Source organism: Bos mutus, chromosome 22 (assembly GCF_027580195.1).
Source record: "Bos mutus isolate GX-2022 chromosome 22, NWIPB_WYAK_1.1, whole genome shotgun sequence".
Taxonomy (NCBI): Eukaryota; Metazoa; Chordata; class Mammalia; order Artiodactyla; family Bovidae; genus Bos; species Bos mutus.
Genome location: NC_091638.1, coordinates 68,304,991 through 68,374,391, shown reverse-complemented (window position 1 = coordinate 68,374,391; position 69,401 = coordinate 68,304,991). Strand labels below are relative to the sequence as shown.

The window sequence follows — 69,401 nt, the reverse complement described above, 5'->3', positions numbered from 1 at the left end:
TAGAGCCCACGGAACTGAATGAAATGAGCTATATGCAGTCCTTAGAAGAGGGCCTGGGACCTACTGGACCAAAAAGAACTCCAAAGGAAAATGGCTCTATGTCAGTCTAGAAATGCCTGCAGGGTGAGGTCTTTTTCACAATGAGCCTTAGTCCTTGCTCTGGGCTGCAGTTGCCTCTTGTGACCCCATGGACTGTGGCCCACCAGGCTCCTCTGTCCATGAGATTTCCCATGCAAGAATACTGGAGTGGGTGGCCATTTCCTTCTCCAGAGGATCTTCCCAACCCAGAGACTGAACTCAGGTCTCCTGCATTACAAGTGGATTGGTTACTGACTGAGCCACGGAGAAGCACATATAATGTGATGAACTATGTCAGGTTTGCCCACGCAAACCTGGTGGTGGTGGTGGTGAGGAACAGGATTTTTGGAAAGACCATCTAGAGTAGTGATTAAGACTTGGTCTTTGGTGCCAGACAGCTTAAGTTCAAAATCCAGGTTTCTGTATGACTTACAGATTTAATCTCCTCTACTGCCTCATCTGTAAAATGAGTATTACACTAGAAAGGATACTGTTTGAGATTTGGATGAGATAATACTCGAAGGGTTTAGAACTGATCTCAAGAAAGGAGCTCAGATGTGGGTGTTATCAGTAGAGGGAATTGCTGCCCAGAGAAAGGTTAAAGGGGAGTGTATCTGAAACAGAAGGCAGAGATGTCTAAGGGGTCAGGTGGCAGAGGAATCTAAATGTAATTCCTCTCCCTCCTCTCTGAGTGGTTCCCAAGAAGCATGGGGGTGAAGCCTGGAGGCTGCAGACATTAGAAGCCAAGACAAGGACTGTAAAGTATTTTTAAGAGTTTTTCGGATAGGTAATATAGTCACATGTATGTTTTGAATTTTGAACCAAGAGTCACCTCCTGCCCCTGACTACCAGCCGCCTGGTTCTCCTTCCTGAAAACAATGGAAGTGATCATTTATGTCCATCCAGAGAAAGAATCTAAATGTATGTAACCAAATGTGGTATAATAAAAATATACAAATTTGGTCTTTGTCCCTGGTTCCTGGCACAGAGTGCCTAACACCTTTGGAATTTCCAGAGTTATAGGAATGTCTTTTGTTATTCATAATGAGCTCCTATAGATCACACCAGAGTTAATGCTAATGAGGTTATTCAAGATGGTGGCTGTTGCCAAAAAAAGTGATCTAGAGGGTGGGAACTTTCAGCTTCCCCAGCTCTTCCAGGAAGGGTGAGGCACTAGAGATTTGGGATTCCCGGGGAGGGTGGCTCCCTCCCTCTGCATGTCTTTCCCTATGAATCTCTCCTATTTGGCTGTTCCTCAATTGTATCCTTTATAATAAACCAGTAACAGTGAATAAAGTATTTTCCTGAGTTCTGAGTCTTCTACTGAATTATCACTCCTGAGGAGAGGGGTTATGGTCATCCCCAAATTTGTAGTCATCCAGACAGGAGTATGGGTCACCTAGGGGTTCCGTTTGTGGCTGGCCTCTTGTGGAACTGAGATTCATGGGGCCTGTGCTAATTCTGGGAATTAGTATCAGAATTGAATTGTAGGGGCCTAGATGGGAGTTGGTGATGGACAGGGAGGCCTGGCGTGCTGCGATTCATGGGGTCGCATACTGAGATGGTGTTAGAGAGTTGGTGTAGACAAATCACATGGTTTCCTATCTGCACATTCCTTTTGACAGCTGTACAGCACTCCTCTGTATGGGTGTACCCTTTTTTTCTTATTGACTGGCACATGTTTCCACACTTCTGCTATTCTAAACAGTGCCATAGAGCAGTGGCACCCAACCTTTTTTGGCACCAGGGGTCAGTTTTGTGGAAGACAACCAGTCACCTTCTGCTGTATGGCCCAGCTCCATTAGACTGGTACTGTGCTGGGGATCCCTGCTATAGAGAGTCACTAAGACTCTGTAAAAGTGTGAAAGTTGTGTAAATCAGTTCTGAATATTCATTGGAAGGACTGATGCTGAAGTTGAAGCTCCAACACTTTGGCCAGCTGATGTGAAGAACTGACTCATTGGAAAAAGACCCTGATGCTGGGAAAGACTGAAGGCAGGAGAAGAGGATTACAGAGGATGAGATAATTGGATGGCATCACTGACTTGATGGATGTGAGTTTGAGCAAGCTTAGGGGTTGGTGATGGACAGGGAAGACTGGCATGCTGCAGTCCTCAGGGTAGCAAAGGAGTTGGACGTGGCTGAGTGACTGAACTGAACGGACTGAAGACTTTGTAAGAACAGCATTATTCAAATATGAAACAGTGAATTCCAAGAAGAATTGTTCAGCCAAAGGTCAAGTCAAAATTGTCGTCTTTTTTTAAAGGCCCATTTTATTTATTTTTTGGTGGCACTGGGCTTTCACTGTGGCATGCAGTCTTCTCTAATTGTGGCATGTGGGCTCTAGAGGGAGAGGCCTCAATAGTTTCAGTGTATCGCTTCAGGTACCCTTCTCCTCCTCCCTTCTCCTCCTCCATGCTTCAGCTTAGCTGCCCTGAAGCATGTGGGATCTTAGTTCCCTGATCAGGTATCAAACCCACATTCCCTGCATTGGCAGGCAGATTCTTAACCTCTGGACCACCAGGGAAAGCCTCCAAAATGGTCATCTTGAAGAACTTTGCCACTTGTTCATCTGTTGGGGCTGTGCCTGAAACACCTCCCCAGCCTCCAGCTGTGTGAAGGCTGTTTTCCACAACACTCACCAATCAATGAGAAACAAGGTTATTTTATGTTTGCCAAACTGCTAAGGAGAAAATCCTGTCTTGGTGAAGGTTTAGTTTGTATTTCTTTTTTCTTTCAAGTGAGCTCAAGCTCATACATGTAAGAGCTGTATGTCTTTTTTGTGAACAGCTCTTATCTTTGCCCATTTCTCCATTGTTTTTTGGTACTTGACTCATATGTAAGGAAAAATAGCCTTTCAGGATGTAAATTGTAAGTATTTTCTTCAGTTTATCCTTTTAATTTTGTGTGTGATAAAATAAATTTTTGTGGCTTCTGGGTTTTGTGTCACAGTTAAAAAGAATTTTTCCACACTGAGATGATTAAAAGAATGTCTCCCTTAGCTGCTGGCTGTATTTTTGTTTTCATTTTTTACATTTAAATCATGAGTTCATCTGGAATTGATCATATACAAAATTCCCTCCCATTTTCCTAATGCTTTTTAATGAAAAACTCATCTTTTCTCAACAAATTTGAGATGCTGCTCTTATATACTAAATTCCTATATGCATTTGGACCTGTATCTAGATGGCTATGGTTTTTCCTGTGGTCATGTATGGATGTGAGAGTTGGAGACTGTGAAGAAGGCTGAGCGCCGAAGAATTTATGCTTTTGAACTGTGGTGTTGGAGAAGACTCTTGAGAGTCCCTTGGACTGCAAGGAGATCCAACCAGTCCATTCTGAAGGAGATCAGCCCTGGGATTTCTTTGGAAGGAATGATGCTAAAGCTGAAACTCCAGTACTTTGGCCATCTCATGTGAAGAGTTGACTCATTGGAAAAGACTCTGATGCTGGGAGGGATTGGGAGCAGGAGGAGAAGGGGACGACAGAGGATGACATGGCTGGATGGCATCACTGACTCGGTGGATGTGAGTCTGAGTGAACCCTAGGAGTTGGTGATGGACAGGGAGGCCTGGCGTGCTGCGATTCATGGCGTCGCAAAGAGTCGGACACGACTGAGTGAGTGAACTGAACTGAACTGAACTGAACTAGATTCTTCTATCTTTCAGTGATTTATATGTATCAGTACCCCTCTTCATTAATTATTATATAAGAATTATTTAATCATTATGGATTGGATGTAATACTTGATAGGGTTAGGCTCCCTAATGGCTCAGATGGTAAAGAATCTGCCTGCAATGCAGGAGACCTGTGTTTGACCCCTGGGTGAGGAAGATCCCCTGGAGAAGGGAATGGCAATCCACTCCAGTATTCTTGCCTGGGGGAATTTCATGGACAGAGGAGCCTGGCAGCTACAGACCCTGGAGTCACAAAAAGTTGAACTTGGCTGAGTGACTAACACTTTCACAGGATTAGACTCCTAACTTGTTTTCAGAAGTCTCTTGGCTATTCTATCTAGGTTGGTCATAAGGAAAGTTATGACCAACCTAGATAGCATATTCAAAAGCAGAGACATTACTTTGCCAACAAAGGTCCGTCTAGTCAAGGCTATGGTTTTTCCTGTGGTCATGTATGGATGTGAGAGTTGGACTGTGAAGAAGGCTGAGTGCCGAAGAATTTATGCTTTTGAACTGTAGTGTTAGAGAAGACTCTTGAGAGTCCCTTGGACTGCAAGGAGATCCAACCAGTCCATTCTGAAGGAGATCAGCCCTGGGATTTCTTTGGAAGGAATGATGCTAAAGCTGAAACTCCAGTACTTTGGCCATCTCATGTGAAGAGTTGACTCATTGGAAAAGACTGATGCTGGGAGGGATTTGGGGCAGGAGGAGAAGGGGACGACAGAGGATGAGGTGGTTGGATGGCATCACTGACTCGATGGACGTGAGTCTCAGTGAACTCCGGGAGTTGGTGATGGACAGGGAGGCCTGGCGTGCTGCAATTCATGGGGTCGCAAAGAGTGGGACATGACTGAGCGACTGATTTGATCTGATCTGGCTATTCTTGCTTGTTCAGTTTCCCATAGGAACTTTAAATCAGTTTTTCTAGTTCTTTTCCCCAAATAATCTGTTAGAATTTTTTTTTTCACTTGTTAGAATTTAAAAATTTTTTGGCTGAGTCATGTGGCCTACAGGATCTTAGTTCCCCAATCAGGGATGGAACCCATGTCCTCTGTAGTGGGAGCTGGAGTCAAACACTGGACTACCAGGAGAGTCCCTAGAATTTTTAATTTTGATCACTCTATAGATTTCTTTAAGCACAGACATCTTTATGAAGCATCTTTGTATCCAGAATGACATGTCTGTCCCCTGCCTCTACTTCTTTCAGGTGGCACGATGGCCAATGACTCCCAAATTTGTTCCTCTATTCTGAGGTCTGTTCCCACCGCCAGGCACCTCCTCTTGGATGAGGGTGGGTCCCACAGCTTTCTCAGCTCAGTCACTCAGTTGTGTTAACTCTTTGCAACACCATGGACTGTAGCACGCCAGGCCTCCCTGTCCATCACCAACTCCCAGAGCTTGCTCAAACTCATGTCCATTGAGTCAGTGATGCCATCCAACCATCTCATCCTCTGTCATCCCCTTCTCTTCCTGCCTTCAATCTTTCCCAGCATCAGGAGCTTTTCCAGTGAGTCAGTTCTTCACATCAAGTGGCCAAAGTAGTGGAGTTTCAGCTTCAGCATCAGTCCTTCCAATGAATATTCAGGACTGATTTCCTTTAGGAGCCATTAAGTCCCACAGGTACCTCCCTAACCTGATCCTCCAGTATCCCCTCCAGATATGAGTCCCGTACACCATGAATCTACTCAGATGGTCTAGAGTTGTCTTTTCCCTCCCTGTCTCCCAGGAACCATATCCCATCAGTGGCTAAATTCTATAGGTCTTTTTAGCAGCTTTACTGAGGTATAGTTGACATAAAATAAACTATGTATACTTCAAGGTTCATTTTTGTTGACAATATATACCCCCACAAAACCAATACCACAGTCAAATAATGGACATATCCATTACCCCCAAAAGTTTCCTCAAGCCCCTTTGTAATCCTTTCCTGCCATCCATTCCCACCTGTCAGCCCCCCCATCCCCCCCAGCAATCATTGATATGCTTTCTATCACTAAATTGCTATCATTTTCCTAGAATTTTCATAGAAATGAAATTATATAGCAGGCCCTGATAGCTCAGTTGGTAAAGAATCCGCCTGCAATGTGGGAGACCTGGGTTTGATCCCTGGGTTGGGAAGATCCCCTGGAGAAGGGAAAGGCTACCCACTCCAGTATTCTGGCCTTGAGAATTCCACGGACTGTATAGTCCATGGGGTCACAGAGAGTCAGCACAACTGAGCAACTTTCACTTTCACTTCACTTTCTGTCTTGTTTCTTACACTCAGTATAATTATTCTGAGATTAAGCCATTGTTCCTTTTTATGACTGAGTAGTATTCTGTTTCTGTGGTATATATACAGCACCACAATTTGCTTATCCAGTCACAATTTGTTGAAGACCATTTGGTTATGTCTAGTTTGGGCTGTTACAATTAAAGTTGCTATGAATATTCATATACAAGTCTTTGCATGGACACATGCTTTTATTTCCCTTGGGTGAATGCCTAGAGGTGGAATGGCTGGGTCATATGATAGGTGTATATTTAACACACAAGCTCTAAGTTGATTCAGTTGTGTCCGACTCTGCAACCCTATGGACCGTAGCCTGGTAGGCTCCTCTTGTTCATGGGGTTTCTGCAGGCAAGAATACTGGGGTGGGTTGCCATGCCCTTCTCCAGGGGATCTTCCCAACTCAGGGACCAAACCCAGGTCTCTCATGTCTCCTGCACTGGCAGGTGGGCTCTCTGCCACTAGCACCACCTGGGAAGCCCATATTTAATTTACTCTTCTATTTTTTAAGATAGACTAATTTTTTTTAGAGTAGTTTTAAGTTTACACAAAATTTGCTCAGAAAGTATAGAGAATTCCAGTACCCCCCTTTCCCATCTGCAGTTTCTCTACTGACATTTTGTATTAGTGTGATCTATTTGTTACAATGGATGAAACAATATTGATACATTGTTATTAAAGTCTATAGTTTAACATTAGGGTTCAGGCTTGTTTAAAAAACTGTTTATTTTACTTGGCTGGGCCAGGTCTTAGTTGCATGCAAGATCTTCCCTCTTTGTTGCAGCCCGTGGAATCTTTAGTTACATTGGAACTCTTAGTTGCAGCACGTGGGATCTAGTTCCCTGGCCAGGGATCGAACATGGGGATCCTGCATTGGGATCTCGGAGTCTTAGCCACTGGACCACCAGGGAAGTCCCCAGGGACTCTTAGTGTTGTACATTATATGGGTTTAATGCAACGTCATGTATCTACCATTACAGTATCACACAGAATAGTTTAAGTGCCCTAAAAATGCCCTTCCCCCACCTTCCCTGAAAGCTTGGCTATCACTGATCTCTTTACCATCTCTAGTTATACCAGTTCCAGAATGTCATATAGTTGGAATCATACAGTATAAGTTTTCTCATGCTGCTGCTAAGTTGCTTCAGTCATGTCCGACTCTGTGCGACCCCAGAGATAGCAGCCCACCAGGCTCCCCCATCCCTGGGATTCTCCAGACAAGAACACTGGAGTGGGTTGCCATTTCCTTCTCCAATGCATGAAAGTGAAAAGTGAAAGTGAAGTTGCTCAGTCATGTCCAACTCCTAGCGACCCCATGGACTGCAGCCTCCCAGGCTCCTCTATCCATGGGATTTTTTCCAGGCAAGAGTGCTGGAGTGGGCTGCCATTGCCTTCTCCAGTTTTCTTATACTGGTTTCTTTTACTTAGCAACATGCATTTAAGGTTCTGGCATCTTTCTGTAGCTTGATAGTTTATTTCCATTTATTGCTGAATACATGTTTAACTTTTAAAGAAACTGCCAAACTGTTTAACAAAGTGGTGGTATCCCACCAGCATCGTATGAGAATTCCAACTCCTCCACATCCTTGCCAGCACTTGGCATGGTTAGTCTTTTTAATTTTAGCCATTCTAGGTTTGTAATGTTGGTCCTTCTAGTTGTTTTAATTTGCATTTCTCCAATGAATAAACATTTTTTCATATGCTTATTTGCCATCACATGTCTTCTTGGGAAATGTCTATTCAAATCTTTCACCCAATTTTACTGGATTATTTTTTTAAATTGTAAGAATTCTTTATATATTCTAAATACAAGTTCTTCATCAGATATATTTTTTGGCAATGATTTCCTCCTAGTCTGTGGTTTTTCTTCATTTTCATAATAGTGCCTTTTGAGGAGGAACAAAGTGTTTTATTTCAATAAATTTCAAATTTTTTTTCTTTTATTGTCTGGGTTTTTGTGTCATATTTAATAAATCTTTACCAAACCCAGTGAAAGTGAAAGTTGCTCAGTTGTGTCCAACTCTTTGTGACCCCATGGACTATACAGTTCATGGAATTCTCCAGGCCAAAATACTGGAGTGAGTAACCCTTCCCTTCTGATCTTTACCACCAGGGATCGAACCCAGGTCTCCTGCGTTGCAGGTGGTTTCCTTACCAGCTGAGCCACCAGGAAAGCAGATCATAACCTGCATATCCTTAATTCAATACACTAGCTCTGGCTTCTCAAAACGTGGGGATCAAGCTTCATTAAAATAAGGCTGGATCATTACTCACGTTCTCCACCAAAAAACAAACAAAAAAATGATAATGCTGGTACTCATTATAACAAAGTCCAGAAGAAATGTGCCCAGTACCCAGAGTACCTACATTATATTGCCTAAAATATCTAGTTTATAACAGAAATATGAGACATGCATAGAAATAGGAGTTGGAACCATATAGTAGGAATAAAGGGCATTTGAAACAACTGCAGACAATGACTGTAGCCACAAAATTAAAAGACACTTGCTCCTTGGAAGAAAAGTTATGACAAACCTAGACAGCGTATTGGAGAAGGCGATGGCGCCCCACTCCAGTACTCTTGCCTGGAAAATCCCATGGACGGAGGAGCCTGGGAGGCTGCAGTCCATGGGGTCGCGAAGAGTTGGACATGACTTAGTGACTCAACAACAACAATGCTTTCTTCTAGAGGTTGTTGTTCTTTAAAAAAAAAAAAAAATTATTTATTTGGCTGCACCGGGTCTTAGTTGTGACATACGGGATCTTTTAGCTGTGGCATGTTCCCTGACCAGGGATCGAACCCAGTCTCCCTGAATTGGGAGCAAGGAGTCTTAGCCACAGACCACCAGAGAAGTCCTTCTTCTAGAGGTTTTATAGCTCTAGGGTTTATATTTAGGTGTATAATCCAGTTTGAGTTAAATTTTGATATGGTGTATCCTATTAATAAATAAGTTTTCAAATCCATCTCTTTCTCTCTTATGTCTACCACCTCTGGAGTTTGAGCCAGAGGACACTGCCAGCTGTCCTCTTCCATCATCTGTACAAATCTGAGCAGGCTTCTACCTCAGAACAAAATCCATCTTCCACAGCCCACCCAGGCCTGCCACAACTCTGCTCTCCCTTTCTCTCTCAGCTCAAGCAACACTCAGAATATTTTAGTTCCTCCATATGCCAAGGCATCTAATTCCCCTACCTCTCCCATCCCTGACATAACTTTGTCTGATTTATCTTTACTCTAATACCCTGGATTAGTGAGGGCTTCAGCTATGGGCTTCCTTCACATCATTCTTCTTCCCAGTTAATCATGGGTGTAGGACTTCCCTGGTGGCTCAGACGGTAAAGTGTCTGCCTACAGTGTGGGAGTCCCGGGTTCAATCCCTGGATCAGGAAGATCTCCTGGAGAAGGAAATGGCAACCCACTCCAGTATTCTTGCCTGGAGAATCCCATGGACGGAGAAGCCTGGTAGGCTACAGTCCACGGGGTCGCAAAGAGTCGGACACGACTGAGTGACTTCACTTTCAATCATGGGTGCAAGAGCTGAGTCAATGTCTGCCTCCTTCAGAGGGAGCCAAGGCCTTGGGTCGTCAGCATCCGATGTCCAGGTGACCACAGCACCTTGCACATACAGGAGGTGGTCAGGGCCCATTTGGGGCACAGTCAAACACAGTCAGCTGGAGTGACAGTTTACTGAAAATAATCTGGGGACTGTGGGGCACATGGGTTGAGCCAGAGTGCTTTGAGGGGAAGGGGGGCCTTGGCTACCTCCCCGGAGCATCTCCCAGGCCCCTGCTCCCTGCGTTCCAGTCACAAGGAACAATTACAGTCTCCTGATTGACCTGTGTCCCCCCAGCCCCTGGACCTTTGGACATGCAGTTCTTTCAGTTTGGAACACCCTTTCCAGCACCTCACTGCCTAGTTAACCCTACTTTTCCAATAAGATTCACCTTTCTTAAACCCCAAAGCTGAACCAGAAGAGCAGCCTCCTTTAGCTGGGCCTGGTCTGCCTTAGTCACAGGTCTGCTATGCAAAGACCTGTCAGAAGGGTTTGGTCAAGATCAGACACATAAATGCCCAATGGTGATGAACAAAGAGCTCAGAAGCTGGTCCCAGGTCTGACTTGCCAGTTGAAGGAGCTCAGCAAGCTGCACTCTTAGGCCTCAGTTTTCCTCATCTGTGTACTAGGAGTGAGAACCGAGTCAGATTAGATCCGTGGCCCTTAATCTTCTTGGGATCAAGGGCCCTCAAATTCGAGGAAGGCTAAGCACTGTTTCCCCAACAAAAGGCTTGTGTGTATAAGGGGCTTCCCTGGTGGCTCAGTGGTAAAGAATCCACCTGCCAATGCCTGCCAATGCAGGAGACGCGGGGTTCAATTCCTGGATCAGTAAGATCCCCTGGAGAAGGAAATGGCAACCCACTCCAGTACTCTTGTCTGGGAAATCCCCAGAGGATCCCGGCGGGCTACAGTCCATGGGGTCACAAAGAGTCAGGCACTTAGGGACCGAACAACAAGAAAACATCATGTAAGGGCCGCGACCTTCCTGGCTGGGGCCCCCAAGGCCAATCAAAAGCCCTGAGCCGAGGGTCCGCTGCAGTCTCCGTCCCTCCAACTGCATCTCAGGTGGCTGGGTCTCTCCGTGTCCCGGGTGGGCCTGCTGTCTGCCTCGCAGCCTCTGCCGCCCCCTCCTGGGTAAAGCGGCACACGGGTGGGTGGGAGAGGGAGGGCAAGGAGGTGAGGGCAAGGATGCTGGCCTCTCGCAATTTCCGAGCACAAGAAACCTCAGAGCGCAAGATGGGATCCCGCAGTTCCTCATTTCATCCCGTTCGCGGCGCAAATGGGGAAACTAAGGCCGAGAGCCGCAGAGACTCAACCAAGGTCACGCAGCCAGCCCGCGTCCGGGGGACCGATTCCCCGAGCCCCGCCTGGATGCCGAGAGCCGCTAAGGCGGGGTGGCGACGCCGGGAGCCTGCGCTCCGGGGCACGGGGGCGGGGTGGGGGCGGGGAGCGGCCCTGGCCCAGGAGCCTGGCTGCGGCGGGGACCCGGCGGGGTGGGGCTGCCGTTTGCAGAGCGTCCGGCAGGGGTCTGCCCGCCGCCGGCCCGGCCCCTCCTCCGAGCAGCTGCCACAGCCCGAGGTAATCTCGGCCCCGCGCTAGGGGCGCGCGGGGCGGGGGCCATGTGGGGGGACAGCTGCGGCTCCGCGGAGGGGAGGGGGACGGACCCCGGGCTGCAGGAGGTGGCGCCGCGGGGCTGGACTCCCGAGAATGCCCTCCGGGGCCGCCGCGTGGGGTGGGGCCACCCGGCCCTGCAACTCGAGCTGCTGCCCCTGGTTAAAAATACCCCCTGTCCCGTCCTCCCCCTCCGCTCCCCCGCGCTGCCCTGGCGTCCGGGCCCCAGCCCTTCCCACCCAGATAGGCGCTGGCCCCTCCCCGGGGACTACTCTGCCTTTGACTAATTTGTCCTCTCGCGGAGTTGGCCCAGCGTCTGCGGAGGAGGGCCGAGGAGATACCGTGAATTAGAGAGATCGTCGGAGAAGGTGCCCGGAGAGGAGGGCGGAGAGGAAGCGGGGTGGAAGCCCGAGGAGAAGGAGGAGGAGAAGGGAGGGGCGGAGGGGGGCGGGGAGGAGCGCTCTTCCTGGTTGGGCCCTGTCCTCAGTTGCCACCCGGGAAGCCAGAGCAGGGACCGCAGCGACCCCCCAACACTCCTCCCCCAGGTAAGGAGGGTGAGGCCGGCCCGGCGTTCCCCCAGCTTGGCCTGGATCCCGGCTGCGGGGCTGCCTTCCCCCCGGGCTCTCAGAGTGCCTGCGACGGGGCGGGGGCTCGGGAACCGCAAGGCTCCGGAGCCCGCCCCAGGCTGCGTTCCTCACGGTCTCCAGGGGCTGGGCTGGGGGCTGGCGGGAGGGGAAAGGACTGAGGCCGAGCCTCCCTGATCCTTCAATCCGTCTCAGGAGCCTGGGGAGGGGAACCCCGGACTGCCTGGACTTATCAGCCCCCAAGCTGGCAAAGGGGCCAGTGCCTAGGAGCTTGGCTAGTCTGGGGAGAGAGGCATTCAAAGAGTACTTGCCTCGGGGTCTCCCACCTTCCTCGTTCCTTGTGCTATTATCTCGGACCCCGCCCTTCCCCACCTGACTGGCTGACCGCAGGCCTGCAGACCCAGGACAATGGGAGTCTGGGAACGGAGAGGTGGTAGCATTGGGTGAGGGTAGGGAAATGATGGCCAGCGCACCTAGGGGATGGGAAGCCCCCTCTGGTGGATTCTGGGAGCAGAGAGGTATGGCTGCCGGCCCTAATTTAGTGAGGAGGTGAGGAAACCACAGGCTTGGGGAGAAAGGAGGGCAGCGGGCCAGAGAGCAGTGTTAGCAGATAGGAGCCCCAGCTCTAGTCCTGGGAAGGCCAGGGTTCTGAGCAGGGCCCCTCTGTCCCACAGGATGGCCGAGGAGTTCATCACTCCGGTGTACTGCACCGGGGTGTCTGCACAAGTGCAGAAGCAGCGGGCCAAGGAGCTGGGCCTGGGCCGCCATGAAAATGCCATCAAGTACCTGGGCCAGGATTACGAGCAGCTGCGGGTTCACTGCCTGCAAAGAGGGGCCCTTTTCCGTGACGAGGCTTTCCCCCCAGTGCCCCAGAGCCTGGGCTTCAAGGAGCTGGGCCCCAACTCCTCCAAAACCTATGGCATCAAGTGGAAGCGTCCCACGGTGAGAGGGGCCACCCTGGATGGGACTCAGTTTACCTCCTTCCTGAGTGAGGAGTGGGAATAGGACGCCAGGTCCCTAGAGTGGGGTCTGGGATGGCTGGGCTCCAGTTTCTAGGAGGGGCTGGCCCAGAGACAGGACTCTGGGTTTCTTGCAGGAGCTGTTCTCAAACCCCCAGTTCATCGTGGATGGAGCCACCCGCACGGACATCTGCCAGGGCGCACTGGGTAGGCCCTGGGGGATCCCGAGTGTGTTTTGCGTAGTAGTTCCCTGTGCCCGTTCCTTCCTGCTCCGCCTCAGCCTCTCCCTCCTGCAAGCCCGAGCAGGCTCTGGCTCTCAGTGCTGGGGCTGGTTTGCCCAGATTCCTGGGTCTTTTCTGTAAGTTGAGGGGCACCCTGTCCGGGGAGTCCCAGGTTCTCCCCAGTATGGCACTCACTGGGCAAAGATGGGTACAGTAGACCTGACGGGGATCCTTCCCATCCCAGGGGACTGTTGGCTCCTGGCTGCCATCGCCTCCCTTACCCTCAATGACACCCTCCTGCACCGAGTAGTTCCACATGGCCAAAGCTTCCAGGATGGCTACGCTGGCATCTTCCATTTCCAGGTGAGGAGCCCCACATGCACCTTGGACAAGGAGTGGGGCGGTGAGGGAGAGAGGGGTAGCAGGCAACGGAGATGGGCGGGGGACCCTGAAGTTAGGGTGGCGCAGGGCCACACCTTGCAGGGCCAGCTCCCGCACCCCCCCCCACCCCCCAGAAAGTATGTGACCTCTTGATTCCATCTCAGGTCTGTCATGTGTGAGAATCTGTCATGTGTGAAACGGTTGGGCAGGTATTTCAGCTGGCAGTTTTCCTGGCTGGTTGTGCACACTGGAGAAAAGAAAGTGCTTAGAGAAAATTCTCTGGGTTATGTCCTACGGGACAAATCCTTTCCCTCCTCAGGGTCTCGGTTTCCCTGTCTGAGAAATAGTGTTCTGCTGGGGAAAATCGGCTGTCACTTGTGGTCATCTACACCCTTGGCCTCAGTCTCCCCCCGACCCCCTCACCCCCAACTCCTCCTGCACTCTGTCAGTCTCCAGCCACTGAGAGCCCTGCGGAAAAGAAAGACTCTGGATAAAGTTTATTTAAACCAGCTTTTCCTGATGCTCTTTGCGCACAGGGCCCACTTTTCAAATTACACCGATGAATTCTCAGTAGGCTCGTTTTGGGAAAGAGACATGCCCAGCAACCCTGGATGAGAACCTCTGGCGCCGGTGTCCTCTCCTACCTTCTGGTCAGGGAGCGCCTTGCCCTACTTCATCCTCACCCGCCTTGGCGCATTTGGCTTCACTTGGCGGGACCCACAGTGCGAGGCGAACTACTGTGGCCAAGTGCGGCACCTGCCAGCGCTGGCCTGCAGGGGCGTGGCCTCGCTGCCCTTTCCCCACCCTCTCCTCTTACTCCTCCAATCCGTTCCTCCACGGCCTCTGATTGGCCCGTTCACTTTCTCCATGGTGCTGTGGGCGCACCTCCTCCCTTTTGCCCCATTGTTTTGCACACTCACGGCCCCCAGTGCTGTAGCACAGAGTCACTTATGGCCTGGGATGGCGGGAAGTCCTTCCCCCACTGGGAAACTTGCCTTTCAAGGCATCTTTGAAGCAAGCCCGTGATTGTGGGAATCCTGTCCACCTTGTGGTTGAAGGATCTGGATCCTGCATCTTCATTCCACACCAATTTACCTAGGTATCCCCATCCCCCTACACACACACACACACACACACACACACACACACACACACACCCTCATTTTCATTCCACATCTAATTTACCTAGGTATCCCCACTCCCTACACACACACACACCCACACACACCCTGGCCTAGAATGGTGGGGAGGGGGAAAGTCTGGGGTCATGGTAGGGCCCAGCAGAGCCAAGGTCCAAGGGCTTTGCAACGTCTCTGTACCTGAAGAGGCAACTTGGTCTGTTTCAAAAATATGAACAATGCTGCCTTACAAGTGTTGCCTGCCTAATCTTGTTTAGTTTTCCCATTAGGAAGGCATTATTGTTCCCTTTTGTGGAGGGGGAAACAGGCTCAGCGAGGACGACCTGCTCAGATCCTGTGTCTAGGATGCGTGGCCTAGAATCAGGTATCTAGTGAGTGGCAGAGCTGCTGAGGCCTGACCTCAGGCCCGAGGGATCTCAAAGCAGGGATTCACTGTGCCCCTCCTCCCCCAGCTGTGGCAGTTTGGTGAGTGGGTGGATGTGGTGGTGGATGACCTGCTGCCCACCAAGGACGGGAAGCTGGTGTTTGTGCACTCTGCCCAAGGCAACGAGTTCTGGAGCGCCCTGCTGGAGAAGGCCTATGCCAAGTGAGTGGGGGCCCAGGGACAGCTCCAGGCCACGCCTGGGTTGGGGGTCCTGCTTGGTGCAGAATGGTGACCTGGGCCGCCCACAGGGTGAACGGCAGCTACGAGGCCCTCTCAGGAGGCAGCACGTCTGAGGGCTTTGAGGACTTCACCGGCGGAGTCACCGAGTGGTACGAGCTGCGGAAGGCGCCCAGCGACCTCTACAACATCATCCTCAAGGCCCTGGAGCGTGGCTCCCTGCTGGGCTGCTCCATCGATGTAAGTGCCTCCCCCATCCTGGGACCTGAGTCTCCTAGCGGTTCCTTCTCTCTACTCAGCCCAGCCTCAGACTTGCCACGGGCTTGGCTCCAGACCCTGTCCTTTGCCTCACACCATCCCTGGATCCTCAGCCAGCCTGGCTCATCACCTCAGTCCTGTCCTCCACCTCCATGCCTGGCTTCCTCCTGGTTCCCAAAACCTCAGACTTCAGCATGTTCTCCAACTTCCTCTTTCCTGTCATCTGAGGCCATGCCTGTGCGCTGTCCAGTTCACAGCCTGGCCTCAGCTCCTCCCGAGTCCCAGTTCCTGTGGGCCCCAGACTTCCCATTTGTTCCTTCAGTTGCTCTCTGTTCCCCGACTTATCTTCAGACCTCCCTCATCCTTGATCTCGGCCTCCACCGCCACCATCACTGCATTCTTCACTCTAACCCCGCTGCCGCGCTCTTCCCCAGCCCTACCCGACTCTAGTCTCTGCTCACCCCTCTTCTCTGCCTCCCTGAGTCCCTCCACATGAGGTCCTCTGAGGACCTCGTGGCTCCTGGGTGAGGGGAGAGGCTTTGCATGGCTGTATGTTTGTGTTCACGCATGTGTGCCCAGGGTCTGGCCAGCTCTGGCCAGAAGCAGTGTCAGTGGGGTGCACACCCCCCCTCACCAGCAGTATCATTGGTGGAGTAGCCAGCAGCTCCCCCTTCCAGGGACTGAGATGGGGTCAGGGGTCCTGCCCATCACTCCCAGTAACTGTGGGTGTATGCAAGGGAAAGCCAAGACTCGGGGCTCATCTCCTGAATGGGGGTGGGGACAGCGGCTGCAGCCCATGTGTCTTTCTGCAGATCTCCAGCATTCTGGACATGGAGGCTGTCACCTTCAAGAAGCTAGTGAAGGGCCACGCCTACTCTGTGACCGGGGCCAAGCAGGTACTGCCCCAGGTGGAGGTCTTCCCCAAAGGGTGGTTCCAGCCTCCTTGCCTCTCTGGCCTGTGGCCAAGGCTGTGGGAGAGGCCGACTCTCCCTGTGACCTTCAGCAGCACCTTCCTATCTCCCAGGGACTCTCGCCCAAAGATGGTTATCTTGTCCCTCCCTGATTTACTGTACTTTGTGTGTAGAGCTGCTTCTCTCAGCAGTTTATGCCCAGACAGGCTTCTCAGCTGTGCTTCCAACGGTGGGTGCTGGGTGCTGAGCTGGGTTCTGTGAGGATGAGGTGGCGGGAAGGGGTGTTAAAATGTGTGCCAGAAGCAGGCGCTGACGTGAGCTCTGGGGAACAGGTGAACTACCAGGGCCAGATGGTGAACCTGATCCGGATGCGGAACCCCTGGGGCGAGGTGGAGTGGACAGGAGCCTGGAGTGACGGGTGAGGGTCCATGGAGGCTGGCCGGGGAGGCCTGGGAAGACTCTTCAGTGCCACTGGCATTTCTGCTGGGGTCTCTGCCATCCCACAGTGGACTCAGGCTTGAACAGAGGGGCCCATCTGCGTGTGACTGGGTCTGGGGACTGCCCTGGCAAAGCTCAGGCTGTGCGTGCAGGCGGCTGTGCCCACCTACCAGCATCCTCGGGCGTCTGAGCTGGCCCTCATAAGATAACCCCTGGGACTGGGGTCTCTGGACTTGCCCTTGTGGAGGCCTCCTGACCTGGGCCAGGGAAGGACAGGCCCCAGGGATAGAGGCTGGGCAGGTCAGTGGCCGCCAGCCCCTGGCAGTGCCGTTTTCCTGCAGCTCCTCGGAGTGGAACGGCGTGGACCCTTACATGCGGGAGCAGCTCCGGGTCAAGATGGAGGATGGGGAGTTCTGGTGAGCAGCCCCCTCCTCAGTCTGAGTGGGCACCCCAGCTCCCAACCCCACCCCCCCGAAAACCAGCTGTGCCATGTCTCTTGATGCCTTGACTGGGCATCCTGGTTCACTCTCACCTCGACCCCCCAGGATGTCATTCCGAGACTTCATGCGTGAATTCACCCGCCTGGAGATCTGCAACCTGACACCCGATGCGCTCAAGAGCCAGAGGTTCCGCAACTGGAACACCACCCTGTACGAGGGCACCTGGCGGCGGGGGAGCACCGCGGGGGGCTGCCGCAACTACCCAGGTGACCTGGGGAGTGGGGTCCTGGGCCCTGCTGCCCTGGACAAGACATATCTTCTCTCTGAGCCTGTTTCCTCACCTGTAAGATAGGGGTAGTTGTACTTGTTTTGCAAATTTGCTTTGAGGATGAAAAAGTGTGAATTCCCAAGAGCCACCTTTGACTGCCTTGCTGGAGCCTGAGCTCAGGGTGCGGACAGAGGAGACTTCCTTGCTGTCCGGCCACCTCCTGTCACTCCTCCTTCCGGGCCTTCCTCCTGGCCCGCTGTCTCCCTCCTTGGTCCTTCTGTCGCCTTTCCCTGGGGTCCATGGGCATCCTTCCTCTCCCACCCTGCCTTCTCTTCTTAACAGGTTTAGCATCCTCATCCTCCCCAGGTTGGAGTCAGCATTTTAATGCTGTCCCTGCAAACACTCAAGTTTCTTGGCTCCTAGCTCCCTCTGGTCCTCTTACCTGGCACAACCATAATCCTAATTGAACCCTCGACCGGCTCCAGAGCCGCTGACTGGGCCTGGAGAGAGTTCACACACTTCGGGCAGTATTCGGAGGAGGCAATGGCACCCCACTCCAGTACTCTTGCCTGGAAAATCCCATGGACGGAGGAGCCTGGAAGGCTGCAGTCCATGGGGTCACTGAGGGTCGGAGACGACTGAGCGACTTCACTTTCGCTTTTCACTTTCATGCATTGGAGAAGGAAATGGCAACCCACTCCAGTGTTCTTGCCTGGAGAATCCCAGGGACAGGGGAGCCTGGTGGGCTGCCGTCTATGGGGTCGCACAGAGTCGGACATGACTGAAGCGACTTAGCAGCAGCAGCAGCAGTCTCTCCTCAGACGTGCCGCCACTGTCACTGTTTTCCGACCTCACAGGACACCCATCGTAGTCCCACCTCCAAGGCCCCCAGCCTGTCTGGACCTGTGTCCGTCTTTACTGCCTTCCTGCCTGAGACAGTGGCGGAACTGTCCCCACTCAGGGGCACCCCGCCCCCCACCTCTGCTCTAGACCCCATTCTCCCTCGGGCTCCTTCACCCGTCGCCTCTCGCTCCGGGGCACAAGGGAGAATTGCCTGCCTCTGGAACCCACTTCCCCGCTCATTTCTCTGCTCCCCTTCAAAGTCAAGTTTCTCAAGATGGCCAGCTTCCCCCTTTCCTTCCTCACTAAGTTCAGTGCTTAACCCGCTCCAGTCCACCTTGCGTCCCCACCATGCTGCTGCGGCTGCTCCTTGTCCGCTTTGGTTTTGCCAAATCCACCACCGCTGCTCTCTTCGCATGTCCTGCCTCCTCCAGCAGTTCTCAGCCTGGCTCCCAGCCCTCTGTGTTCAAGCATTCTTCTCCCTCGCAGGAATCTCATTTCAGTTCTTCCCCAGATGACCACTGTTCGCGGTACCGTTTTCTGAGAAGCCTGTCCTTTCCCTGCAGGTCCAGCCCTGTCATAGAGTTCCCACGTAGCTGGGTCCGTTTCTGAGTTGCCTTTCCGTCCCTCGGCCTGTCTCTTTGCTACTGCCGCGTTGGTTTAGTTGCTATGGATTTGTACGTCCTGTGGACTTTGCTGTGGTCCAGTGGTTAAGACTCTGCTTCCAGTGTAGGGAGTGCATGTTTGATTCCTGGCTGTGGAACTGAGATTTATAAATCCTGCAATTGGACGGGATGAATTCCTTCTTCAAGCGTCTCTTAGCTCCTCTTGCTCTTTGCTTCTGGTTTTCTTTTTTTGGTTTTGTTTTATCTGTGTGAATTTTAGGATCAGTTTACCAAGTCCTACAAAAAGCCCTTTTGAGATTTTAATTTGGAATTGCATAGACTATATAGACCAATTTGGGGAGAATTGACATCTTTCCAATTTTATTCTTCTTATCCAAGAATGTGCTATGTCTCTTTATTTTGGTCTTTAGTGTCTTTCAATAAAATTTTATAATTTTCATTGTAAAGGGCTTATACCTCTGTTGAGATTTGTTCCTAGATACTCTTATCATCTTGTTGCTGTTGTAAATGGTATCTCTTTTTAAATGACATCTGCCAGGTCATTGCTGATACTGTAGTATGCAGCTGACCTTTTAAAGTTTATTCTACATCTGGCAAGCTTGTTAAACTGTAATGAATTTTACTCATTTTTCTGTATTCTTTTTGGTTTTCTAACTGACAGTATAGCATCTGCCAATAATGATAAATTTGTTTCTTTTCCAATGCTTATAACTTTTGTTGCATATTCATTCTTGTTTAATGTGCTGGCCAGGCTTGCTGCATGCCCACTAGCACTCACTATGTTCTGGTCTTACCCTTCTCTCAAAAGGAAAAGTTTTTACTATTAAACGTTGACTGTAGATTTCATCACTAAAAACTTTTCTACTTTAAGTTTTTTGTGTGTGTGTGTATGCACCTTTTATCAGAGTAATGAAACTTAATGTTATGAAATAACTTTATTATTAGAATTAGCTGTTTTAAATTACCTGTTAAAACAATAAGTTACATTGATCACTTTTCTCATATTAAATTAACCTTACATTCCTGAGATAAAACAACAGAGTAATGATATAAATTTTTTATACAATAATTTTACATCCACGTTCATGAGTGAGGTCTGCCAGTAGTTTTCTTTTCTCATGCTTACTTTATCTAGTTTTGATATGGGTGCTGTATTTGGCTGGCAAAGTGAACTGGGAAATGTTCTGTCTTTTCCTGTTTTTCTGGAAGAGTTTGCATAAGATGGGGATGATTTCTTGCTTGAATGTTCGGTGGAACAGGTCTAGAAAACTACCAGGCCTGCTCTTTTATTTAAAGATTAACTTTTGATATTGAGTATCTTTTATGGTCATTAAATTTTTCAGATCTTCTACTTCCTCTTGAAAATATTTTGAGGAGTTTTATTTTCTAGGAGTTCATCCTTTGCATCTGGTTTTCTCCATTATTAACATGAAGTTATCCTTAATATACTATACCTCATCTGTAATGATAACATCTCTTTTATTCATTGTCTCTTTTGTCTTTATTAATCCTGTGAGGGGTTTGTCAATATAAGTCTTTAAAATAAAATGATTTTTTACTTTATTCTTATAGTATTTTTTTCCCATATTATGAATCTTTCTTGCTTGTTGTTTCATTCATCTGCTTTCTTTGGATTTATTTTTAGAATTTATTTTATGACTTTTTTCCTTCCAGTTTTATTGTGATATATTGACATTCAGCATTGTATAAGATGTACAGCATAAATAATGATTTGGTTTACATACATCATAAAACAATGGCCACAATAAGTTTAGTGAATATCCATCATATCATATAGATACAATATTAAAGAAATAGAAAAAAATGTATTTTTTCCTTATGATGAGAACTCTTAGGCTCTTAGAATGTACTCTCTTAGCAACTTTGAGATCTAACATACAGCAGTGCTCTATTTATCATGTTATACATTGTATCCCTAGTATTTATTCATTTTATATCTGGAAATGTGTACCTTTTGACCACCTTCATCCAATTCTCTCTGCCTCTACCCCTCGCCACTGATTACCACGAATGTGATCTCCTGTGAGTTTCTCCCATTCAGTAGGCAGTCTTTTTATTTTGTTGCTAGTTTCCTTTGCTGTGCAGAAACTTTTCAGTTTGATGTAGTCCCTTTTGTTTATTTTTGCTTTTGTTTCCCTTGCCTGAGGAGGCAGATCCAAAATAATATTACTAAGACCGATGTCGAAGAGTGTATTATCTACGGCTTCTTCTAGAAGTTTTATAGTTTCAGGTCTTACATTTAAATCTTTATTCCATTTTGAGTTTATTTTTGTATATGGTGTGAGAAAATAGTTGCGTTTTGTTTTTTTTGCATGTAGCTCTCCAGATTTCCTAACATCATTTATTGAAGAGGCTGTCTTTTCCTCATTGTGTATTCTTGACTCCTTTGTCATAGATTAATTGCCCATATAGGTGTGGGTTCATTTCTTGGCTCTCTGTTCTGTTCCATTGATCTGTGTGTCTGTTTTTATACCAGTATCATATTGTTTGTTTGTTTGTTTGTTTAAAGAACCCAAATAAATCCTTTATTCTTATGAGCTGTTTTCTCTATTTTTTTGGCTGACAATTCATGGTGTCCAAAGTGGGATACAAAGCAACCCGTGCATACTGTTTTGATTACTGTAGCTTTGTAGTATAGCTTGAAGTAAGACAGTGTGCTACCTCCAGTTTGGTTCTTCTTTCTTAATATTGTTTTGGCTATTCAAGATCTTTGTGTTTCCACATGAATCTTAGAATTATTTGTTCTAGGCCAGTGAAAAATACCATTAGTATTTTAATAAGGATTGCATTGAATCTGTTAGATTGTCTTGGGTAGTATGGTCATTTTAACAGTATTAATTCTTCTAGTCCACGAGCATGGTATAGCTTTCCATTTGTTTGTGTCCTCTTCAATTTCTTTCATCAGTGTCTTGCAGTTTTCCGAGAATAGGTCTTTTACCTTCTTAGTCAGATTTATTCCTAGGTATTTTATTCTTTTTGATGTAATTGTCATTTTATAACTTCTTAAATCAGATTCTTACTTCATTAATTTTTTTCTGTATGTACCTTTGAGTTATACAATTTTAATATATAATGTTTTTAAGAATTGTAATATAATTTGCATTCTATAAAATTTACACTTTTAATGGGTACAATTCAGTGGTTTTTTAATATATTCACAATGCTGTATAATCATCACCATTACCTAACTCCAGAACATTTTCACTACCTGCAAAAGAAATCTTATATCCATTAGTAGTCACTCCCTAACCTTCTCATTCACCAACCCCTGGTGACCACTAATTTAATTTTGTCTTTATAGATTTGCTGTTCTGGACATTTCATAAAAATGGAATCATGCAATATGTGGCCTTTGGTGCCTAGCTTTTTCCCCTGAGCATTGTGTTTTCAAAGGTCATCCATGTTGCAGCATGATCAATACTTCATTTCATTTTTAAGGTTGAATAATATTCCATGACGTGGATATACCACATTTTGCTTATTCATTCTTCAGTTGATGAATTATTTTCAGTTTGGGGGTATTGTGAGTAAGCTGCTCTGAATACTTATGTACATGTGTTTGTATGAACAAGTGTTCTCTTAGGTCTACAAGTAGGAGTGAATTTTTAGGTTGTATGGTGACTCCATGTTTACCTTTCTGAGAAACTGATCTGGTTTCCAAAGTGGCAGCACTGTTTACATTCCTCCTATCAGTGCATGAGGGTTCCAATTTCTCCACATCCTTGTTTTCTTTCCACATCCTTGTTAACACTTATTGTCCACCTTTTTTCTGATAGCCATCCTGGCTGCTATAAAGTGGTATCACATTGCAGTTTTAATTTGCATTTCCATAGTGACTAATAATGTTTAGTATATTTTCATGTATTTATTGGCCATTTGTGTATCTTTTCTGGGATGTCTATTCTAATCATTTGCCCATTTTTAGATTGGGTGTTTGTCTTCTCATATATTCTTCATATATATATTTATATATTCTAGATGTGAGCCTTATGAGGTAGATGGTTTGTATGTATTTTCTCCCTTTCTGTTTCTGTTCTCTCTTTTCATTTTCTTGATAGTGTTTTTGAAGCACCAAAGTTTTAAATTTTGACGATGTCCAATCTTCTATTTTTTCTTTTATTGCTCATGCTTTTGGTGTCATAGCTAAGAATCCATTGCCAAATCCAAGGTCATTTATCTTTGCATTTTCTTCTAAGAGCATTATGATTTTAGCTCTTATATTTAGGTGTTGATCTATTTTGAGTTAGTTTTTGTTTATGGTATGGGATAGGTGCCCAATTTAGTTCTTCTGATTATGGAAATCCAGCTGTCCTAGGATATGTTGAAAAGACTATTCCTTATGCATTGAATGATCTTGTCACCCAGTGGTCAAAAATCATTTGGCCATTTAGGTATGGATTTACTTTTGGTCTCTCAGTTCTATTCTTTTAGTCTACGTATCTGTTTATGCTTATTCCAATATCACACCAATTTGATTATTTTAGCTTTGTAGTGAGTTTTGAAATCAGGAGGTATGAGTCTTCCAACTTTGCTCTTTTTCAAGATTATTTTAGCTTCTGGGCCCCTTAAAATTCCACATAAATTTGAGGATCTGCTTTTCACTTCTGTGGGAATTTTGATAAGAATTGCATTGAATCTGTGGATTACTTTGAGTATTATATCTTTTGACTTTTCTATGTCTTTTTTAATTTGTTTCATCAAAGTTTTGTAATTTTCAGTGTATAAGTCTTTCAATTCCTTGGTGAAATTTATTCTTAGGTATTTTATAGCTTGGGATGCTGTTATAAAGATATTATTTTCTTAATTTCCTCTTTGGATTTTTTTTCATTGTTGGTGTATAGAAACACAACTGTTTTTTGTGTCCTGATGTAATCTGCAACTTCACTGAATTTGTTATTAATTCTAATATTCTAATTTTTCAGGCTTTTCCATACAGGATCATGTCATTTGCAAGTAGAGATAGTTTTTTTCTTCATTTTAAATTTGATTACTTTTTCTTTTTCTTGACTAATTGATCTAGCTAGAATTTGCAGTACAATGTTGAATAATAGTGATGTAAGTAGGCATCTTGTCCTGATCTTGGGGAGAAAGCTTTCATTTTTTTTCACCACTGAATGTATTACTTAAATGCTCTTAAATGCCCTTTTTCTTATTGAGGAAGTTCTCTTTTATTCCTAAATTTATGTATGTTCTTGTCATGAATTTGTGTTGGATTTTCTAAAGTGGCTTTTCTGTCTCAATTGAGATGGTCATGTATTTTTTTTCCCCTTTGTCCTATTGTGATATATTACACTGGTTGATTTTCTTATATTCAACTGTTCTCACATTCTTGGAATAAATCTTCCATAGTATGTAATCTTTTTAATAAACTGTTGGATTTGGTTTACTAGTATTTGTTGATGGAGAAGGCAATGGCACCCCACTCCAGTACTCTTGCCTGGAAAATCCCATGGATGGAGGAGCCTGGTAGGCTGCAGTCCATGGGGTCGCTGAGTGTTGGACACAACTGAGCAACTTCACTTTCACTTTTCACTTTCATGCATTGGAGAAGGCAATGGCAGCCCACTCCAGTGTTCTTGCCTGGAGAATCCCAGGGACAGGGGAGCCTGGTGGACTGCCATCCATGGGGTCGCACAGAGTTGGACACGACTAAAGTGACTTAGCAGCAGCAGCAACAGCAGTATTTGTTGAGGATTTTTATATTGTTATTCATGAGTGATACCGGTCTAAAATTTTCTTTTCTTATGATGTTTTTATCTGGCTTTGGTGTCAAGGTAATGCTGCCCCATAGAATGAGTTTATCTCAAAGAAATAGTAATGTAAATGAGAAATCACATACGATAGTAATTAAAACACTGTGTACCTATTTTAAAAAAGAACTCAAAACAACAACCTAGTTTTCTACCTTAAGGAACTAGTAAATGGGCAAACTAAACCCAAGGCAAGCAGAAGAGCCAAATAAATGAAATAGAGAAACAACAGAGAAAAATCAATGAAGCCAACAGTTGGCCGGCCCTGTGCAGTGGAAACGTGGCATCCTAACCACTGGATTGCCAGGGAATTCCCTATTTTATTGTTGATTTATAATTTAATTTCCTTGTATTCAGGAAATATGATCTATATAGATCATAACTTTGAAATAAACAGAAGCTGGTACAATGGCCCAGCGTGAGTATTCACGTGTTCTTAAAAAGGCTGGTGAACACTTTTCTGTTGTGTACTGTATGCTGAGCACTTCTGTAAATATTTAAAATATAATCTACTTAACTTTCACACTGACCCTATGAGGGATATACTATATTATCATTATTTACAGATAAAGAAAGTGAGGCACAGAGAAATTAAATAGCTTACCAAAGTCACTAGTAAGTGGCTGAGCTGGGATTTAACCCCATCTGGAGTGTTTTCTTCACAGGCCTATTCGCTTGACTGTTCTCTGAATGTTAGAGGGAATCTTCTACAATTGTTCACCCTATCAAACTTACTGACTATTTTGTCTGCTTAATCTATCAATTACTGGAAAAGGGATAATAAACATCTCACACCACCCTGTTGGCATTGCCAATTTCTCCCTTTATTTTTGTCAATTATTTTTCTTTACAAATATTGAGCTATGATTTTAGGTGAATCAAGTTTAAAATTGTTTTAAGTTCCTAGTGAGTTAAACTTTTTTTTTATTTTCCAGTGCCCACCTTCATCTTAATAATTCTTTTTACTTTGAAGTCTGTTTCAGTCTGTGTGACTATGCTGTTCCAGTTTTCTGTTGATTACTGTTTTTGTGGTATGTCTTGTTACACTCTTTGATGTCTGATCTTTCTATAGCTCAGTGTTTTAGTTATCTCTTATAAATAGCATATGACTTTTTTAATGGTCAGATTTGCAAAACATTGTCCTTTGATTGGAAAATTTAATCCATTTACATTCATAGTGTTACTGATATATTTGTATTTATTTCAGCAGACTTACTATGCATTTTCTGTTCATCCCTCCTGCCTTCCAAAAGTGCCTTCTTTTGGAGTGAGTTTTTTTCTTTTCTGTCTGCTAGTTTTTCCCTCTATGAGTTTGGAAGATATAAGAGCTTGCTTAATAAGTTCCAAAGTTAGTTGATCAGTATCTTTACCCTCTACCTGAACAGTATAAAGTATAAAGACCTGAAAATGTTCCAGCTGGATCACATCCTCTCTTTGTTCAATATGCTGTCTTTAGTTAGTATTTTAATCCTTAACTATTTCCTTCCTGTCCTAAAGTAAGCACCATCATCATCCCCATTATTTGATATAATCCATGTTTGTTTGAGTACCCACATAATATTAGTGTTTTTGCTCGCCATACTCAGACCTTTCACCTGAGATCTTTTTCTGTCTGTCTGCAATATATCCTTCTGAATTTCTTTTAGTGAGGGTCTTTGGTACTACATTTTCTCAGGACTTGTGTAAAATGCCTTTGGTACTACATTTTCTCAGGACTTGTGTAAAATGCCATCATTCTTGATGATTCTCTGGATGCTGAGTCTTGAGTCGACATCACTCTCACCTCCCTGGAGATGCTGCCACTCTTCCCTCTGCTGCCGCTGTTGCTGTATGAGTCTGGAATCTGCTCATCTACTGTGTCTTCTGAAATGTCTGTCTTTCCTCTTTTAAGTTTGTTTCTTTGATATTCTGCAATTAGACAATGATGTGTTGAGTTGGGGATTCTGGTTTGGATTTGTTGAGCTCCCTGTATATGAAGGTTGGTGTCGTTCAGCAATTCTAGATGATTCTTAGCCGTGCCCTTTGAGAATACCCTTTTCCTAGTCTCTTTATTTTCTGCCTTGAGAATGCCAATCCAATGTAAGCTAGACCTCCTCGGTCAATCCTCTAGATCTCTTAACGTCTCTTAAATGGCCCTCCTCTGAATCTCCCTAGATTGCATTCCGGGTAGTTTCTTTAGATCCACTCTCAATTCACTTGAATTTTCTTTTTTGCAGTTGGTTAATCTTCCCAACAAATACTTAATTTCACTTGAAAAATTCATTTCTGGAAGTGTTAGTGGCTTTTTTCTAATCTGTTCATTCTTGCTTATATAGTCCAGCTTCTCATTTATTTCTTCAAACGTAGTAAGCTTAGTCTTTCATAGTCCATGTCCGATAATGTCAGTGTCTGAAGTCTTGGCAAGTTGTTTTCCATCCATCGTGGCTGGTCAGTCTCAGCCAGAATGAGGTTTATCCAGTGTAGCTGCTTGTTCTCAGCCTTGAGAGGTTTTTGGCTTATTTGACCTAGAAGTATGTGGGAGTTCTTTGAGTTCTTGGATGAAGTTAAGTTCCTCGAGTGTTTCTGCCAGTCACACCTAGGATACTCCAAAGCCATGACTCTGAAAAATAAATTGTCTCCTTAAGTTTTTTTTTTTCTTTTACCTCATGGGCAGCGTGAATTAAAACTGCAAGCTCATGAGAAGGCTGCTTTGGGTTGTAAATTCTCAGAGAATGCTTTCCTTCCTCCCGGTGGTTTTATTTTCTTTCATACTTCCGCTGCGGGCATTCCTCACAGAGCTTCCAGTTTTATTGCTGGGATCTCCGGTCAGACTTTGTCTCCTGCCCCTGTGCCCAGGCAGGACTCAAGGTCTCTGTGAGTCCACAGAAGTCCTTTGGCATTATTTACCTTTCATGGCTCCCAGTTTCCATTTTTTTTAAATAGCTTTATTGAGATAAAATTCAGATACCATATATTTCACCCATTTTACAGTGTAAAATCCAGTGTGGCCTTTACTGTATTCATAGAGTTGTGTACCCATTATCACATCAATTGTAGAACATTTTCATTACCCCCCAAAGAAGCCCTGCACAGCCCTGGCTGTTACTCCCAAGTCACTTCTCCCCCTTATTTCTATCCTACCGCTAATCTACTTTCTGTCTCGTATGGATGTGCTTGTTCCAGAAAGTAATTCCATACAAATGGAGCCATACAACCTGTGCTCCTTGGTGACCGGCTTCTTTCACTTCGCATAATGTCTTCAGTGTTCATCCATGGTATACAGCATGTGTCCGGACTCCATTCCTATTTTGAATAATATTCCATTATTTGGTTATATCACATTTTGTTTAAATTGGGTTGCTTCTATCATTTGTCAGTTATAAACAATGCTACTTTGAACAGTCACATACAAGTTTTTTGTGTGGACATATGTTGTCATTTGGAGAAGGCAATGGCAACCCACTCCAGTCTTCTTGCCTGGAGAATCCTGTGGACAGAGGAACCTGGTGGGCTACAGTCCAAGGTGCGGCAAAGAGTTGGAGGCGACCGAAGAGCCTTAGCACACATGTAGGTGTAAGAAACTGGAGGTTCCTAGGATGACAGTGGAAACTACTTTAGAAAAGATGGTCTGAGGAAAGACTTTCTGGCTGAGACAAAAAGTACTTTTCGTTTTATAGAACTTTTTGTAGAGGGGCTTCCCTCATAGCTCAGTCGGTAAAGAATCTGCCTGCAATGCAGGAGACCCGGGTTTGATTCCGGGGTTGGGAAGATCCCCTGGAGAAGGAAGTGGCAACCCACTCCAGTATTCTTGCCTGGAGAATCCCATGGCCAGGGGAGCTTGGCAGGCTACAGTCCACGGGGTCGCAAGAGTCAGACATGACTTAGCGGCTAAACCACCACCACACGTTGTCATTAGTCTTGGAGATACATACGTATATGTACGTATATATACACACACCTACATACATATTCCTAGGAGTGGGATCACGGGGTCACGTGGTAATTCTATGTTAAACCATTTGAGTAACCACCAGATTATTATGGAAAGTAATTGTACCATTTTATGTTCCTACCAGCTGTACGTGAGGTTCTGATTTCTCTACACCCTCACTTATGATCTATCTTCTTGATTAATGTTCATTTGGTGTGTAGGGGAGGGAATGCTGGACTTAATGGTGCCTTTAAAAGGAGGTTTTGTATTTTCTGCCCAGCACTTTGTTCTTCTAGTCGGGGGGGGATGGTTCAGGCAGCTGAATTACTAAACAGCCAGAAATGCAAGGCTCCCTCAGCCCTGTGGCTCCCCTGCAGACCCTCTTTCTTTGCCCCTGCTCCAAGTCACTGTCTACACAGCAGCCACCTTCTAAAACCCTAATCCAATCATGCCCCTCCCAGTACAGACCTGTCAGGGGGCCTTTCTTACTCTTTGATTCAATCCACACTTCTTACCTCTGTCACCATCCCAGATCCCCTTTGCTCACTGGAGCCCCCGCTGTGGGTCTTTTTTCTCTCTCTGCCTTGTCCTGCTTCCCAGGCCTTCTTCTTCAGGTCTCAGCTCACAGGTCACCTGGAGGATTCCTTCCCTGCCCAACTCCAGCTTGCTCTCTTTGTAACTGTCCCATTGCCTAACCTGACTTGCTCGCGCTTTGCCTCCTTCTGGAATGTGAGCTCCTGAGGCAGGGACTTCGTGTGTCCCCTCTGCACACATGGCACTTGGCACACGGTGGACCCAGTGATATTTGTTGAATGAACACATGGAGGAGGGAAGGCTTGATGGGAGGCTGCTCTCCTCCGCCTCTCTGCTGATCCCTGCCTCTCTACCTCCTGCAGCCACTTTCTGGGTGAACCCCCAGTTCAAGATCCGGCTGGAGGAGACGGATGACCCGGACCCCGACAACTACGGGGGTCGCGAGTCAGGCTGCAGCTTCCTGCTCGCCCTCATGCAGAAGCACCGCCGTCGGGAGCGCCGTTTCGGCCGTGACATGGAGACCATAGGCTTCGCTGTCTACGAGGTGAGCAGGCAGATTGCGCGGAATGCAGCAGAGAAAGCGGCCTCCCGGCCAGCTCTGCCAGGGGGTGCCAGGGGGTCTCTGGAGGACTTGGTGACACCTGCCAATCATGGTTCAGCTGGGGCCAGTCACACCCCTGAGGTACACAGTCCTAAACCTGACCTTGGGGAGGCACCTGCTGAGGCCCTCCACCAGAACTAAGGCAGCCAGGGGCCTAAAATTCTTCCCAGGAGGCGGATAGTGAGTGAGGAAAATGTTTAGCCAGGAGAAGGGAAGATCCTGAGATTCTTCTCCCTGTCCTCGGAGGCCAGCAGGCTGCTCTTGGGCAGACCTCTGGCTTAGCTGACGCCTGGGACACAGACCTCCTGGCTCAGTTTCAGAAAGAAGTGGGCAAGTGGTCTGCCCTGGAGGAGTAGTGAGCTCCCCATCTGCGAAGTATGTAAGCGGATGCTGGCCATGGAGGACCCTGCTACATACTCTGTATTCGTGACAGACAGACACTTCTGGATCTCCCTGGTCGGGGTAAAGGACAGTCACAGCCTCTGCCCAGGCCCACAGCCCCCTGACAGCAAACTGGTATGGATGTCTGATGTCCCGGGACTGGAGGACTTTGCAGTTGGCCCTGCAGGGGGCAATCCTGGAGACTCCAGTTCAGAGCTGAGGTGCAGGGCATTCCAGGGACCAAGAGGGCCCCGCCTGGGGCCCTTCTCTGGCATGAAAACAGGTCTGAGGCAACAGCAGCCCCAGGCCCATCCCTAACCCTCCTGGTCTCCCCATCCTGTCCTTTTCATCTGAAGAACTCTGGGCCCCTGTGTGGCACACACCACACCCCCTGCCCCTGGGCCAAGCGTGTATCTCTAACTCCCCTCATTTCTCTGCAGGTCCCTCCGGAGGTAGGTGTGGCACCTGACTCACCTGGATTTACACACCCTTGAACACACGTGGCCCGATGCTGCCCAGAGGGAGCAGGACAGCGGCACGCCCACACGTAGAGAGCTAAGATGCCACCTCCCCTGGGGGCTCACACAGTGCCCCCACCCCCTGCCCGCTCTTCAGTGGGCAGAGCAAACACTGTCCTCCTGTGTGTCAGAGCAGGTAACAAGTCAGGAGGCTGGATTTGAAGCTTGACCCTCAGCCCTGCCTGAACCACACCCACGAGGCTCTTCCTGTCTGACTCTTTACACTGAGGATATCTGGGATGCTGGTTGGGAACAGGGTAGTGGGTGGGCTGAGTGTTCTGTGCCCTTGAGCAAGTTGCTTAAGCTCTAAGCCTCATGGGCTCCCATGAGCATAAGTGAGGAGCTTGTGTAGAGGGCCCTACAGTGTCTTATATGGGAAACGCCTGGTAAGGATGATAAGAAAGTTATTTCATGGTGTCATCAGTCAGTTCAGTCGCTCAGTCACGTTCGACTCTTTGCGACCCCATGGACTGTAGCATGCCAGGCTTCCCTGTCCATCACTAGCTCCCAGAGCTTACTCAGATTCATGTCCATTGAGTCGGTGATGCCATCCAACTGTCTCATCCTCTGTTGTGCCCTTCTCCTCCCACCTTCAATCTCTTCTAATGAGTCAGTTCTTCCCATCAAGTGGCCAAAGTATTGGAGCTTCAGCATCAGTTCTTCCAATGAATATTCAGGACTGATTTCCTTTCAGATGGACTGGTTTGATCTCTTTGCAGTCCAAGGGACTCTCAAGAGTCTTCTCCAACACCACAGTTCAAAAGCATCAATTCTTTAGCACTCAGCTGTCTTTATGGTCCAATTATCACATTCATATGTGACTACTGGAAAAACCATTGCTTTGACTAGATGGACCTTTGTCAACGAAGTAATGTCTCTGCTTTTTTAATAAGCTGTCTAGGTTTGTCATAGCTTTTCCTCCAAGGAGCAAGTGTCTTTTAATTTCATGGCTGCAGTCACCATCTGCAGTGATTTTGGAGCCCAAGAAAATAGTCTGTTATTGTTTCCATTGTTTGCCCATCTATTTGCCATGAAGTGATGGGACCGGATGCCATGATCTTAGTGTTTTGAAAGTTGAGTTTTAAGCCAGTTTTTTCACTCTCATCATCAACAGGCTCTTTAGTTCCTCTTCACTTTCTGCCATTAGGGTGGTGTCATCTGCATATCTGAGGTTGTTGATATTTCTCCCCGCAGTCTTGATTCCAGCTTGTGCTTCATCCAGCCCAGCGTTTCTCATAATGTACTCTGCATATAAGTTAAATAAGCAGGGTGACAATATACAGCCTTGACGTACTCCTTTCCCAATTTTGAACCAGTCTATTGTTCGAGGTCCGGTTCTAACTGTTGCTTCTTGACCTGCATACAGATTTCTCAGGAGGTTGGTAAGGTGGTCTGGTATTCCCATCTCTTGAAGAATTTTTCAGTTTATTGTGATCCACACAGTCAAAGGCTTTGGCATAGTCAATAAAGCAGATGTTTTTCTGGAATTCTCTGGCTTTTTCTATGATCCAACAGTTGTTGGCAATTTGATCTCTGGTTCCTGTGCCTTTTCTAAATCCAGCTTGAACATCTGGAAGTTCTTGGTTCACGTACTCTTAAAACCTAGCTTGGAGAATTTTGAGCATTACTTTGCTAGCATGTGAGATGAGTACAATTGTGTGGTAGTTTGAGCATTCTTTGGCATTGCCTTTCTTTGGGATTGGAATGAAAACTGACCTTTTCCATTCCTGTGGCCACTGCTGAGTTTTCCAAATTTGCTGGCATATTGAGTGCAGCACTTTCACAGCATCGTCTTTTAGGATTTGAAATAGCTCAGCTAGAATTCTATCACCTCCACTAGCTTTGTTCGTAGTAATACTTCCTAAGGCCCACTTGACTTTGAATTCCAGGATGTCTGGCTCTAGTTGAGTGATCACACCATTGTGGATATCTGGGTCATTAAGATCTTTTTTGTATAGTTCTTCTGTGTATTCTTGCCACCTCTTCTTAATATCTTCTGCTTCTGTTAGGTCCATACCATTTCTGTCCTTTATCGAGCCCATCTTTGCATGAAATGTTTCCTTGGTATCTCTAATTTTCTTCAATAGATCTCTAGTCTTTCCCATTCTGTTGTTTTCCTCTATTTCTTTGCACTGATCACTGAGGAAGGCTTTCTTATCTCTTCTTGCTATTCTTTGGAACTCTGCATTCAAATGGGTATATCTTTCCTTTTTTCCTTTGCCTTTCATTTCTCTTCTTTTCTTAGCTATTTGTAAAGCCTCCTCAGACAACCACTTTGCCTTTTTGCATTTGTTTTTCTTGGGGATAGTTTTGATCACTGCCTTCTGTACAATGTCACGAGCCTCTGTCCATAGTTCTTCAGGCAGTCTATCTATCAGATCTAATCCCTTGAATCTATTAGTCACTTCCAGTGTATAATCGTAAGGGATTTGATTTAGGTCATGCCTGAATGTCTAGTGGTTTTCCCTTACTGTCTGCATTCACCTCCATAGTGTCTCCTCCCCTTGCCCTTGTGCAGCAGGCAGGGCTTTTACACCCATTTTACAGATGAGGAAGCGAGCAATGTGACTCATCAGGGTTGGCAGCCTTCGGGTGACTGAACCGTGACCCAGCTCTCTGGCCCCTTGGCCAGACCCTGGAGCCTGAGGTCTGGGTCTGGGTCTGGGGGCAGCTCCAAAGGGTGGGCTGAGCTGCAGCCCCCACTTTCTCCTCCCCTCCCACCAGCTGGTGGGCCAGCCAGCCGTGCATCTGAAGCGGGACTTCTTCCTGTCCAACGCCTCCCGGGCCCGGTCCGAGCAGTTCATCAACCTGCGGGAGGTCAGCACCCGCTTCCGCCTGCCGCCTGGGGAGTATGTGGTGGTGCCCTCCACCTTTGAGCCCAACAAGGAAGGTGACTTTGTGCTGCGTTTCTTCTCAGAGAAGAGCGCAGGGACCCAGTGAGTAGAAAGCCCTCCCCTGTCTCCCCCTTTCCTCCCGCCACACCCTTGCTGCCCCAACCCCCGTTGACTGGCCCCTCTCTCTCCCCACCCTCTGCAGAGAGCTGGATGACCAGGTCCAGGCCAATCTCCCCGACGAGGTACGTGCCCTGCCCCCACCCTGGGTGCACGACGGGGACCCGGGTGTCCCGTGTCTTGGTCTCTAGCCAGCAAGGCAGAGCCCCTCCTGGCAGGAGCCATACACATCCCTCACTTGCCAAGCACTTTATAGTTTGCAAAGGACTTTGCGATAGTAATGGCGCAGGGCCCCTGGGTTCTTGCTCTCTGCAGGGTCTGTGCTGAGCTGTTTACCTGGATCACCCGGTTTCCTCCATAACAACCGTGTCAGGGTGCTGTCACCGTCTCTCCTCTCAGAGGGAAACTCAGGTTCAGAGAGGTTAAGGAATTTACCCAAGGTCACGCAGCAGGGATCCAGGCTCACCCCTCATCATTGGGCTGTATTTCCACCTCCACATTTAGACCACAAGAGTTCTAGACAGGAATACAGTAGGGACTGGGTTCCCATTTTACAAATGAGGAGAGTGAGGCTCTGAAGTGAAGTGACACCTAGCTGATGAGTGCTCCCAGCCCCGCCTGCTGCTGCTGGCCACGCAGAGGCCAGGCTGGGGCGCCCCTGACCTGCTCTCCCCACCTTCCCTCTCCAGCAAGTGCTCTCAGAAGAGGAGATTGATGAGAACTTCAAGTCCCTCTTCAGACAACTGGCAGGGGAGGTAGGCTGGGCCTGGTGGCGGGTGTCTGGGGCACTGAGGGGTTTCCCCAGGGCAGGTGCCATCCTCCATCTCCCCCCAGGACATGGAGATCAGCGTCAAGGAGCTGCGGACCATCCTCAACAGGATCATCAGCAAACGTGAGCGTCCCTGGGTAGCTGTTCTCCACCCCGTGTCTGCCTCCACGCCCCCAGCCCCCATTCCTCCAGACTCCAGGATCTAGGCTTCTCCCACCCTGGGCTGAACCCAACCCCTCGGTCTTTGAGGGCAGGCACCCTCCACTGCCTTTCAGAGTCCTGCTCACCCCGCTTTTTCCTCTTAAATTCCTCTTGCCAGACCCCATTCTCTGTGCCTGAGCTCCAGGCCCTGGTGTGATTAGGAACTTAGCTGGGGAGTGGGCCAGTGGTTAAGGATCCACCTTTGATCCCTGGCCAAGGGGCAGCAAAGCCCTTGCGCTACAACTGGAGAATCCATGTGCTGCAAGGAGGATCCTGCATGCCGCAACCAAGACCCGACGCAGCCAAATAAATAAATAGATGGATATTTCAAAAAAGAAGCAGCTTAGCTAGCTGAGGGCACCTTAGGGCCAGTGTGCCAGCCCCCTTCGTCCCAGAAGGCGGGTGACAGGTGACGGGCTTCACTCCCCGTTGGGTACAACTGAAGGCAGCTGCCTTTTAGCCTTCCCTTTGCCCCCGCCTCTGACCTCTGACCTCCAACCTGTGCCCATGCTTTTCCCTCAGCCCAGAGCCCCTCTCTCCTGCTCTTCTCACCCTTCGGGACCTGAGGCAGCCCCTAGCCCTGCCGTGACCCCCTTCCCTGCATGTTTCTACTGCACTTCCTTCCCTTCTGTCTAGCACCGGTCCTGTTTACTCACATCTAATCGTGGTGTTGACGTGGCTGTTGGGTCAGCGGCTTGATTACTAGAATACTTTAAACTCCTTTTTCTGATGATAAAAACAATCCTATGCACCTCTTCAGCTAGATTTTAGATATCAGCAGACAGGAATGGTGCCTCCCTGCCCCTCTTCCCACCCAGTGCACCCAGCACGGGGCAGTCTGGGGATGCTGGTCGGGTTGAGGTGTTGAGACTGGTCTTTCTTGCAGACAAAGACCTGCGGACCACGGGCTTCAGCCTGGAGTCCTGCCGCAGCATGGTCAACCTCATGGATGTATCCTCCTGAGCAGGGCCCGGGGTTGGGTTGTCAGCATAGGAAGGGCTTGGGTTGGGATGTCGGCAGAGGAAGGGCTCTGGGTGACCTGTCCCAAGAGCAGCACAGGGAAAGGGACAGGTGTGGACAGGCCAGTTCCTTCCTGGCATCCTCCCCTTGACTGGGGGGAAAACTGAGGCGCAAGGCTGTGTCAAGTGACGGGGGAGAGCCTCGTCTACAGGTGACCCTAAGGCTGGCACTCAGAGAACACCCCTCCCAGCCTACCCCAATTCAGGCCTGGCTTTGGGCAGCTCCTGCAGCTTCTCCCCTCCCCTACCTCGGGTTTCTCTCCACGGCCAGTCTTTCCTCCCCTCAGTGCTCAGTACTCACTCACCCAGCGTCTGGTTTACGCTGTGGAGTTTTCTTCTTAACGGCCGCCCAGCGCGACGGCAATGGCAAACTGGGCCTGGTGGAGTTCAACATCCTATGGAACCGGATCCGGAATTACCTGGTAGGTGGTTCCTGCCCGCAGCACCCTCCCCTCTTCTGCAGCCTCAGTCACAGCGGGCGGCGGGCCTCTGGCTCCCGGACCGGCTATGTGGTTCCCAAGCTCTCACCCTGGCTTCTGCCCTTCTGAGCCCACGTGTCCCAGCGGCTCACCCCCTCTCCCCCGACCCTCGTTAACCCTCCACGCTGGGCGGATGGGAAGGGCTGGATGCTTGCCGAGCCCTCACCCTCTGCCCCCCACCCCAGTCCATCTTCCGGAAGTTTGACCTGGACAAGTCGGGCAGCATGAGTGCCTATGAAATGCGGATGGCCATTGAGTTTGCAGGTGAGGCCTGAGGGCGGGCAGGACCTGTGGAGCCCCCAGGAAGATGGCCCGGGTTGCTTCCCTGATAGCTCCCAGGGCAGTGGCCCACCCATGGGGCCTTGTCAGTGGGTGGGGTGGGGTTGTTGATGGCAGTGGTGGTGAAGTGATAACAAACAGCCATCTACTGCCTTTTTCTCCTGGTAACTGTTAGCATTTCCTCTTGTCCTCACTAGACTTCCCTGGTGGCTCAGAGGTTAAAGCGTCTGCCCGTAATGCGGGAGACGTGGGTTTGATCCCTGAGTTGGGAAGATCCCCTGGAGAAGGAAATGGCAACCCACCCCAGTACTCTTGCCTGGAGAATCCCTTGGACAGAGAAGCCTGATAGTCTACAGTCCATGGGGTCGCAAAGAGTCAGACACAACTTAGCGACTTCACTTCACTCACTTCACTTTGTTTCACTGCAGCCTGCGAGGATAGGGTCTTTTATTATCCCATTGAGCACAGAGAAAAGTGTCTCCTCAGAGAGGGGAAGTGACTGGCCTGGAGCCACACAGCCAGGGAGAAGTGCAGCCGGCCTCCAGGGCCTCCAATGGGAGCCGTGCAGGGCTCACCCTCACAGTCCCACTTCAGGATGAGGCCAGGGCTTTCCGAGCAGATGAAACTGGACCTGTGGGCCCTGATGGCCAGCTCCTGGGTGGGTCATTCTGGGTCCTCAAGCTTTCTCTGGGCCAGCACTTGCCCAGGACCGCCTCCCCCCATGGCGGGGCTCACTCTGCCCAGCCTTCCGTCCCCCTTCCCGCACCTCCCGGGGCCTCACCTGCTCTCCTGGGCCAGGCTTCAAGCTCAACAAGAAGCTGTACGAGCTCATTATCACCCGCTACTCGGAGCCCGACCTGGCCGTGGACTTCGACAACTTCGTGTGCTGCCTGGTGCGGCTGGAGACCATGTTCCGTGAGTGTCCCCATGGGCGCCCCCTTCCCACGAGGGTCTCGGGGAGTGGAGCTGGGGGTCCACACAGGCTGAGTGCCAGGAGATGAGGAGTATGGAGGGAACTTTGGAGGGGGCTCTGGGGCAGCAGGGGGAGGTGGAGGGTGAGGCTGGAGGTGGGGCTGGCCCTCGAACTCGTGTCTCACCGAGCCCTCCTCCCATCTCGTTTCTTGAACACACAGGGTTTTTCAAAACTCTGGACACTGATCTGGATGGAGTGGTGACCTTTGACTTGTTTAAGGTGGGATTCTCCTCTGGTTGGGTGGGGGAAGGCACTCAGGGGCAGTGGGTTTTTCTCACCCGCCCCCCACCCCGGAGGGGCTGGAGCCTGGAGCCTCAGAGTCAGCCCTGAGGCTGGCCACCTGCATCCTGCACAGACACAGCAAGGATCTCTGGTTTCTGAGGGTGGGGGCAGGAAGACCCAGGCCCCTGGAGGCCTGCACAGGAGCCAGCAGCCTGGGCTCCCAGGGGTAGAGGAGGTAAGAGTGGCCCCTTCCCCAGGAGGGTCCCTCTCCCTCCTGCCCTTGACAGAGGGAGGAGACGGCAGCCCCTGAGCCATGGAGCTGGGAGGCAGGACTTGGGGCCTCTGCCCTGGCTGACTGCTTTCTATGCCCTCTCTGTCCGGCAGTGGTTACAGCTGACCATGTTTGCATGAGACGGGGGCTCAGGCCCCCTTGCTATGCTCCTCTGCCCTCCTCGTCCGTCAAGCCATGCCTTCCTGCGACGCCACACCAGGCCACACCAGCTGCAAGTGCCTTCCTTGGAGCAGGAGGCGGCCTCGACCTCCTGTCCCCTCGCCTCTCAGCCGCCGTGTTTCATTTGCTCTGGGCAGAGCCATGGGGCCCTCCCTGCCTCCACCCGGCCCCTCCGCTCGCCAGACCAGGGAGGCAGCTTTCGCTAGTTCCTGCCTCAGGATGGGGCTCCCCGGGGAGCTGGGGGCCCCAAGCCTCCCACATCCTGACGTGTCCTCTCTCCTGCCCCCACAGGCCACCCCTCCCCCCCACCCCCCACCTACACACTTTATAACCACTAGCTCTGCAACAGTCTGCAGTCTAGACCTGTGGAGCCCCCTCCCAGCTGGGGCCCCCTCCCCAGGACTGGGAACGCCTGTTCGTGCCTGTGCGGAAGCCAATGCTCCCCTCTGCCCCATGACCCCCTTAGCCTGTCCCTGCCAGCTGACCAGAAGCAGCCTAGCCTGGGGGGTGGTCAGGCCTTCCCTCCCTCCCTCCCTCCGCTCTCCTTTTTTATATTGGTTATTTTAAAGGGGACTCTGTGGGGACTGAGTTACAGGGATACCAGAGGCATGGGGTGGGAGGGGTCTCATGTTTACATGTGGAGAAACCCCGAACAATAAAGAAAAAGACCCCACTTTTGTCTCTGGAGTATGTTTCTGCCTAAACCTGCTGGCCCACGAGGGTACCTTATCCTGCACCCACCCCTGCCCTGTCCTCTGTCTCCTTCCCCATCGCCCCAGTGGCTGGCACCTCTGCCCGAGTCCTGGGCATCTGGCAGGGGGTGGGGGGCGGGGATGGGACCACACTGCTGAGGTCCCACATGGCCCTGCTGGTCCTCCGTGCCCCCCTCCTCTGAGCCCTGACCCCTTCCTTCCCTGCACGTTCTGCAGGGAACGTGAGGCTCTGGCTGAGACCCAAAGCCCTACTTAGCACCAACGTGACCCCCAGGAAGCTCCCCAGAGCACAGAGCCTCCTGGAAGTCTTCTTGAGGCTGGGGGAGGGGAGTTGCCCTGTGACCCAGACACCTGTGGTTTATATAAGCTGTTCTGGTCCTAAGGATCCAGGCTCTTCTTACCAGAGATAAGAGTAGGTTGAGTTGGGGGTAGAGGAGGGGCTGGGAGCAGTGCCGCGAGGGGAGAACCGCAAACTAGGGCAGCACCTGCAGGGCAGAAACTGATGGAGCCGGGTGAGGGTGGGGACTGCCCTAGGCCCCGGGAGCCCCAGGCGGAGCCCCGAGTGGCAGACGGGGCCTGGAATCTGCATTTTGCCTTTGGGAGTCCCTGGGCCGGTCTACTGGGTCTCGTCAGTAAGGGAGTGGCCCGTCATTTCCTGGGCGCCAGGGCTGGTTTGTGAGAGGAGGCAGGTGGAGGGCCCCACCCTCTTGGTTCTCTGTAGTGGGTTTCCTTTGATGAGAGGCTGGGACACTGTGGGTGCCCAAGCGTGGAGGCCCTACCCCTCACCCACCTCCAGCCTGAGGGTGCCTGGGGTGGAGGCAGGGAGAGCAGGCCTTCCTCGTGGTTGCCCTATTTGGGCATTTTTAAAGGACTTTTTTTCTGAGTATCTCCTGTGCAGCCCACAACTTCCAGGAAAATGGGGGAGAGGCAAGCAGCAGTAGTCGCTGGCACCCCCTTACATGATCTCCAAGCTTTTAAGGCTCTGGCCTCAGGGGAGACCAGTGACAGGCCTGGGTCCCGTGCGCTGAGGCTGGAACTGGGCTCCTGAAGACGCCTCACGGCAGCCTCCAGAAAGAAGGGGATGGTGACGATGGCGCTGCATTTACGGCTGGGGTCCCCCCATGAGGGCTGTGGGCAGGGGCCTGGGCCTGCAGATCTGGGCAGGGGGCTGTGAGGCGGCCCCCTGGGACCCCTCACTTTTCTAACCCGGGAGGTGAGAGATTAGGAGAAACGAGGAGAAAGGGCCTGGCAGCAGGGGAGCCTCCAGACGTGGGGACGCCCCAGGCCTCCTGTGAGGTGTAACTGGACCCCTGTGAGTTCCGGACACGGGGCATCTGCGGTCCTAACCCCGGCCTGTTCCTCCACCTCCCAGGGCCCAGCCCCTTTACTTAAGGCCCCACACCTGGGCCTCAGGACAGGCCCGGGGCCATGGCCTTCACAGACCTGCTGGACGCCCTGGGTGGCGTGGGTCGCTTCCAGCTCGTCTCCACGGCCCTGCTGCTGCTTCCCTGCAGCCTGCTGGCCTGTCACAACTTCCTGCAGAACTTCACGGCCGCCGTGCCCCCTCACCACTGCCAGAGCCCCGCCAACCACAGTGCGGCCGCCGTCTACGGCTCGGGGGCCTGGCTGAGAGCCACCGTACCCCTGCACCCGCTCGGGCTCCCCGAGCCGTGCCGGCGCTTCACACGGCCTCAGTGGGCCCTCCTGAGCCCCAACGCCTCTGTCGAGGGGGCAGCCACGGAGGGCTGCAAGGACGGCTGGGTGTACGACCGCAGTGTCTTCCCGTCCACCATCGTGACGGAGGTCAGGTGGGGCCAGGGGCTGCGGGGTTGGTGGGGGCTGAGCCCCAGGCCGAGGCTGGAGCGTCCCTCCCTCCCCCGCAGTGGGACCTGGTGTGCGAGGCCCGCACCCTCCGCGACCTGGCTCAGTCCGCCTACATGGCCGGGGTGCTGGCAGGCGCCGCTGTGTTTGGCAGCCTTGCAGACAGGTGAGCCTTTGGGGGCGAGGGTTTCCCCAGTCTGTTCATTAACTTTTCTCTATTAAAGTTTATTTTAAACTAAAATTTAAAATAATATGTATTTTAATGTATTTAATATGTATTTAAAATATTTATTTTAAAGTAGATATATGTATTATATAATTTATTATATAATACATTCGCATGGTTCAAGATTCCAGAAGGTACAAGTGGGTATGCAGGCCAGCGTTCTCCCTTCTGCCCTGCACTCCAGTAATTCCTCTAGGGCAGCCTGGTTCTGTGTATCTCACAGAGATGTTTTATGATTTTATACAATCCAAGGCTGGGCAAGCTGCAGTCCGTGGAGTCGCAAAGAGTCAGGCACGACTGGGCGACTGAACAACAGTCCTGAGCACGCACATGTGCTCCATCCCCCTTTTTCATACAAACGCGGGCACAGCCCACACATGCTTCTCTATCAAGATTTCATTTCACTTCATTCGTGGCCTCTGCGTGTTGCTTCAGACAGCTATCCCATCCTGCCTACATCCAGGCTGCACTCCACTGTGTGGGTGAGCCACTGCTGACTACCTGAGGGTACAGAGACGCCCCGAAGTGCAGCGCACACCACGGCTCTGATGGAGTTGGCATCCTTCCCTCCTCTGTCCTCTTTCCCTTCCCTCCCTGCTTCACCTCCCCTTCTCTCTCTCTCCCCCTCTCCTCTCCCCGCCCCACAGCCCCTCCTCTCAATCTTCAGGTTCTGGGGTCTCCAGGACTGCAGACCCACACCCTGGACTGTGCTGTGTGCCTCAGCCGCCTCGTGGGTGGCCCTGTCATAGCCCCTGTCGCCCTGTGTCATGACACATTGGGTCTTTCTCTGAATGAGCCTGTATCTTATGCATAGTGTCTTCTTTGTCACCAGCCCCCAGCTCAGACCTACCCCTTAGAGGTCATCAATGGACATCTGTGCAACAGAATCAATGATGAACGATGGAATGAATGAGTGTAACATGCGGTGTGTGAAAAAGAAGTGCTGCCCACCTGGCCAAGCTAGGGCTACAGCCCTGGACCCTCACTTACAAATGGGGCAATGCCAAGGCCCTGCTTCCCTGGCCTTGGATTCCTTTACGGTATAACAAGCCCCACCTCGCCCTGGCCCCGCCAAAATGACCAATTCAAATGAAGACCGGCTCCTGGGGTCCTGCTCCCATCAGCCTGAGCCCCCTCAAGGGCTCACACACCATGAGTTCTGGTTCGAGGGCTACCCCCTGCCAGGAGGTCACTCAGGGGACCCTCTCATAACCCTCTGCACCAGCTTCTGGGCCTCTGCAGAATCTCTGCCTTCCCCCAAATCCTGGGAGAGTGGGGTCTTGGTCGGGAGCTAGAATTCTCCTTGAGTGAAAGAACGAAGGCAGGAAGGTGTCTCTTCATCCCCGCGCTCCTTCCACACCATGTTCTCCCTCCCTGGCCTCTGCCAGGGCCTGGGCCCCAGCAAGTGCGCTTCTCTTAGGATGAGTGGCTTTCAAATTGGGGGGTAGGGGGTGGGGATAAGTAGCTTCCTCTCATCCTCCCTCCACGACAGCCATGGGGGAAGCTGCTGCCACCTCGGAACCCTAACCTGGGCTTATGGCCGGGCTCAGGCTGGGCCGCAAGGCCCCCCTGGTCTGGTCATACCTGCAGCTGGCAGTTTCGGGGGCGGCCACGGCATACTTCAGCTCCTTTGGGACCTACTGCTTCTGCCGGTTCCTGATGGGCATGACCTTCTCCGGCATCATCCTCAACTCGCTCTCTCTGGGTGAGTCCAGCCGTGGAGGGGACTGGAGGGGAGGGCCTGGCAGGGGCAGGAGGGCAGTGGCAGCCCCACTGGTGCGCCTCTTTCCCGTTTCCTTGTGGTGGGATTCTCATCCGGTGACCTCAACTCACAGCCTCCCACCAGGGTTCTCAGGAGACCTGGGTTCTCAGCGGGGCCTGCCAGCAGTGAGCTGGGAACCCTGCGTTGCGATTTGCATGTCTGCGAGCTGAGAGGGCTGAGTTCCCTTCTTGTGTGAATTAGTCAGCAATAACCACTTACTAAGGACCTACTGTGTGCCAGGCTCCTGTGGGGCTTAGCGTGGGGACATGGAAACGAGGTGAGACACAGGGTCCCCGGGGTGGGTGGCAGGCATCCCGAAAGTATGTGGATCCCAAAGAGGCGAGGCTTCCCCTTGGGGCCGCTGGCGGCCTGGCCTCCTGGGTGCCAGGTGGGAACATCCCCACCCCACACTGACAGGCTCAGTCGTCACTCCAGGCTGGTTCCAGTGGCTGTGGCAGAGAGCCGTGTGGGCAGAGGAAGCCCAGCCTGGACGCAGGCCCGCCCCCTGCCTCTAATTACTTGGTTTGTTGGGGTCGTTTTTCCCAGGGTAGTGGGGAATCTTGGGGCCGGAGAACTAGGATGCTCCAGGTCACACTCTGGTCACCTCTCCTCCCCACATCCGGAAATTGAAGGGTGCTGAGCTCACGGTGGGACCTCAGCAAACCCCAGCCTACCTGCCTCATCCTTCAGGGTGGGCGTCCAGCCATGGCTCATGGAATCTAAAGGCAGAAACAGTCGTCCCAAATCCATCTCCTGCTAGAATCACCTGTATAATACACATGCCTACACACACACATACCCCATATACACACATTCTGACATACACACATGCACACTTCTAACCACAACACACACCCCTGCACAATATATAATGTGTATATTGTATGCACAATTGTGTACACCTCTACACATACACACATACCATAACACACACGCATATACACATACTCCTACATACAGACACACACATGCTCCTAACCATTACACACACACCATACACACTCCTAACCACAAGACATGCACCATATACACACATCCCTACACACACACACGAACACACACACACACACACACACACACACACTACTAGGTGTGGGAGGTGGAGAACAAGTAGATCCTGCTCTGAAGAGCCCATGTTCTCCTGCAAGAAGACAGATAAACACAAATAAGCGAACTGCATAGTGTGTTAGAAGGTGATAAGTGTTACAGAGCCCAGAAAGGGGATGAGAGCGGCCAGGCGAGGGGCTGGGCGGTGGCGGCCTGAGGCGGAGAGAGCCTGCAGTTTTATTGGCTCAGGGCAGGGCTCGCTGAGAAGGGGTCACTTTGACCAAAGCTTGAGGGAGGTGAGGGAAGGGGACCTGTGGCCACCGGGGGGGAACGTTCCAGACAAAGGCCCTGAGGCAAGAGTGTGTCTAGAGGACTCAAGAGCAAGGAGGTCCTCGTGGCTGGACAGAGCGGAGGTGGGTGACAAGCAGGGCTGGGGCGACGGCCGCAGATCCTTAGGCCTGGGCCTTGAAGGACGTTGGCTTTGACTCCGAGTGAGGCAGGAGCCTCTGGAGGGTCCTGAGCTGAGGACAGGCCTGACTTGATCCCACTTGGCATCGTCCAGGACCCCTCAGGCTGCCATGCGGCTCGAGGACAGGAGCAGGAAGGCCGGTCTGAGGCTCATCCGGTCACCTGGCAAGAGGCGAGGCTGGAGTGAGCCGGGGTTAGCACAGGGGGAGGCAGGAAGGTTCAGTTAGGCTCTGAGGTTCTGCAGGGAGAAGCCACAGGGCTTGCCAATGGACTGGACACACGAGCTGGCTGCTGCCTGAAAGCAGCATCCTCTTCCGTTTATTCTGGTTGCTTCGTGAGAGTGTGCCTGCTCTATGTCACCAGGCCCCCATGGATGGACATTTAAATTGTTTCCAAGCTTTGCTATTTGCAAAAAATCATGTAATTAAAAGGGGCTCCCCTGGTGGCTCAGATGACAAAGAATCTACCTACAGTGCAAGAGACCCGGGTTCGTTCAATCCCTGGGTCAGGAAAATCCCCTGGAGAAGGGAATGGCAACCCACTCCAGTATTCTTGCCCGGAGAATTCCATGGACAGAGGAGCCTGGCGGGCTATGTATAGTCCACGAGGTCACAAAGAGTTGGACACGACTGAGCAACTAAGACAGACAGACACATGTGTAATTAAGTCATTATATTCCCTTTTCAACCAACTGTTCACAGCCTTGGCCCGTTTTTCCTTTTGGCGTGTTAGTTGTTTTCCTATTGATCTGTAAGAATTCTTCCCAGATTAGGGAAAGTCACCCTTTGACTGTTATTTGAAATGGTATTTTTTTTTCCTGTCTTTTTTGCTGAAGCTATGACTCTGCTTACAATGGGTATTTTTTTTTTAAGCAGAGACTTCTTACTTTTATGCAGCTCTTTTTGGTCTTCCCTTTTGTTGTCTCTGGGTTTTGTGACATTCTTGGAAAAGTCTTTCCTGACTCTAAGATTGAAAAGACATCTAGCATGGTTTCTTCTAATATTGTTATGCTTTTATTGTTCTATTTAGCTCCTTTTAACATGTATGTATTTATTTTCGGCTGTGCTGGGTCTTTGTTGCTGCACAGGGACTTTCTCTAGTCTTGGGCGATGCTCTAGTTGCAGCGTGCAGGCGTCTCACTGCAGCGGCTCCTCTTATTGCGGAGCAAAGGCTCTAGGCTCAGGCTTCAGTAATTATGGTGCCCAGGCTGAGTTGCCCCATGGCATGTAGCATCTTTCTGGACCAGGAATCGAACCCGTGTCCCCTCCCTTGCAAGGTGGATTCCTAACCCTGGACCACCAGGGAAGCCCTACATGAAGCTCTTTAGTCCACCTGGCATTTGTCTAAGGGTAAGGACTGAGGTTGGGACATCTTTGTCCGTGCTCATGCCTCTCTGGAATGATTTCCAGTGGCCACAGAGTCATTCTAAAGGAGCGGGGAGGCTTGAATTAAACACCCATGTGAGCAACGAGCCCCACTGAGCCTGGCATGGTTTTCTCCGCAGTCGTGGAGTGGATGCCCACCCGGGGCCGGACCGTGGCGGGGATCTTGCTGGGGTACTCGTTCACCTCGGGTCAGCTCATCCTGGCGGGCGTGGCGTACCTGATCCGCCCTTGGCGGTGGCTGCAGTTTGCGGTCTCTGTCCCCTTCCTCATCTTTTTCCTCTACTCTTGGTACGTTCTGAGCAGAGAGGGCTGGGGCAGAGTGCACCTGTATAGCCAGGCCCTCACCTGCCCCTGGGGGAGCCTTGGGGTGGGCAGCGACTGGAGTTTGGGGGACGTGGTGGGGATGTGCAGAAGTGAGGACATGGGCTCACGAGGACCATGCATGGCTGTGGGCAGGTTCAGAATAGAACCCCTTACATTACTGAGGGGCTCCAGAATACACTGAGAGCTTTGCCTTCATCAGCTCCTTTGCGCCTCACAACAACCCCAGGGAATTTTATAGGAGGAGCGATGAGGCAGCCCAGGTGGATCCATGACTTCTTCAAAGCCACATACTGGGAGAGACTGGGATTGCCATATACAAGTTAGGGCTTCCTGGTGGTTCAGATGGTAAGGAATATGCATGCAGTGCAGGAGACCCAGCTTCAGTCCCTGGGTCAGGAAGAGTCCCTGGAGAAAGGAATGGCTACCCACTCCAGTATTCATATCTGGAGAATTCTATAGACAGAGGAGCCTGGCAGGCTACAGTCCACAGGATTGCAAAGAGTTGGATACAACTGAGCAACACACTTTCACTTTTTTTCCATATGTAAAGTAAATAACAAATAAGGATCTACTACATAGGATAGAGAACTCTACTCAGTACTCTATAATGACCTATATAGGAAGAGAATCTAGGAAAGAGGGGATTTAGGTGTATGTATGACTGTTTCACTTTGCTGTTATGGCAGAGAGTAGCACAGCATTATAAATCAACTGTACTCCAGCAAAAATTTTAAGAAAAAAAGAAAATTAACTACAACAAACAACCAAAGGAAAACAAATAAAAAAGCCATTTACTGGGGTCAGAACCAGTCTCAAAACCAGATCTGTGGACACCTGAAGGCCCATGTCGTCTCTGAATACACTGTAGAGATTCTCTGAGAGATGTGCTGCAAGAAAGAGAGGCCGCGCGTCCCCCAGTTTTCCCGATTCTGCCGACAGCAAGGGTTTTTCCTTTTTTCTGGGGTCTGGAAGGTGAAAGAGGGTGTGCTCTGGTTTGAGGAATGGCATGAGTGCCACTCGGCCCATTCAGTGCCCCGGTGGCCATCAGAGGGCATCACAGGGGCCATTTCAGTGCCACTCATTCTCCATCCTTCTCTTGGTCCCAGGTGGCTGCCAGAGTCGTCTCGATGGCTCCTCCTTCATGGCAAGACCCAGGTAGCTCTGAAGAACCTGCGGAAGGTGGCTGCGATGAACGGGAGAAAGGAGGAAGGGGAAAGGCTGACCAAGGAGGTAGGCAGGTCTGCTGCAAGTTAGGGGAGCACCAGTTTTCAGTCTTGCTGGCAGCCTCGAGATGTGCTAGGATTTGGTGACTTGCCAGGACTCACCATCCAGGTGAACAGGCTGAGAATAAATAGAGTGGGAAGAGATCCAGTGGGACGAAGATGTTTAACCACAGAATGGCTCTGTGATCTGGGGTAAATCATTTCACTGTTTTGTTTATCAATCTGTCCATTCATGGGATGGGGAAATAACCCATTCACATTTAGCCAGAAATTCAATAAAATAAAAATAAAAATCCTAAGATGAAATTATCAAATAATCAATAACAAAAGTACTATTTACTATGCATACCATTTATGATAAGATAGCTACTATTTATTATAAATAAATACATTTATCAAGCCAGTTGCTTGGTACCGTGCTAAGGGTTTTCTGTACACAATCTCATTTAATGCCTCACTTTTTTCTTGTTGGCTGCTCTGCGCAGCTTGCGGGATCTCAGTTCCCCAACCAGAGACTGAACGGGGGCCGTGGCAGTGAAAGCGCCAAGTCCTAATCACCGAACCACCAGGGGATTTCCTAATGCCTCACTTTTAAAGATGAGGAATCTGATGTTTGGATTACCAAGTCACCCAACCCTTTGGATCCAGAGGGAACAGGCAGGGAAATAATAACTTACGCAATCTGCTTAAGAAAACACAATAGGAGGTGGCAGAACCCCTGGGAACCTGCCTCCTTAACCACCGGCTGAGACTGTCTCAGACTTGACACCAGGAGTGGGGTCTGAGGGTGCCCCTGATTATTTCAGCCTAATCAGTGGGCAGCCCAGGAGCCCTGGGACTCAGGTTGGAGGCTCTGCTTCAACTCAAAGTCCTGGAACCAGCCTGGGGAGGAGACAAGGGTCAACCATCCTGCCAGGGCTCTCGACCTTGGCCCTCCCCTAGGAATAGGATCGCAGATCCCGCCTCCCCCTGATCAGACTTTCCTTGCCCAGGTGGTGAGCTCCTACATCCAGAGTGAGTTTGCAGCTGGTCGCCCCTCCAACTCAGTCTTGGACCTCTTCCGAACCCCAGCCATCCGTAAAGTCACGTGCTGTCTCATGGTGGTCTGGTAGGTATTGGGCTCCTGTCCAGGACTTTGACCCAAGGCCAGGACACGCCAGTGTCCCCACTGACAAACTCTCAAATACTTAATGTAATGCACAGAGGGCCTTGTGAAGTCAGTCCTGTTCCCCGTGCTTTCTCCCATGTCTTCCGAGTGTCCAGGGTCCTCTGGGCCCCTGCTGGTTGCTAAGACCTAAGGCCGTGCATAAGATACCCCTGCTGACCTAGGGAACCCACATCTAGAGATGGGTCTCACCCAGCTGGGGGCACCGACTGAAATCAGCCAGGCAACTTGAATAAAATACACCTGGTTGTATCCTAATATGCCTCCAGAGGATTCTGGGAAGTTCCCCACTCTGGCAAAGCACTTGTGTCCCTGTGCCCTGCAAATGTGGGGTTGTCCCCACACTGAGCATTCAGAGGGCTTCTGCCCCCAAAGTGCTGCCTGTGAGGCCGTTCTGGGCCTGGGCAGCCAGAGAGCTCCTCAGGACCCAGGTGCTGGGAAGACTTTCAGCTGGGGCGCTCACGTCTTCACAGACCAATCCTTATATGCCCCACTTTCTAATCCCCAGTTGAGCACACGCATTATTAAGCAAAGGATATGAATGGAAACCAGTTAATTTTTGACTGGGTGTCCCTCAGCCCTCTCAACAATCACTTTAGTTTTCATATACTGTATTACTTTCATGTTGCTATGTAACAAATGACCACAACAGCTGAAAACAATACCATTTTTTTCATTAATTGAGTTTCTTTAATGAAATATCAATGATACAGAAGTACATTTGAAGTCTTAAGAAATACCCAGGTTCAATAAACTAACAATGTCTTTTAAGCAACAATTTCCCCCTTTTTTAAATTAATTTATTTTTTTAATTGAAGAATAATTGCTTTACAGAATTTTGTTGTTTTCTGTCAAACATCAACATGAATCAGCCATAGATATATGTATGTCCTGTCCCTCTTGAACCGCCCTTAAAACAATACCATTTTTTAAAAGTTCATTTTGTTGAAGGATAGTTGGTTTATAGTGATTTACAGTGGTTGTTAGTTTCTACTGTACAGCAAAGTGACAGTTATATTACATATGTTTATACATTCCTTTTCATGTTCTTTTCCATTATGGTTTATCACAAGCTATTGAATACGGTTCCCTGTGCTATTCTGTAGGACCTTGTTGTTTATCCATCCTATATGTAACAGTTTGGATCTGCTAATCCCAAACTCCCAGTCCAACCTCCCCCTCTTCTCTTCCCCCGTGGCAACCGCAAGTCTGTTCCCTACATCCTGAGTCTGTTTCTATTTCATGGATAAGTTCCTTTGTGTCATATTTTAGATTCCACACAATATCCATTTATGAGCTTATAGTTGCGTAGGTCAGAAGTCCAGGCACAATATGGTTGAGTTCTCTCTTCAGGATTTTCGTACAAGGCTGAAATGAAGACGGTGGGCAAGCTGCATGGGAAGAATTCACTTTCAGATTCATTCAAAGTGTTGGCTGCGTTCAGTTCTTTGTTGTTGTGGGACTGACATGTTCATTTCTCCACTAGTTGTTAGCCAAGGGCCACTCCGGGAGTTGGTGATGGACAGGGAGGCCTGGTGTGCTGCGATTCATGGGGTCGCAAAGAGTTGGACACAACTGAGAGACTGAACTTAACTGAACTCTCAAGTCACTGAGGCCATTTATATTCTTGCCATATGGCCACCTCCATCTCAAAGGAGAATTTTCATCACAGCAAATCCTTCTCACATTTCGAGTCTCTGATTTCCCCACCTTTGACCTCTATATCCAGAATTAAAGGATTTCTATGACTAGGTCAGGTTCACCCAGAAAAATCCGTCATTTTTCTCTCTTATTTTTTAAACTGAAGTACATAGCTGATTTACAATGTTATGTTAGTTTCAGGAGTACAGCAAAGTGATTCAGTTATACATTATTTATTTTTTTTAGATTCTTTTCCCTTATAGTTTATTACAAAATATTGAGTATAGTTCCCTGTGCTGTATAGTAGGTCTTTGTTGGTTATCTATTTTGTGTATAGTAGGTATATATGTTAATCTCAAATTCCTCCACTTTTCCCCATAAAAACTGTGAGTTTCTTTTCTGTCTGTGGGCCTTTCTGTTCCATATATAAACTCATTTGTATCATTTGCTAGATTCCACATATAAGTGATATCAAATGATATTTATCTTCCTCTGTCTTACTTCACTTGACGTGATAAACCTACCATGTTGCTGCAAATGACATTATTTAATTCTTTTTTGTGGCTGAGTAATATTCCACTGTATAAATATACCACATCTTCTTTATTTTATTTAAAAAAATTGTATTTATTCTTTTTTTTTTTTTTTGGCTGCACTGAGCCTTCGTTGCTGCAGTGGCTTTCTCCAGTTTCGGAGAGCGGGGGCTGCTCTCTAGTTGCGGCACACGGCTTCTCACTGCAGCGGCTTCTCTTGTCGTGGAGCACGGGCTCTAGGGCACGCGGGCTTTAGTATGTGGCACATGGCCTCAGTTGCTCCACAGCATGTGGAATCTTCCTGGGCCAGGGATCGAACCCATGTCCCCTGCATTGGCAGGTGGATTCTTAACCCCTGCACCACCAGGGAAGTCCTACCACTTCTTTATCCATTCATGTGTCCATGGACATTTTGGTTGCTTCCATGTCTTGGCTATTGTCGATAGTGCCCACAAGAATGACTGTTACCTTTTCCTGAAGTTTTTTCTCCTTTTCTCCATCTTCACTGACTCACACGGCTGGGGATAACCGGGAGGGATGGCAGGAGTTTCTCAGTAAGTGGTTTGGGGGCTGATGCTGGGCCCTGGTAGGAGAGAGCCCACTGCCACTTTCTGTTTCTCCACTTCCCCTCTCCCTACACTCCTGGGTCTGTGCCAGCATGTCCTGCAGAGAAATAAGACCTATGCAGGTGGGTCATTGAAAGGTTGTTGTTGAATCATGCAAAGACACCGGGATTCTTGGCCCCCGGAGGAGAAGAATTCAATCCAGGGCCAGAGACGAGGCTTGATCGCTCAGAGCTTTTGTGTAATAAAGTTTTATTAAAGTATAAAGAAGATAGAGAAAGCTTCTGACATAGGCATCAGAAGGGGGCAAAAGAGTACCGCCCCTCCCCCCGCCCCGGCCCGGCTAGTCTTCAGCTGGATGTTATATAGCCACTGCTGCTGCTACTAAGTCACTTCAGTCGTGTCCGACTCTGTGTGACCCCATAGACGGCAGCCCACCAGGCTCCCCAGTCCCTGGGATTCTCCAGGCAAGAACACTGGAGTGGGTTGCCATTTCCTTCTCCAATGCAGGAAAGTGAAAAGTGAAAGTGAAGTCGCTTAGTCGTGTCCGACTCTAGCGACCCCATGGACTTCAGCCTACCAGGCTCCTCCGCCCATGGGATTTTCTAGGCAAGAGTACTGGAGTGGGGTGCCATTGCCTTCTCCGGTATATAGTCACTAGCAGTCTGTTAATGAAAGAAAGGAATGTCTTAAAATTCAGAATGGCACCAGGACCCTCACCCATAAGGTGCATTTTGGGATAATCTTGGCACCAAATGGTTTATCCTGGGCCATAAAATGATTAACTTGAATCTTGGAGAAGGGCAGACCACCATACAAATAGTTTCATTTACATAGATTAGGGGAACAATATCTGAGTATAACATACTGGTGTGTCAAGTAGGTTCTGAGCCAAGAGGCGGAACCGACTTGAAGACAGAGTTTGGGGTAAATGCATAGCACATTAGCATAGCTTAAGACAAACATTTCCGTATGAAAAAGGCATTGGTTATTTCTAGGTTTGAGAACAGTTAACTTCAGGGGAAACCAGGTGTCCTTATGGCAACACAGTATTTGAAGAGAAACCTCCTTTTAAATTTGTATAGAGAAGGAAAAAAATATCGCTAGTTTGTTTCCTCCCGCCGCTTAAGAGAGATAAAAATGTCTGACACTTGCAGGCTATTTCCTCCGTTTGGAGACCCCTGGCCTCCCTGCCTGTTACCCTCTCATCATGAGGGCCCATCTCAAGCCCCTTCCTCAGGGACATTTTATTTTGTTTCATGTCCAGAAAGTGTCATAAAATACACATAACATAAACTTCAGCATCTTAACCATTTTGGGGGGCATGTCACGTGGCAAACGGGATCTTAGTTTCCAAGGATCAAGTCTGTGCCCCTGCAGTGGAAGTGTGGAATCTCTACCACTGGGCCACCAGGGGAGTCGCAGCATCCTAACCGTTGGTAACTGGGCAGTACCTACCACATTGTTGTACCACCGTCAGCAGAACTCTTTTCATCTTTCAACACTGAAGCTCTGTACTTATTAAACAATATCTCCTCCATTCCTGCTCCCCCTCAACCTCTGGCAACCAGCATTCCATGTCTGTGGACTTGACCACTCCAGGGGCCTCCCGTAAGTGGAATCATACGATACTTATCTTTTTGTGAGTGGCTTATCTCGCTTAGTATAATGTCCTCAAGACCCATTTGTGTTGTAGCATAGTCAGGATTTCTGCCTTTTTCAGGCTGAGTCATTGCATGTGTAGACCACTTGCTGTTGATGGTCACCCGGCTTGCTTCCACATTTTGGCTATTGTAAATGACACTGCTGTGAACATGGATGTACAAGTAACTCTTTGAGTCACTGTCTCAGGGACCTCGTAAGTTTCTGTGGAGACCCCAAGTGTTGGAACTCCAGGCCAACAGAGTCAGTTTGGCTGTGAACCCCGAGATCTTAGCTCCCCGGCCAGGGATCGAAACCAGGGCACGTTAGTGAAAGAGCCGAGTCCTAATCACTGGTCCACTGGGGATGTCCCTCCCTCCAATTCTTTTTTTTTTTTTTTAAGAATAACAAAAATATTTTACTAAAACATAGGATTTACAGAAGTTTCCAGACAAGCCATATAAAACGGTCACAAGCTTTTTCTTGAACCTCCCTTGATAATTCAGGACATAATTCTTGATGTCCTGTCCAAATCAGATCAGCCGCTGAAGCCTGGAGACGGAAGGGCTGGAATGGTGCTGGCTGGACTCAGGGTGGCTGGAAAGGGATGTGGATGGAGGAGCGTGGGCTCCACGGCCAAAATCAGAGGCTTAGGAGACCAGGAGGGAGTATCCTGCCAAGCCAGGGGATTTTCGCTCCCCCCTGATGTAGTCAGGTTCTGGGAATATTTTGATGGTAGAGCCAGCAGAGGAGTCCTATGCCGTTCACCCTTGGGTGCCCTCAGATCCAGGACAGTGAGCTCTGGGCTGAAGCAGGACCATTCTGCCTCCTCTTCCAGGTTCTCCAACTCCCTGGCTTACTACGGCCTGGCCATGGACCTGCAGAAGTTTGGGCTCAGCGTGTATCTGGTACAGGTCCTATTTGGCGTCATAGACATCCCGGCCATGCTGGTGGCCACCACCACCATGATTTACGTGGGCCGCCGGGCCACAGTGGCCTCCTTCCTCATCCTGGCCGGGCTCATGGTGATCTCGAACATGTTTGTGCCGGAAGGTGAGCTGCCTGCTTCTGCCTTTGGGGTTGAGGGTTTGAGAAGCAACAGACACTGTGCAGGAACAAGGCTGAGGGATATTCTTCTGGATCTGGAAAGAAAGTGACTATAGACTACTGGAGTTTAGCACTAGGACCTAGTGACTCAGGAGAAGGCAGTGGCACCCCACTCCAGCACTCTTGCCTGGAAAATCCCATGGACGGAGGAGCCTGGAAGGCTGCAGTCCATGGGGTCGCTGAGGGTCGGACACGACTGAGCGACTTCACTTTTACTTTTCACTTTCGTGCATTGGAGAAGGAAATGGCAACCCACTCCAGTGTTCTTGCCTGGAGAATCCCAGGGACAGGGGAGCCTGGTGGGCTGCCGTCTATGCGGTCACACAGAGTCGGACACGACTGAAGTGACTTAGCAGCAGCAGCAGCAGCAGGACCTAGTGACAGTATCACAGTGGAGAATCTACAAAGGACATGAGTCTTCGCCCTCAGAGCATTTACTGTCTTGCCAGAGAGATTAGAATGATGGATAAGAACACCAGGGCTGCCCTGGTGACTCAGATAGTAAAGAATCTGCCTGCAATGCACAAGACCTGGGTTTGATCCCTGGGTTGGGAAGATCCATTGCAGAGTGGAACGGCTATCCACTCCAGTATTCTTGCCTGGAGAATTCCATGGAGAGAGGAGCTTGGTGGCTATAGTCCATGGAGTCACAAAGAGTTGGACACAACTGAGCAACTAACATCATCACTTTTCATTTCACTAAGGTAAGCTGGAGAGGCAGAGGGCGGGCTGGCATGTCCCCCTGGAGCCTGGCTAGGCACTTGAGAGTCTGAACTTCCACCAGCCGGATCTGAAACAGTGGTTTGCAAAGCTGGCTGCAATCATCACCAATCTGGAGACCTTTGAAAACTCCCAAAGCCCATGGGCTCCAGGCCAAGGCAACCAGTCTCAAAGAGAGGGACCCAAACCTCAGTATTTAGTCCAATGATCACAGCATGAAGCCAGGCTTGCATATCAGAGGCCTGAGCAAAGCCAAGGGCCCAGCTGTAACCCCCAGTTCTGCCACCATGGCCTTGGGCGGGTTGTTTGATTTCTCTGTGCTTCAGTTCCTACCCTGAAGAATAGATGTGTGTGTGTGTGTGTGTGTGTGTGTGTTAGTCACCCAGTCATGTCTGACTTTTTGTGACCACCATGAACTACAGCCACTGGGCTCCTCTGTCCATGGGATTCTCCAGTCAAGAATACCAGAGTGGGTTGCCATTCCCTAGTCCAGGGCATCTTCCATTCCAGGGATTGAACCCAGGTCTCCTGCATTGCAGGCAGATTCTTTCAATCTGAGAGGGAATGGTAGAATAGATAGATTATTACTATTGAAATTTTGACTTATTTTCTTCCAATCTTTTTTCCCATTCATAGATTTTATACTTGACATATTTGAGATAAATATATACATAATACTATAAATAGGATTATATATGTATATACTATACATAGTTATCTATATAAAACATATCTCTTTTCACTATTTGTTGTAACACAAATCTGCTTTTCCGCATTAATGAAAATGTTTCATGACCCTAATTTTTTATACTATTTAGTATTTAACCTGATTGGTGTTTTTCAACTCTAGCTGCACATCAGACTCCCCTGGGGGGTCTTTTAAAAATACCCAAACTTGAACCAGCCCCAGGAGGCTTTGATGTACTGGAGATGGAGCAGGGCGCAGGTGTGGGTGTTTATAAAATCTCCTCTCCTGATTCCAGCGTGCAGTGGGAGCTGCCCCCAATCCAGAGGACGTGCCATAATTTCTTTGACTATCACCCTGATGTTGGGCTTGTCATTGGAATTTTGCTGCATGATGAATAATGATGGTAACAGCAAACTTTCAATGACACTGAGCATTTTCCCCTCATTTTACAGATGAGGACAGGGAGGCTCAGAGAGGTTGAGTCACAGTGGCCAGGTCACCCAGCTGAGTCAGAGCTGGGTTGGAACCCAGGCCTAACTCTGCAGCTTGGCCTGCCTTTCCAAAAGGACTGTGATAGATGGAATAAGGCATCTTATTATAAGGAGGGAGGCAGAGGGCAGAGAAGGGTAGTGTGCAAGCTTCTGGGTCCCTGGAGGTAGAAACCCCCCCATCCTCCCCTCCATGTTCTGCAACCAAAGCTTCTACCCCCAGGGCTCTGCCTCCTTCTCCCTCTGCAGGTTCTGAGCCTCATCCACCCTCCTCCCCAGGATTCCCTCCCCCTCCAGCCCCACCCTGCTGTGCCTCCCTGCTCCCCTTTTGGGCTCTGGGCTCCGCCTGCAACTCTGTCCCCCTGTCCCCCAGATATGCAGAGCCTGCGCACGGCCCAGGCGGCACTGGGGAAAGGCTGCCTGGCCAGCTCCTTCATCTGCGTGTATCTGTTCACCGGAGAGCTGTACCCTACGGAGATCAGGTGGGGACCTGGGGGCAGGTGAGGGGGTACACAAGGGTGCTGGCCCCAAACTTGGAGGTCCTCACTCCAGGCTGGCGCCTGCTGGGCTTGCTGAAGCAGGACCCGCTCTCTGTCCTGCTCTGCCCCCAACACCCAGGACCCGGCGAGCCAGGCCCTCCGGGCGTCCAGGCCACAGCGGCTAACCCGGACCCCCTGCTCCGACAGGCAGATGGGAATGGGCTTCGCCTCGGTCAACGCCCGGCTCGGGGGCCTGGCAGCGCCACTGCTCACCATGCTCGGGGAGTTCAGTGCCGTCCTGCCGCCCGTGGGCTTCGGGGCCCCCTCGATCCTGGCCGGGCTGGCCGTCTGCTTCCTGGCTGAGACGCGCGACGTGCCCCTGGTGGAGACCATCGAGGCGATGGAGAGGAGGTGAGGGGCCTCTGGGCACAGTCTGGGTGGGCAGCGGAGACAAGTGCAGGTCCTCCACGTGCCGCTAACACATGGTCTGGTGGCGACAACAGAGCCCAAGAGACCAGCGTGCTGCCCGCCTCCATTTTCCCACAGCGAACGGTGAAACGGAAATAAGAATAACCTACAGACCAGGAAAAAGAGGACGAGTTGAAGCGAAATGTGGCAGAGCAGTGGGGTGATGTTTAGTGGGAGGAAGAGGCGCCCCAGTTTGAAGCAAAGACCAGCCCACGAGGTTGTCCGCTGGCTGTCCACTTTGGCTCTAAGCTTTCTGGCAGCAGAAAGGGAGACCCCACATTGACGACTCTTTTCAGAGAGGACGGGGAACACCAGTTCCTCGGAGAAAAGGAGGTTTTTCTCAGCAGCTAGCACTGGAAGACGTGTCTCTAACGCGTCTTCTCAGGGAGATCACTGTGTGAGCTGACAGGGATGTCCTTGACAATGTTTCTAAAATAAGACCAGAGGGGACTTGTGTGGCTTCTTGAGGCATTTCTCACCAACAAGGGCTCCAGGATGAGCCTCAGTTTTAGGGTGCCAGGAGACCTCTCTGGGTCCAGCTTGACGCCACAGCTGAACCATCTGTGCCCAGAGGCCTGTGTGCATGGACTGTGTTTGCATCCCTTCAAAATAAACCCCCATGAATTTTCAGGAGCTCCAGTGGTTAGAACTCTGTGCTTCCATTGCAGGGGGCACAGGTTCAAGCCCTGGTTGGGGAACTAGGACCCTGTAAGCCTTGCGGGATCCATAACCCAAACCATAAACATCCCATTTCTACCCTGAGCTGTGGACAAAGTCTGGATTCACGTAGATCAAGGATACAGATCTTGACAAGTCCTGTCAATTCTACCTCCAAAATATATTTTGAATCTGTCCATCTCTCTCCACTTTCCTGGCCACCATCATCTTTTGTCTGAACAATCACAAAAACTTAAGATCCTCCCCTGCCCCTCTCCTCTTTCCTCTCTACACAGGTGCTGGTGTGAAGGACTTATCCTGTGAGTAGAATCACAGCAGTTGTCTCCTCAGAACCCTTTCTTGGTCTTTATTGCACTGAGGATAAAAATTGAAACCTTACGAAACTCTCAGGATGTGGTCCCTGCCCACTCTCCCATGTTCGACCCCTGCCCACCACCAGGGGTCCCTGTCTGGAATGCTCTTCCTTCTGCTCTTAGCCCCTACTCGTCCCACAGAACAGATGTAGGTCCATGTATCCCAGGGTCTAGTAAGCATTTGTCAATAACCCAGTCCGGAACCTGTTCGCAGGTGCTCTGAGATGTTGCCTGAGGGCCCCAGGTACTTGGAAGAGAAACTGGAGAAGTGTCCTTCCCTAATATGACAGAGAGAACCACTGTAATGGTCTGGCCTTGGCATTTTTAAAATCAGATTTTGCTTGCCCTGGCTATAGAAAAATCTGAGTAATGCCAAATGAAATTCTGGTTTTAGGTAATATACTTCCCTTTGACCTTGCCAGGAACAATTAATTATGAAACTACAGTATGTTGTTACTGGCTATGAACCAACTGAATTTGGGGCACCATTTGCCCCGAATAATTTTGATTTTTATAGCAATTGACAACAAGCGATTCTTTCTCACAGCGATCTACGGTTTGGGTCTGATCTAGCTGGTGCTGTCAGGAGTCCCCTCCTCCCAGGGGTGAGGAAGAGCTTGTGACTGCCACAGTACGAGAAGTTCTCTTAAGCATGACAAAGTAGTCCCGTATTTTGTGTTGCTTTTGTTGTTTATTTTTATAGTTGTATATATACATATGTATACACACATGCTTGTGTGATTTGGAACAATCTCAAACAGAAGTGCTAGTGTTGGACAAAGAACTTTTCTTTTCTGAACCATATGGAGAACGTTGTTGAAATCTCTTTCAAATATGTTCGTGTGTAATTTTCCCAAGGGTGTTCTCCTGCATGAGCACAATACAGCCACCACATACAGTCAGAAAGTTAATGTTGCTACGTGACTACCATTTCACCCTCAGACCTCATTCAAGTCCTCCCCAGCCACGTCCTGTAGAGCAGGAGGGTCGGGTTCAGAATCACAAGGGGCATTTAGTTGTCGCGTCTCTTTCAGGCTGGAGCAGGTCCTTTGCTCTTTGACTTCCACTACTCCAGCAATTACACAGGATTTTATATTTGGAAGCACTAATAAGACTCCACAAAGCACACTTATTTAAGGTTGTCATAATTCAAAGGATACAATATGGCAGGAGGAAGAAAATATAGGCTAACATCGGGAAGGGCCAGAGCACTCAGTACACCTGCCAGGGTCCTCAGAGCCGCCGGGATGCCATTCATTCCCGCATCACAAGCCATCAGGATGTGGGTCTCCATCTCAGGGAGGCAAGCACAAGCTTGCTGAAGGGTCTTTTCCATTCCGTTGGTCATAGCCCAAACCAGCCTGTGTAATCTGGTAAGCCGGACGTAGACCACAAATCTATAATTTTCAATCAACAGTGTAGACAGACTGGTAAGAGGCTGCCTCCAACAGGAGATTTAGACTTGACCAGCATATTATAAATGATAGAAGCTAGTACCTGGGCTTCTTCAGTGGCCAGTCCAGGGTTCTTCTCGACTATTCTTGTCCAACCAAACATGAGATGGCAGCATCTGGACTTGCTCTGGTTTGTTGGGGAAGGAGAGGCAAGAGACAGCCTTTCTGATGAGACAGTTGAGTGGAGTTTCAACCATTTAGACAATAAGAATTCAGAACTTCTCAGCCCCTCTCATTTTTCTGTTTCTAATCTCATCAGATAGTTATGAATGCCGGTCACAGGCCTAGGATGTTAAAGATTAAGGTGAAAAGAAAATGCCTGTTTCTAAAGTTCAAGTTGCTCATCCTCAAGACCCTTCATCCATCATGAGACCAGATACTGTTTCTCAGAGTATCTGAATGCCTGATGTGGTCCAGGGCTCAGCCCCAGTTGGGTCTATGCCCTAGTTTGTTGGAAAAAATAGCAAAAAAGCAGTTGACTAATCCTGTTTTTTTTTTTTTTTTTTAAAGGCCCTTTTATGTAAGAATAGAATATTCACAAAGAAGGAAATGCCAGTAGGAAGTAAACAGAGAAAAAATATCCACTTCAGTCATAATCAGAGAAATGCAAATAAAACCATATGATGTCCTGTTTTAAATATTCACTAAGGAAACATTTTCAATGCAGGAGATGTACAGATAGCAAGGAGGAAACTCCTGCAAGCTTTCTGGAAGGTTCTTTGGCATTACTGACCATGAGTTGGAAAATTTTTCACAAGCTTCTAGGCAGCAATGACATTTCCAAGACTCTGCCCTAAAAAAAGTAGCTGAAATGTGGACAAAGTTTATTTACAAGGATATTCATCATCATGCTTAATGTATCAGAAAAAAATGTCAACTCTCCAAATATCCAGCAATTTAGATAACCTATGATACACTGTGCACCAGTTAAATGTTATGCTGAGGAGGAGTGTTTAATGGCATGGGGAATGTTTACAACATTCAAACAAATGTTTACAACATACAAACAAATGTTTTCAGTGTATTATCATTAGGATATTTTCCTAATTATGTCAAGAAATAGAGACTCAAAGAGAAAAAACGTATATTAAAATGGTGACAGTGGTTGTCTCAAAGTATAAGTGATATTTTATTTTTTTCCTGGCTGCTTTATATTTAGAATTTTTTTCTCCAAATTATCTGCATTGAGCAGGTTTTCTTTGGTAATCAAAGAGATGAGTCACACAGTGAAAAAAATTGTAAGAATTCAATTAGGCCATTTCCCATTTCCCAGGCCTAGAAGTGAGGGAAGGAGCTGGGTGAAGCTGAAGCTCCCCTAAGCTTGTGAGGTGTCAGGAAAACCTGGAAGAGAGGTAGCCTGGCCTGAGAAAGTGCCAAAGGTCCAACCAGTGACCGTCCATGAAGCTCTTCCCACTGGTGGGGGGCATGGAGAGGTGAAGGGTGGAGAGAAAAGTTCAGCCTTTCAGCAGAGGTCTGGTTTCCACCAAGGCCAAGGGCCAGGCTCTTGGTCAGCTAGGACCTCCGGCTGCCCTCCCACCCATAGTGAGCACCAGCTGCATGGCTGACCCAAGCATGTTTTTAATGCTTACCTTGAGAGTGTGGAGTCCTAATCATTGTGTGTGTGTGTGTGTACTATATTTCAGATATATATATATTTTATACTGTATTTCAGATACTTAAAAAAAGAAGACCATTGATAATTCCCTGGGGATCCAGTGGTTAGGACTCCACGCTTTCACTGCTATGCTCTGGGTTCAGTCCCTGGTCAGGGAACTAAGACTCTGCAAGCTGCGAGGCACAGCCAAAAAAAAAAAAAAAAAGACTATGGACTACATGAAGAGGCTGCCTCTGGTTGTCTTTGCTCATTTGATGAGTTTCAAAAATAACACTGAGCAAGCCTACCCATTGCAGCAGTTGAATGTGGAGAATGTCTGCCTCTGGGTTTTTAGGAATCGTCTTTGAAAGGGAAGAGGAATCTATTAGACAGAATTGGAGAGAACCACCTCTCACTCCCCACCACAGGCACTTAGCAGACAAAACCAACAAGCTTCTGTCCCTCAATGACCCTGAGGGACAGAAGTCAGAAAAACGAGGCTTAATGGGCAGAAAAGAGAGATGCAGAACAGTAAAACGAGAAGAAAAATGTTTCTTTGTGATTATGTTAGGCCATGATCACACAGACACAAAGGCTTAAACCATTGAACTAAAAAATCAGAAATAGAATAAGTAAGGATTAAAAATAAAAAAAAAACACTGATGAAATGTTTTGAATATGCAACAAGTTCTAAAAATGGAACCAGCTGAAACTGGACAGGAGAATCTGGCAAGCTATGTGAGTGATTAAGACAAGAAGATAAGAAAAACTAAGTAGAAAAATAGACAGTTCTTAGTCTGTTCAAGAGGAGGATGAAATAAACAGAAGGAGGTCAGAACACAAATCATTTCAAAGACTAGAGGGTTGAATAGGAAACAGCAGCAGAACTGGATGTGATCAGGGACAGGCAGCCCTGGGGACAGCCCTCGGGCTACTGGGAGGCTATTGCAGTGACCTCCCTGCCCTCATCCTCACCTGACTCCTCCCTGCCTGCCTCCTGAACGACTGACCTCTACCTGGGCCAGGGCCCAGTCCTGGGGTCTCACTGGTGCCCCTGGTCCCTGGGCAAGCCCGGCCCAGCAGCAGAAAGTGGGCTGAGCCTGGTGCCCTGTTCACCAGCTGCGTGACCTGGGGTGTGTGTCTGGCCTCAGGTCCTCATCCGAAGACTCTTTGACTTGGCATCCTTTCCAAGTCTGGCTGATACCAGCCAGGCCAGCCCCTGGTAGCTGTGGACCTCAGGAGAGAGCGAGGGAGTGGATGGGACGGTGGGAGGCGCCTGCTGAGGTTCCTCACAGGGACGAGAGGACGGGTCACCTTCTTTGGGGACTTTGGGACAGCGGAGATACACCTCCTGTACGTGGAACAAATACACCCTTGCCCACAATGCTCGCACTCCCTGCCCCTCATCACCTCCTTTTAATGTCATTTGTCTTTTCATTTCAACAGAGTCAGAGAACGCCTGTCTAGGAATGATGCAGAAGAGAAGGGTGAAGAAGTTTCTCTTCAGCAGCTGGGAGTCTCGCCCCTCAAGGAAACCATCTAAGCTGCCAACAGCCTGGCACTTGCTGGCAGCGCCCCAGCCAGTGTCCAGTTTCCTCCAGTTTCTCCTGGCGCTGATGGGGGCAAGACTGGCTGAGGACTAGGGCGGCTCTGCAGAGCCATGAGAGAGAGCTGCCCTGACAGCAAGGCTGGGGCTGCTGGAGAAAACCAGCCAGCAGCGGCCCGGCGGCTTTGTGAAAGCATAGAAAAGAGAAACTGTGCCCAGGGGCCCAAGAAGGCACCGTCTTCCTTTCCAATCCCTGACTCTGCCCCTTAAAATCCTCTCTGTTCATCCTTGTCCCACGTGGAAATGCCATGTCTTTGGAGGGTTAAGGTGATGTTTCTGCCCCTCGTTGTCCCTGGAGCAGCCCCTGCCTGCTGGGTTCCGGGAACTTCAGGACTCACTGCGCTCACTCATTTGGCATTAACTCTTTCCTGCCTTATATGATTAAAGCTCTTCCCTGGTGTGTGACTTGTATCTTCCCCTGGCAAATGTCTCCCCAGCAATGGGCCTGGGAGACAGTACAGTCTCCACACACAGTTGACGAGTAAATGATGCAGCCAGACTCGGGCGATGGATAGAGACCTCCACCCGTCACTGGCATTCCTAGCAATTCCACTTTGCAGAAATGGATTGTGTTTCGGTTTCCCAGGAGTCAGGCAGAAGATCGAGTCCCTGGTATGACACAGCACCCCTCGGAGCTCAGATCCAGTATTAAATATATTTTGAAAGATTAGAGACAAGTTGGAGAAGGCAATGTCAGCCCACCCCACTGTTCTAGCCTGGAGAATCATGTGGACAGAGGAGCCTGGCAGGCTGCAGTCCATAGGGTCAGAAAGAGTTGGACACGACTGAAGTGACTTAGCAGCAGAAAAAAGTACAACACAAATTCAAATTGCATTATTTTTATTATCTTAGTAAAAAAAAAAGAAGTAAATACTAAGACATTGTAATATTTTCGTGGGGTATTTCCATGGAGTGTTGGAACAAATACAGAGGTGTAGAGATAACCTGTTTCTCTCTCTTCTTTTAAGTGATTTTTGCCACTGTTTTTGAAGTTTTAGCAAACTACAGGTGGCCCTCTGGGGGGCTCCGAAGAGCTCTGGTCCTTTATGTCTCAGCACAGAAAGAATTCAGCGAGAGGCGAAGTGATAGATAAGAAGTGATTTGTTAGAGCAGGATGATTTTGAGGCTTACAAGCAGGAGGGGGAGAGGGTGCTGCCCTGAGAACTTAGCGAGCTACAGTTTTATAATCAAAAGAAGAGTGGGGAGGGGGAGAAGACCTTCTTTGTCGTTCTTGAGTAGACGTCATGCTTGCAACATCAGCTCCTCCTCCAGGTTGAGCAGGAGAGTTTTTTGTTGTTTCTACATGGTCAAGTCAGGACTGTAGAAATTATTCCAGGTCTCTGTAACAGTGAGTACTTTTCTGTAAATCATCATTTTTTATGTGTACAGAGAGTATGCCCTAAGGATCATTAACTTGCTGAGTTCACAGGGAAGGACGCGGGTCTCCTGCTGCCATTGTTTTAGTGTTCTGGAGCATATTTCTTGCTTCTGTTACATCGTTTTGTTGCTAAGCAAGCCTGCTTGGTTTTGTGGGTAAGCAAACCTGCTTTCTTGTGTAACTTAGAGCAGCCTCCTGTGTTTTTTTAAATTACAACCCCCTAGTGGGATTAACTATTTCATCACCTACCTTGTTCCTTACTCTGTCCTTAGGAATATGACACTATGGCAAGTTTGAAAGACAGAGTGAAACAATCAGCCAGGACCTCCACCCCACTCTACTCGCCCTCATGATTAGTCATCTGTTGCTGCTTTACAAATCATTGCAAAACCTGGGGGCTTAAACAAATGATCAGATCAGTTGCTCAGTCGTGTCCGACTCTTTGCAACTCCATGAATCGCAGCACGCCAGGCCTCCCTGTCCATCACCAACTCCCGGAGTTCACTCAGACGTTTCTCATGATGTACTCTGCATATAAGTTAAATAAGCAGGGTGACAATATACAGCCTTGACGTACTCCTTTTCCTATTTGGAACCAGTCTGTTGTTCCATGTCCAGTTCTAAGTATTGCTTCCTGACCTGCATACAAATTTCTCAAGAGGCAGATCAGGTGGTCTGGTATTCCCATCTCTTCCAGAATTTTCCACAGTTTATTGTGATCCACACAGTCAAAGGCTTTGGCATAGTCAATAAAGCAGAAATAGATGTTTTTCTGGAACTCTCTTGCTTTTTCCATGATCCAGTGGATGTTGGCAATTTGATCTCTAGTTCCTCTGCCTTTTCTAAAACTAGCTTGAACATCAGAAAGTTCACGGTTCACATATTGCTGAAGCCTGGCTTGGAGAATTTTGAGCATTACTTTACTAGCGTGTGAGATGAGTGCAATTATGCGGTAGCTTGAGCATTCTTTGGCATTGCCTATCTTTGGGATTGGAATGAAAACTGACCTTTTCCAGTTCTGTGGCCACTGCTGAGTTTTCCAGATTTGCTGGCATATTGAGTGCAGCACTTTCACAGCATCGTCTTTCAGGATTTGGAATAGCTCAACTGGAATTCTATCACCTCCACTAGCTTTGTTCATAGTGATGCTTTCTAAGGCCCACTTGACTTCACATTCCAGGATGTCTGGCTCTAGGTCAGTGATCACACCATCGTGATTATCTGGGTCGTGAAGATCTTTTTTGTACAGTTCTTCTGTATATTCTTGCCACCTCTTCTTAATATCTTCTGCTTCTGTTAGGTCCATACCATTTCTGTCCTTTATCGAGCCCATCTTTGCATGAAATGTTCCTTTGGTATCTCTGATTTTCCTGAAGAGATCTCTAGTCTTCCCCATTCTGTTGTTTTCCTCTATGTCTTTGCATTGATCGCTGAAGAAGGCTTTCTTATCTCTTCTTGCTGGTTTCTGTGGGTCAGGAATTCAAGAAGGGTTCAGCTGGGTGGCTCTAACTCAGGAATTTCATGAGGTTGCAGTCATCTAAAAGCTTGACTGGCATTGGAGGATCCATTTCCAAGGTCATTCACCCACATAGCTGGCAAGTTGGAGCTGGCTGTTGGCTGGAGGCTTCCGTTGCTCTCTCCGAAGGCCTCTATTGGACTGCTGAAGCATTCCCATAACATGGCAACTGGCATCCTCCATAAGATGTGATCCAGAGCTCAAGACAGAGTTCAGAATGAAAGCCCTTCGTGACCTTACCCTCAGAAAGCACACACTTCTGCTACATTCTACTAATCACTCAAGTTAGCCCTGACTCATGCCAAATGAATCTACTTGTGGCCTCGGATATCAAGAGGTGAAGGTTTTTGGAAGGAGGTTTTGGAGGTTGGTGCCATACTCTCCCCCAACACTCTGACTGTGGTTATGGCAGGGTATTTCCTCCCCAGACTTCACCTACCACCTTAAAGCCTTCAGACAGTGATAATAATATTATTCAGACATTTTAATCTTTTTTCTATGTGTGTGCACTAAGTCGCTTCAGTCATGTCTGACTCTTTACAACCCCATGGACTGTAGCCCACCAGGCTCCTCTGTCCATGGGATTTTCCAGGCAAGAACCCTGGAATGGGTTGCCGAGCCCTCCTCCAAGGGATCTTCCTGACCCAGGAATCAAATCCACATTTCTCAAGTCTCCTGCCTTGCCAGTCAGGTTCTTTACCGCTAATGCCACCTGGGGAGCAATTCACATGTAAAAATTCAAACTTGAGAGGAAAGTGCCTGGAAAAAATGTGAAATTTTCTTCCCCGTACTCTGTCGATTCCCACGCTCTCTTCACAGTTAGAGGTAAATTCTTTCAGAATGTTTTTTCTTCTTGTGATCTTGGGCAAGTCACTTGACTGCTCTGATTCTCAGTTTCCTCAACTGTAAATTGAGGGGAAATAAGGCCTACCCAACAGAGTTGTCGTAAGGATTAAATGACATCATATATACAAATAACCTTACCTGGCACCCATCAAACGTTCAGGTAGTACCTCTCCTGGCTAAAAGTCAAGTAGTCAGTAACTTGACTGACTGACTGACCTGTGGCAGAGCTGTAATTTGAACCCAGGTCTGCATTTCCATTATTTTGGTCATCTGGTGTGAACAGCCAACTCACTGGAAAAGTCCCTGATGCTGGGAAAGATTGAGGACAGAAGGAGAAGAGGGCATCAGAGAATGAGATGGCTGGATGGCATCACCGATGCAATGGCCGTGAACTTGGGCAAACTTTGGGAGATGGTGAGGGACAGGGAAGCCTGGTGTACTGCGGTCCATGGGTCGCAAAGATTCAGACACGACCAGGCAATGGAACAATAACGACAACTATGTTTCCATAAAACCATTCATTTCCCATTATTCCAAGTACCTATCTGTCCCAGTGCTATCAGTTACTAAGTGTGTAAACTTGAGCAAGGCATTTAGCATCTTAAAGCTTAGCTTACTTCATCTGTAAAATGGGGACAATACCCTGTGTGCAGGGAAACTGCTTTAGTGAGCAAATAACTCAGCTCTGCTGATGTATGACAGGTGTGCACAGGAATGACCAGAGCAAGAGGCACTTGTCTACTAAGATTCTTCTAGTCTTTAGCCACAGAAACTGACTCTGCCTAAACTGAATCCCAGGAGAGGTTTTTCTGGACAGTTGTTGGGTGAATTCACAGACTGGAAGAAAAAGCGAAAGGATCTGAGCAGCCCCAGGGCTGCTCAGCAAGAGTGCCCCAGCCTTAGTAGACATCCAGGGCCCTGTGGGTGATGGTGCAGCTCTGAGCATCTTCCGCCTCTGATTCCTCACTTAACATTTTCAAATCCTTGGATAGCATCTGACTTGCTTTACTTGGTTCTAGTGCATTCTGAACACATGGATCAGAAAGCCTCAACCAGGATGGGGTATAGCCCGCTCAGAGCCATGGGAGAACCGTGGGTCTGACAGCCTGCTGGGTTACAAACTATTTCCTGCGGAAAATGAGAGACCTGAATCTTGATGGAGAAGTTGCCATTAGCCTGGTGGGGAGTGGCGGGAGGGGGTGGAGGGGGTGGGAGGATGGGAGGTGGGGAGTGGCGGGAGTGGGGCAGGGGTTGGGGGGGTGGGGGCTGGAAGGTGGGGGGAGCAGGGGTGGGAGGGGTGGGGGGCGGTGTGGAAGGGAGTGGGGAATAGTCCCATGAAGAAGAAAGGGCAAAAGCAGGGACAAAGAAGTAAAGAGAGTGTGATTCATATTAGAAGATGCAAGGTGGAATCCTGTGGCTAGATGAGCTCAGAGCAAAGGTAACAAAGCCCCCCACACCCAGTCCTTGTGGTTAAAGAGGCTGATTCCATGGCCAGCCTGACCAATCAGAACATGCCATTTCCTCAGCACCAAGGTTTGGTGCAGGGAGGCCTTGTGACCCAAGGAGGGCCAATCAGATTCACTTGATGAGGGTTTGGAGGAAGATATCCTCTGGATCCTGACCCTGGAGGTCTTCAGCAAGAGATCCATGTCCCAGGTGGCAGGCTCTGGAGGCAAACTGTCTGGTTCCAGCTCCCGTACTAACTGTGAAACGCTGGGGGAGCTGCCTAGCCTCTCTCGTCTTGGTTTTCTCCTCTATGAAATGAGAGTAATAAGCATTGCCTGCCCGACAGGACGTTCAAACACGAAACAGACACAGAACAGGTAGAGCAGTTCTCCCAGCCTGCGCCAGTTGCCATGAAACCAACCAGAACAAAAGCAAAGCCAAGAGCATACAATATCTTGAGTCACATTTCTGTCATTTCTCATTCATGCCGCTGCTGCTGCTGCTAAGTCGCTTCAGTCGTGTCCGACTCTGTGCGACCCCATAGACGGCAACCCATCAGGCTCCCCCATCCCTGGGATTCTCCAGGCAAGAACACTGGAGTGGGTTGCCATTTCCTCCTCCAGTGCGTGAAAGTGAAGTCGCTCAGTTGTGTCTGACTCTAGCGACCCCATGGACTGCAGCCTACCAGGCTCCTCCGTTCATGGGATTTTCCAGGCAAGAGTACTGCAGTGGGGTGCCATTGCCTTCTCCGTTCTCCTTCATAGGTCCTGACTAAAATACTGGAGCATCAACTGGGATTGGAAAAAAATGGGAAATGTGAGGGAAGATCGTATTTGCTAAAGAAATGGCTTTTTCTCCAGATGGCGGCAGAAAGTCAGAGAAGAACATGAAGAGAAATATAATCTCCTAAGGGAATATCAAGGAAATGACCTCTGTTGACATTTCAAAAGCAGAAGTTGTACATGTAGAAGTATAAACACAGAAAAGCACAAAAGGAAAAAAAAAATTTCCCCTGTCGGTCTCTCTCCCCAGAGGTAAGTATCATTCATAGTTCTTTATGGTTTTTTTCAGTCAAGGGTTTCAAGTAAGTGACGAGCACAAATGTGAATTTTAGGAAAGCCTCTCTGGCAGCAGTGGGGAGGGTCAGAAGTGTCAGGGTTGGAAGAAAAGGCAGCAAGAGAAGAGGGTGAACTGAAGGCTGGCCCTCCCCTCTCCCCCGCCGCTACCCTGGCTCATGCCTTCTCGCCCGGCAGGTCCGGTGGACAGCTCTCCCTCAGGAAGCACGCCTGCCCCTCGCCAGGAGCCCCTCCAGCTGGGACCACGTGCTCTTAGAGTAGAACCATAGCCCCTGGCACATTTTATCATCTCATTGTCCTCCTTGTTCGGTGTCTGCAGTTTCAGCTAGACTGTGAACTCTGTGAGGGCAAGCCCCATGACTGCCTTCCCCGAACACCTGGCAAATCACTAATCGGCTTTTCTTTTTATTAAGCTTATTTATTTTTAATTGAAGGATAATTGCTTTACAGTATTGTGTTGATTTCTTCCAAACACCAACATGAATCAGCCACAGGTTTACCCATGTCCCCTCCCACTCGAACATGCCTCCCACTGCTCTCCCATCCCACCCCTCTAGGTACTGATCCACTTTTCTATCTCTATAAATTTGCCTTAGGTACCAATCGTAAAGAACCGTGAATGTACTTACCTTTCGAGAGAGATGGATAAGGGAATCATGTAAAATCTGGTCATTGTGTCTGATTTCTTTCACTTAGTATAATGCTTTCAAGGGTTATCCCTATAGTAGCATGTATCCATGCATCGTTCCTTTTGATCCCCAAATAATATTCCACTGCATTGATAAATCACATTTTGTTTCGCCATTCATCAACTAATGGTCTTTTGAGTTGCTTCCACTTTGAGAATACTGTGAATAGTGTGGCTTCGAATATTCATGTGCAAATATTTGTTTGAATACCTGTTTTCATTTTTTTAGGTTAAATACCCAGGAGAGGAATTTGTGGGTAATCAGGTAATTTTTTGAGGACCTGTACAGCGGCTGTGCCATTTTCCATTTGCACCATAAAGCACAGAATTCCAGTTTCTTCACACCCTTGCCAGTACTTATTTTCCATGTTTTATTATAGTTATCCTAGT

General features: G+C 49.0%; 2 protein-coding genes across 4 annotated transcripts; both read left to right on the top strand.

Annotated features, from left to right (window-relative positions):
- The first annotated feature begins 11,003 nt into the window (after positions 1-11,003).
- Positions 11,004-38,587, top strand: CAPN1 (calpain 1). 3 transcript variants are annotated; one of them, XM_070360593.1, is made up of 22 exons: positions 11,004-11,156; positions 12,448-12,715; positions 12,870-12,939; positions 13,198-13,316; positions 14,926-15,059; positions 15,146-15,314; positions 16,145-16,228; positions 16,576-16,661; positions 17,023-17,097; positions 17,227-17,387; positions 29,433-29,614; positions 30,493-30,504; positions 33,295-33,506; positions 33,607-33,646; positions 34,211-34,276; positions 34,356-34,413; positions 35,378-35,442; positions 35,864-35,932; positions 36,175-36,253; positions 37,067-37,183; positions 37,402-37,460; positions 37,848-38,587. In XM_070360593.1, the coding sequence occupies exons 2-22, from the start codon at positions 12,449-12,451 to the stop codon at positions 37,872-37,874; spliced, it is 2,151 nt and encodes a 716-aa protein (XP_070216694.1). In that variant the 5' UTR covers positions 11,004-11,156; position 12,448; the 3' UTR covers positions 37,875-38,587. The 3 variants fall into 3 exon arrangements, with proteins under 3 accessions (XP_070216694.1, XP_005894122.1, XP_005894123.1); XM_005894060.3 differs by lacking the exon at positions 11,004-11,156 and adding an exon at positions 11,274-11,557; XM_005894061.3 differs by lacking the exon at positions 11,004-11,156 and adding an exon at positions 11,578-11,734.
- A 1,468-nt stretch (positions 38,588-40,055) lies between these two features.
- LOC102282820 (solute carrier family 22 member 20) lies at positions 40,056-61,998 on the top strand. Its single transcript, XM_005894059.2, has 10 exons — positions 40,056-40,430; positions 40,511-40,614; positions 42,225-42,379; positions 45,456-45,624; positions 46,767-46,890; positions 47,876-47,991; positions 53,265-53,479; positions 55,803-55,911; positions 56,116-56,319; positions 61,902-61,998. Exons 1-10 carry the CDS (start codon positions 40,056-40,058, stop codon positions 61,996-61,998), a joined length of 1,668 nt encoding a protein of 555 aa, XP_005894121.2.
- The last annotated feature ends 7,403 nt before the right edge of the window (positions 61,999-69,401 follow it).

What these genes read in the sequence shown, in the direction of transcription:
- CAPN1 (XM_070360593.1), top strand. Translation starts at nt 12,449, where the DNA reads ATGGCCGAGGAGTTCATCACTCCGGTGTACTGCACCGGGGTGTCTGCA. An exon ending in CTGGAGAAGGCCTATGCCAA is followed by an intron (nt 15,060 to 15,145) that starts GTGAGTGGGGGC and finishes GGCCGCCCACAG; the next exon opens with GGTGAACGGCAGCTACGAGG. An exon ending in AGGCCAATCTCCCCGACGAG is followed by an intron (nt 33,647 to 34,210) that starts GTACGTGCCCTG and finishes TTCCCTCTCCAG; the next exon opens with CAAGTGCTCTCAGAAGAGGA.
- LOC102282820 (XM_005894059.2), top strand. Translation starts at nt 40,056, where the DNA reads ATGGCCTTCACAGACCTGCTGGACGCCCTGGGTGGCGTGGGTCGCTTC. An exon ending in CGTCCACCATCGTGACGGAG is followed by an intron (nt 40,431 to 40,510) that starts GTCAGGTGGGGC and finishes CCTCCCCCGCAG; the next exon opens with TGGGACCTGGTGTGCGAGGC. An exon ending in ATCGAGGCGATGGAGAGGAG is followed by an intron (nt 56,320 to 61,901) that starts GTGAGGGGCCTC and finishes TCATTTCAACAG; the next exon opens with AGTCAGAGAACGCCTGTCTA.